The 71,567-nt window shown below is 40.8% G+C and overlaps 2 protein-coding genes and 1 non-coding gene across 6 annotated transcripts; 2 read left to right on the top strand and 1 right to left on the bottom strand.

The window, feature by feature from the left end:
* Nucleotides 1-25,445: 25,445 nt before the first annotated feature.
* NHLRC3 (NHL repeat containing 3) lies at nucleotides 25,446-35,998 on the bottom strand. 4 transcript variants are annotated; one of them, XM_045474880.1, is made up of 8 exons: nucleotides 35,647-35,995; nucleotides 35,399-35,427; nucleotides 34,810-34,962; nucleotides 34,359-34,506; nucleotides 32,068-32,268; nucleotides 29,960-30,051; nucleotides 27,006-27,118; nucleotides 25,446-26,409 (listed from the first exon to the last, which is right to left on the bottom strand). In XM_045474880.1, the coding sequence occupies exons 1-8, from the start codon at nucleotides 35,717-35,719 to the stop codon at nucleotides 26,154-26,156; spliced, it is 1,065 nt and encodes a 354-aa protein (XP_045330836.1). In that variant the 5' UTR covers nucleotides 35,720-35,995; the 3' UTR covers nucleotides 25,446-26,153. The 4 variants fall into 4 exon arrangements, with proteins under 4 accessions (XP_045330836.1, XP_045330826.1, XP_045330817.1 ...); XM_045474870.1 differs by having other exon boundaries at nucleotides 32,068-32,214; nucleotides 35,399-35,998; XM_045474861.1 differs by having other exon boundaries at nucleotides 35,399-35,997.
* A 265-nt stretch (nucleotides 35,999-36,263) lies between these two features.
* PROSER1 (proline and serine rich 1) lies at nucleotides 36,264-64,636 on the top strand. The gene is made up of 13 exons (XM_045474850.1): nucleotides 36,264-37,127; nucleotides 39,617-39,682; nucleotides 42,177-42,245; nucleotides 45,631-45,725; nucleotides 46,761-46,854; nucleotides 48,963-49,073; nucleotides 50,635-50,718; nucleotides 52,055-52,133; nucleotides 52,715-52,810; nucleotides 56,619-56,663; nucleotides 60,274-62,056; nucleotides 62,508-62,658; nucleotides 63,265-64,636. The coding sequence occupies exons 1-13, from the start codon at nucleotides 37,083-37,085 to the stop codon at nucleotides 63,385-63,387; spliced, it is 2,841 nt and encodes a 946-aa protein (XP_045330806.1). The 5' UTR covers nucleotides 36,264-37,082; the 3' UTR covers nucleotides 63,388-64,636.
* Nucleotides 64,637-66,070: 1,434 nt separating this feature from the next.
* Nucleotides 66,071-66,202, top strand: LOC123582117. Its single transcript, XR_006704212.1, has one exon. It is a non-coding gene; the product is annotated as a small nucleolar RNA SNORA1 (small nucleolar RNA).
* Nucleotides 66,203-71,567: the final 5,365 nt, after the last annotated feature.

Here is a 71,567-nt window from a genome sequence, read left to right as displayed (position 1 = left end):
GCACAGAGCCCGCTTCGGATCCTCTGTCCCCCTCTCTCTGCCCCTCCCCTGTTTGCACTTTGTCATAAATTAATTAATTAACTAGTTAATTAATTAAAGGTCCTGTGGGGCGCCTGGGTGGCGCAGTCGGTTAAGCGTCCGACTTCAGCCAGGTCACGATCTCGCGGTCCGTGAGTTCGAGCCCCGCGTCGGGCTCTGGGCTGATGGCTCAGAGCCTGGAGCCTGTTTCCGATTCTGTGTCTCCCTCTCTCTCTGCCCCTCCCCCGTTCATACTCTGTCTCTCTCTGTCCCAAAAATAAATAAATGTTGAAAAAAAAAATTAAAAAAAAAAAAAAATTAAAGGTCCTGTGATACATCCAAGTGGAGACAACATTTAGGGCCTCTGAAGCTAAAGACAGTGCTAGAAATTTGGGTAATACTCTTCAGTGGTAGAAAATGAAGCTAGGGGGTGAATGAAAGGCATGTAAAGATTGGACAAAACGCAAAGAGAAGTGATGTAAGGACAGAACTTACATGAGCAACATTTAAGGAGACAATGAACCCAAAGAACATCAATCTGGAACTTAGTCCAAACCTTCCTATTGGAGAAGGTTACATATTATCTATACAGAAGAGTCATTAGAGGCTTAAGGACCAAGTCAAATTTTTATAATAATAATAATAAGACAAAGAACTAGGTTTCAAAGATCAAAAGCAAGTTTAATGAAATTAATTCTCCTATGCTTTATTTTTGAGAAATCTAGGCTATCTTAATTTGAGAAAATATCTAAAACTTTTAATTAAAATGTGTCTTCAGAAAAGCACACGTATCACAAGAGTAAAACTTGATGACTTTTCATAAACTGAACACATTCATTTAAGCAGACCCCCAAAAAGAAACAGTATATTAATGATGCCTGAAAAGCCCCTCCTTGGGCTCCTATCCAGTCATTACCCCGTCAAGGTAACAATTGTCTCATTTTTTAACAGCACAGAATACTTTAACCAGTTTATGTACTTTACAAAAATAAAATCATACAGTATCTATTCTTTTGTGTCTGCTCCTTTGCTCCACTTTAGGTCTGAGAGGTTCATTCATATATGTGTGGATATATATCTGTATGCATTTACTGCTGTATGGCATCCCATTGAGTGAATGTTCCATGATATAGTCATCAATTTTAATGTCAATGGGCACTTGGATCACTTCTAGTTTGGAACTAAATGTTGCTACTATAAAGATTGTAGAAAGTGCCTTTTGGTGAATATATATAGAAGCGGATTGTGGGAGCATAAGCCATGCCCATATTTAGCTCTACTTTTCCAAAATGGTAGTACCAGCTTGTACCAAGCAGCACTGTGTGTGAGCTCCAGTTGCACTGAAAGCTTTCACGAGGGGAAATTGTTGCAAAGGGAATTCAACAAGAAGAAAATGGCCAAATCCCACGACTAAAGTTTTTTTCTCATTTTAATTTTTTAAAGGCTAAAGGATTAGAGATGGAAATAGGAATTGCTTGAGTACTACCTATATAATTTTCATTCTATCACTAGTGAACTACAACCTCCTCATCTTCCAAGTTAAAACTCACTTTCTCGAAGTCCAGCTCGAATGCCATTACTGACTCCATCAAGTTTATCCTCTCCACTAGCAGGGATGTCATTCATTGAAGCTCTTTTTCACTTTATGTTCCTCAAGTTCCAATGAAGTTTGGACACTTTGTATATCTTATCTCCTCTGATTTATTACTGGCTTGAGTTGGCTTGAGGGCAGGGATTGTACCTTTCCTTTTCTTTTTTTTCTTCTTGGCATCATCACCTATTCCACATAGGCTTTTGCCCATAAAGGGAGGTTTTCATATACTTGTTTGGTGACTAAATAATTTTCACATTTATTGGGCTGAGTCTCACTCATTGCTCTCCAGCATCGCCATGTGTCACTATCCCCTTTCCCTACAGAACAAATGACTAAAGGCTTAATTTCATAAAACTTAAGTTTGAAGCTCATCTCCAGCTCGCCCCAGGGAGCCGGGTGTGGGAAGGAATGTGGAAGGAAGGCAGAAAGTTAGGCAATTTTTATTGTTCAAAGGAATGCGATGCAATATGCTGTCTTGGAGCTCTGGGGATTTAAATATCAGAGGGATTGCTGGCCGCTTGGGTTTGCATATGCAGCACAGTTTGGGAATGCTCATCTGGTGTGCGATTGTGCCCTGCCTAGAACTGACAATGCCATCTGTTCCTTGCTCTACTGAACGATCGGACTTAGCCTGTCCTCTCCAAATGAGCACACGTGCATGTACACTCACACACACACACACACACACACACACACACACACACACATAGCCCCAACCCCTACCCCAGCCTAAACAGAAAACACTTAATTGGCTTTCCATTTCAGGTTTTAATCTCAGCAGGAAATTTAGATGAGTCAGGTATCTAAATCTAAATACAGCCAGAGTCAGAGTCAGATCTTCCTCTTTCATGGAGAACTGAGAGGTCCAAGTGGCTAGGAGACCGGTAATCATCACACGCAAAGCCACTCAGCATAGGAGAGGAGTTATAATGACAGATGGCAGTAGTCAAAAACAACAACAACAACAACAACAACAACTATAGAAAGAAGCATGCTGCTGAAAATGTATCAGTCAGACACGGGCAATGTGATAAAATAGCGATAGGAGATGATGGAACAATTTTTTTTTAGTGTTAAGAAGAACTATTTTGTTAAGTACACTTGTAAATCTATCCATAGTTTGCAAATAGTAGTTATTTCCTTATGTCATCATCATCACGGTGAAATGACAGAAAAACAATGGAGCTCAGTGTTCCACAGATGCAACTGTGTTGCAGGAGATCATGTGCCCTGAACGGAAAGGGAGAAATTGAGTGACATGATTAATGAGCCGTAGGTGCAGAAAACATCTGTCCAGTGTTTTCTGGGCTTGCCTCAATTGTATGTGGTTTATTCTTTCCCAAATATAGGAGTGAAAGTTTCACAAAACATAACATAATTTGATTTTTACACAATGGCAAATCTTTTCACTTTAAAAAATCACAAACAAGAAAAGTTTTATTTTCGGAATAGAGATCTTCATTTTGGACTCAGAAAATATGGCCATCGTGATGATGGCCTTGGAAGATAGATGCACGTTGGTGTCGACGTATGCGGGTTGCTGGAAGCAACAACCATTTTCAGCAACATGTTCTAGTTAACCTGAAAAAGAGTCATTCATTCCAAAACACAGTGAAATGCTAGATAAAATGTAACAAGCGTTCTTTCCAGTGTAGTAACAGAGCTTGTAAGACAGTAAGAACAATTCCTGTGGAGCCAAAGTGAAAAGGAAATTGAAAACCTTCGAGGTAAGCTTGTAAGCTGACTCTGGAAGACTTCTGTTTTGAGGAAGGAGGAAGTTTCAGTAACCTAAGGGCTTCAGTCTCATGCCCACTGAAGACTAGGTCTTGGGTAGCCTGGTGCAAAAGTTCAAGTCCAAATAGGATATCTGCAAAGCTTCAAAGTGTCTATCCCCAAATATGTAGCAATTGCAAAGGGAAAAGTAGTCAATTTACGTGTGCGCTTCCTGGCAGACGTCTTAGCCAAGTGACGATGAGTAACAGTAGCTCTATTCTGACCTCATGTACCCCTGGTATGATGCGTTTGGAAAGTGACAGCACTCCGGTGGTATCCTTCCCAATGATGCATGACATCAGCACAATCCTGAGAAGACATCAAACAGACCCAAAGTGAGGGACACTCTACAAGATAATTGAGCATTACTCTTGAAAAATATCAAGGTCATGAGAAACAGGAAAGAATGGGGCACCGTCACAGATTGAGGAGACGAAGGGGTCATGTGAATGTAAGACAAGTGCCTGTAATGTGAGATCCTGCATTAGATCCTAGAACAGAAAAAAGACATTAATTGAAAACCTGGTGCGATGTGAGAAAGTTTTTGTTTTATTTTATTAACTTTAGTAAATAGTATGGTAACAAGGTTAATTTCTTTGTTTTGATAAGTACACTGTGGTTACGGAAGATGTTAATGCGAGGGTGAACAGGTGTATGGGAATTCTACGCTGTTTTTGCAGTTCTTCAAAACTAAAATTATTTCCACAAAAATTAACTGCTAAAACAGAAAAAAAAAATGTACCAGTGATGCAGTGACCTCACTGTGGTTATAAAAGGGATCAAGAAAGAAGGTGAAACACTAAAAACAAAAGGGCCATTAAATCACGAATAGATGAATTTATTAAATTCAACTCATCATGGGCTGGCAGGGACTCTCTCTCTCTCTCTCTCTCTCTCTCTCTCTCTCTCTCTCTCTCCACTATTATAGACTGTGTAAGAAGGTGTGAGACCATGCTGAAGTTACCCCTATGAGTTACAAGCCATGGCTAATGGAAACGTAAACCTCAAGAGGAAGCTGTCAGACAAGCAGGCACCATTGATGATGCAGGTTGGCTTGAAATTTCCTGGAAGCAGCTCCTTCCTCCTTTAGTAAAACGCTGCCCCGGGCACTGTGACCTTAATGGAACCATGAAAGTAACAAGGCATTAAACAAATCTCGGACTGGAAAAGTGAGAGATGGCGAAAATATTCAAGTTAATCAAATCCACCTAATGATACATTCGATCGGCGTAAACCAGTTTCTCCAAGCCTTGTACTCCTCCAGCTCCTGAGGTTTTTCTCTGGCATTCTGAAGAGAACGGAAGAAAATAGCAAGCAATGGGGCACCTGGGCGGCTCAGTCGGTTAAGTGTCTGACTTCGGCTCGGGCCGTGATCTCACCATTCATGAGTTCAAGCCCCGCGTCAGGCTCTGTGCTGACAGCTCAGAGCCTGGAGCCTGCTTCAGACTGTGTAACTCCCTCGCTCTCTACCCCTCCCCTGCTCGCATTCCCCCTCTCTCTCTTGAAAATAAATAAACATTAAAAAAAATAGCAAGCAAAAACTGATACGACTTCAAGGAAAATTAACAAATTCATTTTTCTCAATAGCTCAAGGACATCAAAAACTTTTTAAGACAAATAGCAGACCTTATAGAGTGACAATAGTTAGAGAATACTCATTCTTTTTCAAGCATAAATGGAGCATTTACAAGATTGGCCATATACTTAGCTGCAATTCAGGTCTCAATATTCCAGATCATCTATATCACACATACTGCTTTCTCTGTCAGTTATGCAGTTGAGTTTGAGATCAGTAACACAAAGATGAATAAAATTCCTCATACCTGTAACCTTAAAAACAGACTTCGAAGAAGAATCATTATGGAAGTAAAGTATTTGGAACAGAATATAATGGAGATACACACATGAGAACTTAAATGGCCCAACAAAAGTGGCACTTAGAGGGAAAACCATAGCATTATGCGACAGAAGAAGGATTTAGTATAATGAGCTAAGCGTACACTTAAGAAGTTAGAAAAAGAACAGAATAAACCCAAAGAGAACAAGAAGAAAGAATAAGGAGCAAAATAGGAAATCAAGGTATTACAGAAAAATATCAACAAAGGCAAACACTGGTTCTTTGGAAAGAAAAATGGATAAGTCCAGCAATATTGATTTAAAAAAAAAAAGAAGGAAATTTCAAATCAACAAGATTAAGAATGAAAACAAAAGTGAATAGAATATAGAAGATATTTAAGGGAAAAAAAAAAAACAACAGTGCATGTTTATGGTTGAGTGGGTATTAAGAAGGACCTATTTTAGTCCCTCTGGGTTTCAGCTTTTCTTCGCGGGCCGCTCCTTTTTTGGTTCACCCTATGCAGTATTTTGGTCTTTAAAATGGAATATTCCATTTCTCAGGCATAAGCTCATCTTCTGGTGTATTCAGGCTTGTGCTCGTGGAATCTGTATAGCTCTTCAGTCAACAGGGTTATAGAAAAAGATGGAGGTATTCAATCATAGCACCTCAAAGGAGAGAAAAGTCTCACCCAACACAATGTTCTCTCGTAGTCAGACCAGTGGTGTTCCTTTTCCCACTAAGCTCCCAGTCTTTGTTACCCCACTGGCTGATACTCTTATAGCCAGTGAGAAGTCTATCTCTGCCCTATTCTCTAAGGTATAAAGTGACAGACAATTTAATTGTGGCAGATTTGGAGATCTGAGCAAAACAGATTTTTCTTTCACTCTGTGTTTTGATGAGCACTCAGAAGCTGGCTATGAAACCAACATGCTATAGTTTCTGTCGAAATTTCTGCCCAACTGAAGGGGACTGGCATCATTTAACAGGGCACATTTGCCCAGGTAAGGGACACAGTTGGTGGACACCACAGTTACAATCTGTGTTTAGATCTGTTGGGTTCAAATACTGCCTCTTTTCCTGTCCTCCCTTCGAGGTTAAATCCTGATTTCCTGTGACACATCGTCTATTTATGCACCTTTTATGTTTTCCATGCTTTGTGTGACTGCCTTAACAACTTCCAAACTGATACCAACATAGGTGTTCTGAATAATTTTACACTAAGGAAGGATGTTATTTAATTGTTTATAAAGCCCTAAATGCGATGTGCCCTCATCAGGCTCTGCAGGCACATAAAGTAAACCTTCCACGCAGTGAGAGCACATTTTGTTCCAATGGTAATCTGTCTCTTCACTTGAAAAATGAGAGAAAGATGGAGAATTGGAGCAAATATTCATCCTTTCCATCCCACTTGACTAATAAACTGACAGTACAGGGACAGACTTCCCTCCCTTCTGAAGTATCTAAATTAATACTCGCAGGGATCACAGAAAGCTGTAATGTCTTGGGAACTGATTATCGCCAATTCTGTAATACCACAAAAATCCTAAGGATGCACTTTAAGATAACTGAGGTAACAATAGCTTCAAGTCTACCCTGTGTTTGAGGTCAAGCCAGTGCAGCTTTGTGTGGTTTAAGTGAGAGGTTTATACTAATCACAACTATACTTTTTATTTATAACATTGTTCCGACACACAGTCTCTGTGCCTATAAATGTGCGTTATCTTCAAAATCTTGAGACAGTGCAGGGGTTATGGGCTCACTGTAGAGAAAAAGTGGGAAGTTATGGGTAGGTAGGGAGGGAGAAAACAAATGTTTTCCCCTTCCTCTGTGGTATTCTTTCTCTTGCTTTCCCAATTTGGTGGAAGGAGCTTAAGGTATAAGAAAAACGAGGGCAAACTCCACTGCCCATTCTGTGGTTTCCCGTCCCTTCCTGTGACAACCATCCCTTCTTTTCCATTTTTAAACTCTCTTCTGCTCTCAGCAAATATTTACAGTTCTCTTCAATCTTAAAACCAGACATAAATGCATTAAATCCTGGATCCTTCCTCATTAGCTGCCCACTCTATTTCTCCCGTTCTCTTCTCAGGCAAGCTTCTTGAAAATTGCACTGTTCATCTCTCCTTCACCTCCACTTGATTTCTCAACCCATGGCAAATTGGTTCCCATCTTCCCAGATTGTTTAACTGAAATTGCAGTTACCCAAGTTACTGAGAACCTCCTCTTGGCTCAACCCAATGGTCATGTCATTATTTGATCTGTCTTTCACATGTTGAAACGCTGACCACATCCTCTTCTTAAAATTATTCTTGCTGTCATATTACTCTCCCCCAGATTTCCTCCCACTCTTCTGGTTGCTCCTTCACAGTGTCCTTCACTAACTCTTCTCTCTTACTCTCCTCTTAAAACTTGTTGCTTGAGACTTCAGTTCTCACTCTTCCATTACTCTTTCCACTCTGAGTGATCTCACTTATTGGCTTAGTTTCCGCTTCTCCCTAAGCAAAAGATATCTCCCAAATCCCCATCTCAGCCCAGACCTTTTTCCAGAGCTCCAGGCTGGGATATCCAACTGCCTGTAAGACATCTAATGTTAAATATACCACAAGCATGTCAACGTCAAGCCATGTCCCAAATTAAGTTCTTTGCTTTTTTGCTCCAAATCTGCCGAGAGTCTTTAGTTTCCTTTTCCAGAAACCTCAAGCCAAAAATCTGGAGTCATTCTTAACTCCTTACTCTCCCTGACTCTCCTCATCCAGTTCCAGGGAGAGAATCCGGTGCCATAGATTCTAAAGTCACAAGATTACTCATTTCTCTTTCCTCCTTTATACCAGACTGCTGGAGGAGGTCATCGGGAGGATGTGGCCACCTGTTGGACCCTTGAGCTGAACCTGGGCAATTGGAGGCCCCTCACTTCCTCTCCCATTGTTGGAATGTACATTCTACCCATCATTCTCATACAGGGAGCTGCCACAGGATGCAGCCTTGAAAGAATAATGTGTTATGGCTGTGTATAGGACTGAACTCCATTAACTGACATATATTTGTTAGATGAATGAATTCCCCAAAGATCTTTCTAAAGGATCAAATGCCAAAATATTAGAAAATGAAGCTAAATGGCAAGAATTGGTCTTTCATCTGAATTAGGTCCAATGGGGTACCTGGGTGGTTCAGTCGGTTGAGTGTCTAACACTCTTGATTAAGGCTTAGTTCATGATCCCAGGGTCATGGGATCGAGCCCTACATACATCCGGCTCCACACTGAGTGTGGAGCCAGCTTGGGACTGTCTCTCTCCCTCTGCCCCTTTCCCCAACTCGTGCTCTCTCTCTCTCTCTCTCTCTCAAAAAAAAACCAAAACACACAAAAAAACCTCAACTCAGGTAAATTAGTTCCAATAAGTCAAAAGCTAGACCAGTATCAAACACCAGGATCTTTTAGTCCCTAATCCTTACTTTTCAATCTGATGCTCTGATTCATGGGTCATTTGCTAAGCAGTATAGCAGACTCTGGAGAGCCTAGTCTTTAGAATATTTATATACCCATGGATAAAATAAACAAACAAAAACCCCAGCTGTTTTAGTGATGCCCATCAAGGATCAAGTATTGTCTCTTGAGGAACCTATCACAAGCCAGGCATTGTACCTGCCATTGAGAATACAAAGATTAAATAAATACAGCAGAGTTATGCCCAAAATCTATTGGGGCACAAAAATGTATTTGATTAAATCTGCCTGAAATACTATGCCCGGTCTGTGAATTCATAGAATATTAGTTTATGGAAGCCAAAGGTGATTTCTTAGATAGTAAATGGTTATTGTTCACAGCAGAACTTGTACAAACAAGATGATAATAATGCAGCTATCATAGCTGTCTATTTATGGACCAGAGCCCAAGCTGTGATAGATGCCAATAGTGGCTACAGAAGACAGCAATGATGAAGGAACCAGTGGAGTCAGATCTATGTGCACTTGTTTACTAATAGTTTTAATTATTTTCTTAGATCAAGAAGGGCCCTATGCCTTAATTGCATCTGGCAGTGTAGAAGTATTGACTGAACCTGGATTCCTGATGTTCAAGTAGAAATCACAATGTAGGTTCTTCATCACTGGGTCATGCCAATTTAAGGCATGACCCAGTGATGAAGAACCTACATTGTGATTTCCTCCCAATTTAAGGGAGGCAGGATTTCATATATCTCATTTTTATGGGGGAAAAAAAAAACTATTATTTTTTACAAAAGGAAACCGAAACCCCAGAGAGATTTCAATAAATGATTCAAAGTAACATACTGGCAGTCGATTTCATTTCAGACTCCAAGCCCACTCTCTTTCTGCTGCACCCAAAATTGGATTACCATAAATAACGGGCTGGATTTACAACACAAGTGTAAATTGTCACTGAATTCACTTAACTGATCATTTCTATTCCAAATATGCTGTGGCCCAGAAAATGGTACACCAATACTAAAAGGGTGCATTCCTTCAACACTCTTATGTCCCGAGCCGTTAATACATGAGTGACTTGGGAGAAACTGTAGTTTTTTCAAGTACCAGGAGAGGAAATCTGTTCTTTAAAATTCCAGGCAGCCTCCAGAGGGGTCAGGTAAGTGAAATTTCTCATTGTGATTTCTGTCTTCGTGTGATAGAACTTATGACCTAAAAATGAAAAAAAAATGTCAAGAATTCTGCTTATTAGCTATTAGGCACGTACCGGCCAGTAGTGGGAATAGCCAGGCTCCAGAGGCAGGGAGATCTGGAAACTCAGCTTGGCTACTTTCTATCCTTGTAACTTTGGCCTTCAGCTCCCTTATATAAATGATAATGCCGGGACCGCTGGGGGGCTCAATCGGGTTAAGCCCCGACTCTTCATTTTGGCTCAGGTCATGATCTCACAAACCGTGAGATCAAGCCCTGTGTCAGGATCCACACTGAGAGCACAGAGCCTGCTTGGGATTCTTTCTCTCCCTCTCTCTCTGCCTCTCCCCTGCTTGCCCTTGCTCTCACGCTCAACAATAAATAAATAAACTTTTCAAAAAGCGATCATGCTAATAGTTGCCTTGAAGGGTAGCTGTCAGGAGTAAAGGAAATAATGTATGACAGGGAACCCGGCACGGGATGTTCTTAGGGAGGCTTCATGCCCTCTTTTTTCATGTGAGGCCCCAGGATTATTCCTCCGGCTCCAATGGATGCCAAGCCTTCTCTTCTTCCCCAATTCAGGATGAGGATGAGGTGCGTGAGGCACTCTGCTCGGCCACAAAATTTAAGGGGTTTCTAAAAATGCAGTGACTCACGTAAATAACATTTTAATGCAGTCTTTCGAACACTCATCTTGCATGACTTGGCCTCAATTGCTTCACCTACTATTGGCCTTTATTTAAAAGTCTGATATTTTCTTCTTTATGCTTTTTTTTTCCTGTTTAACTTTTCAAAAATATTTTATTAAATTTTTCTTGATTATTGAGTATTTTGGTGAATCTTAAATTTTATACCAAGCCAAGTGGCTCACTCGCCATTTCCTAATCCTAAACCCGTTTCTTCCTCCTCTCCAGCCACAAGCCTCAGCCGACTTTGTGCTCCTCAGAAAAAGCCAACATTCTAGCCTTAGGGCTCTTCTGTTCTAGAAGGGTGGTTGCAGTGGAAGGCAGGCTTTTCAGTGCTCCTCTTCCCTTGCCTCCCAAAGGCAAGAAAAAAAGACTTTTTTTTGTCTTAAGACCCACTTTGAAGAAATGAGGGAGAAGACAAATGTAAAATGAAGGCCATATTGTCTGTTAAGAGTCACTGCATAGAGCCCAGAACCAATGAACTACAGAAGAAAGAGTACTACAGGCACTACAGAAGAAAGCGTAAGAGCGTGGTGCTCGACCACCTATCGTCTCCACCCCTCACAGGCTGTGTGACCTGGGAGGGTACTTAGTCACGGCCCCTTACCAGCTGTGCCATCTTGGGAAGTTGCTTGAAGCCTGCTAGTTACCAGTTGTTGCCCTAGTAGACAAGTTCCTTTAGCTCTACCCGTTCATAGTTTTGTCATGTTGGTCAAGTACCTTGAGCTCTGTCCTTCCTAGTTGTGCCATGTCCTAGCTTGACAAGTACTCAAGCTCCACTGGTGTCATGTTGGGACATTACGTGAGCTCCGCTCCTTACTAGCTATGCCATCAGGGGAAGTCACTTAGGTTCTCTGCGCTTTGGTTTTTCTCATCTGTACAATGGAGGCAATAGAGGTACCTATCTCGTGGTTATTGTGAGGATTAAATAAGTGAAGGTATGTGATGTTCGTAGGACAGAATCTGGTGAGCATTAAGCACTCAACGCACAGTGGCAATTACCATTTGAAAAGCGTTTCGGACCTGGGGCGCCTGGGTGGCTCAGTCGCTTGAGCATCATCAGACTCTAGATTTCAGCTCAGATCATGGTCTTACAGTCATGAGATCAAGCCCCACGTCGGCTTCTTGCCGGGCCTGGACTCTGTTTAAGATTGTCTCTTCCTCTCCCCCTGCCCCTCCTTGCTTCTGCGTGTATGTGCAAACGTACACACATGCTCTCTCTCTCTCTCAAAAAATCTTTCAGACCTAAAAAAATATATTCAAAATGAGGAAAGCTGTCAATAGCAAAATTATATGTATTTTCAAAAATGTTATGACAGCAATTCCATTGACTTGAGAATTTGACTATATATATTTTATCTGTTTGTGTGTTGGGGTCTTCCAAACAAGAGGCCCATGGTTCTTTCAAGGTCCTAAAACAGCCTTGAATTCAAGTCATGAAGTTTGTGGGTCCCACAAAGTATCAAGTATCCTGACAGCTGTATCTGTTGTGCTCCTCTCTACAATAATAGCTAGTATTTATTGAATGGTGTCTATGTGCCACACATGGTTCCAAGCTCTTTAAGTGCAGTATTTCAATAAATCCTCACAATATTCTCACGAGGCAGGAACCATTGTCACGATCGTATTTTAGAAGAGGAAATGGGCCTGGGGAGTTTGAATGACTTGTCTGAGCTCCCACTGCAAGTGGAGGTGAAATGAGGGCCATCATGCACTGTTTTTCCAATTTCTTTCCTTTTAAGGTAAAGGACTCTCTGTGACCATGTCCCTGATTCCTAGGCAGAGGTGATCTGACTATTCTGGGAATGTACATAGTTAAAACAAAAATGTCCCCAGATATGGAGGCGTCCCTTTGGAAAGGATTCTGCTCGTTTAGAAGTGCCTTTGGTGCGTTTCCTGCTCTCTAGACCTCGAGTGTACTGGAAATTTATTCAACATGCATTGACATTATGAGATCCAGTTGTACAGAGGAGAGGCGACTTAGAGAGGGGTAGATGACCCACCCAATAGCACGCCACACCTGGGAAGAATTTCCAATTCTTCACTTTACCGCTGCCTCCCATGGCTAGTCATTGTATTAGATGGTGGCATTCCGGGTTCTGGAAGTCTACTGATGGAGGACGAGAGGATACAGGTGAGTGGCTCATGCCATTATCAGACCTCTCAATCCTCTCCTGATGAGAAAGGTTGAGATTTTCCTTGTATAGTCACATAGGGGACAGAAAGTTAACCTGTTTAAGGGAGGGCTCCTTTGGGTCTAACAAGTGGGTACTTACGTTCTGGAGGAAGAGCCCTTCCTCCTTTCTGTGCTTGCACCAGTCACTGTGAGAGACTCCTCCTTGATACGTCCTTGCTGCTCTTGACTCACCTCTGAGACTGGAAATTCTGCCTTATAGCTCTCTTATTCTCTACCATTGAAGGATCTCAGAATCCAGGTGTGACTGTATTAATTGAGCATTTATTATGTGCGTAGCACTAGGCAAAGCATTATGAAAGATACCAAAATTCCATTCTCTATTATTTTGCAAGCTTGATGGAGGTCAAGACATACAGAAGCAATTGATGGGGCACCTGGGTGGCTCAGTTGGTTAAGCATCCAACTTCGGCTCAGGTCGTGATCTCACGGTTTACGGGTTCAAGCCCCATGTCGGGCTCTGTGCTGACAGCTCAGAGCCTGGAGCTGCTTCAGATTCTGTGTCTCCCCCTCTCTCTCTGCCCCTCCCCTGCTCATGCTCTGTCTCTCTCTGTGTCTCAAAAATAAATAAACATTAAAAAAAATTTTTTAAAGACATACAGAAGCAATTGAGAATACATTTAAGTACAAAAGCGACAAATAGACAATAGTACTTTATGAATTGAAAGGGGAGAGGTCAGTGCAAGAGGAGAGTCTTCAAGAAACATTTCCAAAGCTATTAAAAAATAAGTCGTGATCTTGATAGCTGATGTCCTATCAAATGTCCGAATGACACTTTTGTTTCAAACTTGCCTTTTCTATGCTCCTAACCAGGAAAAGTAGTGTTCTTCTTTTTTTTCTGTATTAATTATAAGCTGTTGTTTCTACATAGATACTTATAGGTCTGACATACAGTTGGTGCAGGTAATACTCTTTATGTGCATTTGTCAAATTAATTTAAGATTGACTTTAAATTCAATCTCCAGACATTTCTCGAGGAGTCAGGTGCTTTATTGATGAGCCAAAATCTCTTTGTCCTCTTTTTCTCGGGTAGGAATCATCCATCATCAGCCCTATTAAGGCCCCGAGAGGCTAAAAACATTTTAGTCCAATGTTTTTTCATTTTTTCGTCTATAGTGAACTTGGCTTATGCTTTTAGGAGTTACACCTTAAAGCATACCCTGCACTGTGGTCTGTAAGGCCCACAATGAATTGAGAGACTGGGCACCAAGTAACTCTTAAAAAATATGTCATCGAGATCCATACACTAAGGAGAATGAGAAATACATTTCTGTCAAAGGTACAAGTTGATAAGTTTGATGTCCATTGAGATTATTCCCTACAGAGAAGGGAGGGACTTTTTTTTTAAGTCTGTACCCAGTAGAAGTGTTTTCTCTTTTCAGCCTCAGCTACCTACCATTACTACACAACTTTGGAAAGCTCAGGTTGCATCATGTACCAACGGGTCATAGAAAATATTTTTCTTAGTCCCATTGTGACATTTCAGCTTTCCTAGATTTCATACATGCTTTACCTGTTCTTTCCTAACCAAGGTTTACTGCTCCTACCCTTTAACTACCGAGCAGTCTTATCTACCTTGCTTTCCTAACACTACGTACTTCCGAGCCATATGTGCTCTGCAATGCCTAACCCTTAGTAATGCCTCCTCGGTGCTTCCTCGAGGCTACAAACCATGGCTGAGGAAACTAAAGGAAACGAGAATACCTGACATTCAATATTCTGGCTCTCTGGTTTCAGCTGACAATGGATTCATTCATTTTGTTTTCCTGGCATCTGCTGTACAACTGCCGTTCACATTCTTTTTACTTCCTCTTACACCTAATCACGTTCTTTCACTCACCAGATGTACTTGTGGGTCAAGGTTATCCAACAGCTATTCTCTCCCCCACCATTCCTCCACCGAAGTCTCTTTTCTGTTGTTTTCATTCTCCGTTTTCCCATCTTCTGTCTTGTTTCTGTTCCCATTCTCCAATCTTCAGTTTCATTTTTTACTCAAATCTATCGAGGCTTAATTTACCTTCAGTAAAACCCACCCATTTTAAGTATATGGTTTGCTGAATCTTGAGAGATATTTTAATCACCAAATGACATACAGATATTTTAATCACCAAAATGAAGATAGAGTTTTACCCTTTTCTATTGGCTATTCCATATGTGTTTGTTTTATTTTTGGTTGCACTAGAATTTACAATACTCCTCTTTACATTGTCAGAATCTACTTCAAATATTATTTCTCGTATTTTTACAACAGCATGTTTTCATTTTCTCATCTCATCTTTTGTGATATTTTTGTCATTTTTTTTACTTCTACATGTTATATAAATTCATCAGTCATTATTAGTTCTGCTTCAAATGGTCACTTACCTTTTTTTTTTTAATGTTTATTTATTTTTATTTTGAGAGAGAGAGAGAGAGAGCCCATGCATGCAAGCAAGGCAGGGGCAGAGAGAGAGAGAGGGAGAGAATCACGAGCAAGCTCCAAGCTGTTAGTGCAGAGCCCGACGTGGGGCAGGTTCTCCTGAACCATGAGATCATGACCTAGGCCGAAATCAAGAGTCGGATGCTTAACTGACTGAGCCACCTAGGCACCCTGATAGTCACTTATCTATAAAAAGATTTTTCTAGCGGCGCCTGGGTGGCTCAGTTGGTTAAGCGTCCGACTTCAGCCAGGTCGCGATCTCGCAGTCCGTGAGTTCGAGCCCCGCGTAGGGCTCTGTGCTGACTGCTCAGAGCCTGGAGCCTGTTTCGGATTCTGTGTCTCCCTCTCTCTCTGACCCTCCCCCGTTCATGCTCTGTCTCTCTCTGTCTCAAAAATAAATAAACGTTAAAAAAAAAATTTAAAAAAATTTTTCTAAAAGAAAAAAAGTTCTTTATATTTAGCCATAGATTTTTCAATTCAAGCCCTTCTTTTTGTTGTTGTTGCTTACTCAATTTTGAGAGGCAGAGAGAGACGAAGTGTGAGCAGGGAAGGGGCAGACAGAGAGGGAGACACAGAATCTGAAGCAGGCTCTTCAGCAGATCTGCAGGCTTCAGCAGATCTGAATCTGAGCTGTCAGCCCAGAGCCGGATGTGGGGCTTGAACCCACGAACCGTGAAATCATGACTTGAGCTGAAGTTGGATGCTTAACCGACTGAGCCACCCCGGCGCCCCAATTCAGGCCCTTCTTATTCCTTTGTGTAGATTCAAGTTTTCAAATGGTATTACTTTCATTCAGACTAACGATCTCCATTTACTATTTCTTGTAGTATAGATTTGATGGCAATGAACATTCCAGCTTGAATGTTTGAGATATGTTTCCTTTTCTTCAAATTTCAAAGAAACATTTGTTGGATACAGAATTCTAGATTGGCCTTACTTTTTCCAGCAAGGTAAAGGTAGTCCATAGTTTCATAATTTGTAGCCATTCTTGTGTGTTCCCACCATATAACAAATATCCCCTTTCCTCCAGTTTCCAAAAACATGTTCCTCATTTCCTTCTGAACCTTTAGTAGCAACACCTTTAAATTCAAATGTTTACTAACAGTCTGTTTACAATGCATGTATCATCTAAGATAATACAGGGTTTCAACACTGTGCTCAGTTCCTTCTGAGCTCTCACCAGTTACGTCTTTAATATCTTACTTCTACCAACCATCTAAAGCAATCTAATCTTGTTTACATCATACTTACAAATTTTTTCCAGCTTCTACCTATTATCCAATTTCATATTATACTTTTACATCTTTAGGTATATTTTCCAGGTATCAGCTCGGTATTACTTTCCTACAGCTGCTGCAGCAAAGTATCACCAACTTAGGGGCTTAAAAATCACAGAAATTTATATTCTTTCACAACGTGGATGACCTAAAGTCCCAAATCAGTATCAAGAGGCCAGAATCAAAGCCCAGGCAGGGCCACGTCCACTGTGGAAGTGCTGAGGAGGAATCCCTCCCTTGCCTCTTCCAGCTTCTGGTGGCTGTTGGCATTCCTTGGCTTTGGTGGCATCACTCCAATCTCTGCCTTCGTGGCCATACTGACTCCCCTTCTATGTGGCAGATCTCCCTCTGCCTCCCTCTTACGATGAAACATGTGATTCTATTAGGGCCCACCCAGATAATCTAGGATAATTGCATCTCAAAATCCCTAATGCAGTCACATCTGCAAAGCCTTTTTTGGCAGGTAAGGTGACGTTCACAAGTTCTAGAGATCAAGCTCTGGATATACTGGGAGCAGTGGGGAGGGGGCACTTTATTCACACCAACACTTAGTGTTTCAGGTGAAATAGTTCCTGTCGTCCCAGCTTCACTGAATGCCAGCTGGACACAAAAAATACAGCAGTTGTGAGAAAGTAACGTTCAAAAGGGGATTTACGGGGAGAAACAATAGGAAAGCAAGTTGGAGGTGTCTGTGTAAAATGTAATATGGAATACAGAACGTTTTCGAAATTTCTTTGAAAACAGTATTTCAATACCTAGGGAAGGACAATAGATTCTTGTACCTAATTTGATGAGGAAGAAGCAGGAGGTGGCATACGAGTCCTCTCTCTACAGAAAAAAATAAGCAATAGAGATAGCAATGCTCGAAGTCACAATATCAGTATGGATATTCCAGTGAGACCCTGAATTCTGAAAAAGGAAACAAATCCAGAATTGGGGAGGGGGAGGAATGGTGAAACAGTGACAAATGAATAAAGGCAAGCAGAAAGGAAATATGAAAGGAAATAGGTCTCAAGAAAATAGAGTAGGGCAAGTGCAGACTGAAATAAAATCCAAGTAGATAGATTAAAAGATTATTTGACCTGAGAAGCTTAAGCTAGTTAATGATCCAATAACTATTAATATAATAGTTGAGTAGATCATTAACTAGTAGGTGGTCAAGTAGGTGGTCACTTGGTCAAGTGTGGACTAAATGAATGACACCTACTACGTTCCAGACACTTGGGCACTGAACAAATTAATCTCAGCCTTATATGAAAATTTATATTCCAGGGGTGCCTGGGTGGCTCAGTTGGTTGAACGTCCAACTTCGGCTCAGGTCGTGATCTCGCAGCTTGTGAGTTCGAGCCCCGCGTCGGGCTCTGTGCTGACGGCTCGGGGCCTGGAGCCTGCTTTGGATTCTGTGTCTCCCTCTCTCTGCCCTCTCCCTGACTTGTGAGCTCTCTCTCTCTCCAAATAAAAAAAGAGAGAGAGAGCACATTAAAAGTTATTGATTTGTGGGGTGCCTGGGTGGTTCAGTCGGTTAAACATCCGACTTTGGCTCAGGTCATGATCTCACAGTTTGTGAGTTCAAGCCCCACATCAGGCTCTGTGCTGATAGCTCAGAGCCTGGAGCCTGCTTCGGATTCGGTGTCTCCCTCTCTCTCTGCCCCTCCCCTGCTCATGCTCTGTCTCTCTCTGTCTCTCAAAAACTAAAAAGAAGGTTAAAAAAAAGTTAAAGCATACAAATAAAGACGGAAACTAATACAATCGTTAATAAAGATGCAATAATTCAATATTACCAGTAATGAAGCTGTGATTGCATTTTAGTGCCTTCTAACCTGATTTTTAAGATATTTGCAACAATTACTGTGAATACCTCTATGGAATGCATTAAAAAATCTATATGGGGGGACCTGGGTGGCTCAGTTGTTTAAGCGTCTGACTCTTGGTTTCAGCTCAGGTCATGATCTCACAGTTTGTGGGTTTGAGCCCCGTGTCGGGCCCCTTGCTGACAGTGTGGAGCCTGCTTGAGATTCTGTCTCCCTCTCTCTCTGCCGCTCCCCTGCTTGCCCTCTATCTCTGTCTCTCAAGAATAAAGAAACATTAAAAAAAAAAAAAAAAATCTATGTGAGACAAGTTTGCATTGAAACCTGAGCTGTTGCATGTGAAAAACAGTTTCTTTTCAGGGGAAAAAAAAAAAAGATAGAAAAACAGATATGTTCCCAGAAGTGAGCTGATAAGTACAAACACACATAAACACTTAAAAGCTTTTTGAGAACCATTTTCCTCAGTTCTGAACAGAATGACTTCACTTTCATTTGGAAAATATTTAACAAAAGATTCAACAATGAAGTATTTCAAGATGCATAATTTTTCATCTTTAATCTTCGTGGAATTATTAGAAACATTGCCAAAAGGTCACACTACAGAGAAAGCAAATCATACAAACGAACAAGGAAACTGAGTCGAAACAAACTGCTGGCCATTATTATGAAAACCTAGTCACCTGCTGTGTTTGTCCAATACAGTAGCCAATAGCCATATGTAATGATTTAAATTAAGTAAAAAGAAGGTAGGAAATTCAGTTCCTCAGACACACAAACTACATTTCAAGTGCTCAAAAGCCCATGTACTAGGGGCTACCATGTCGGACAGCGGAAATACAGAACATTACCACCATCACTCTATCAAGCCCTGACAAAGACTGTGCATCCAATCCGTGGTGTATACGACAAATAAGAATACTTAATATTTATTGAACTACTGGCTTAAAGACCCTATCCCTTTCTCACACCTCCCGTGATTTTTCATTACATTAAAAAAAAGTTTCTTCGGGGCGCCTGGGTGGCGCAGTCGGTTAAGCGTCCGACTTCAGCCAGGTCACGATCTCGCGGTCCGTGAGTTCGAGCCCCGCATCGGGCTCTGGGCTGATGGCTCAGAGCCTGGAGCCTGTTTCCGATTCTGTGTCTCCCTCTCTCTCTGCCCCTCCCCCGTTCATGCTCTGTCTCTCTCTGTCCCAAAAATAAATAAACGTTGAAAAAAAAAAAAAAAATTAAAAAAAAAAAAAAAAGTTTCTTCGTGTTATATTAAATTTTGTTTTAGAAATATTTTTATAGTTTATATAACTTATATAAATTATAAAAAATATATTTTATAAATATTGTTTCATTTCACCTTTAAAGGTCCATGCAATGGAAAAATGGGGAAAAAAGTTCTTGCTCCCTTAAAGAATGGATCTATTTCCTTTTATTAGATGAAAATTATATATCCACATTTCCTTCTTTGGCTACGAGAAAACTCAGAATTAAATAATGCTTAATTGCCATAACTATGAATCCAGGTTTTGAATAAATGTGTTTTCCTCCCTTCTATGCAATTTTTGACATTACTGTATTTTAACATTTTTAAAATGTTATCGCAAAGAGGCTCAAATTCTTTTTGGAGATGGGTGGACCATAATTGATAAATTCTATATGATGGCACTCTACTGCCCTCTTTCTTTGAAGAATAGAAGTTTCAAGCAAGAAATCAAATACCAACTAAAGTTTTTCTAACAATAACCACAAGAAAATATCTGTACCTTTCATTAGTCAATATATTGTACACATCAATGCCAAAAGCCATTATAAAATTAAGCAATAATTCTTTACAACTATTTAAAAAAAATTTTTTTAATGTTTATTTTGGGGGGGGGGGGAAGGGTGGGAGACACAGAATCTGAAGCAGGCTCCAGGCTCTGAGCTGTCAGCACAGAGCCCGATGTGGGGTTCGAACCCATGAGCTGTGAGATCATGACCTGAGCCGAAGTCGGACGCTTAACCAACAGAGCCACCCAGGCACCCCAAAATTAAGCAATAATTCTTAATAAAATTCTGAGATTAAAAAACTAAGTATGAAAATTACCAACATTCAATAGCAAATATCATATTTGGTAAAGTACCAATATTTCCATTAAAATCAGAAATAAGACAAAGATACATCATATCGCTACTATCATTTAACATTGATTTGAACAATGTAGTTAATGCAATAAAATTCTAAAAAATCAAACAAGCAATAAAAATCTTGAAAGGCATATAGTTATCTTTATTTTCAGAGTGGTATACCTACAAAGTCTGAATATCTATAATAGCTAATTAAAATGAATAAGGGTTTATTAAGGTGAACAGATATGACATACATAAGAAAGAATTGATACCCTTTCTCTATACCACCCAAAACTAATCAGCAATGGGGAAAAAATCCTACTCTAGTAGCTATAATTAATAAACGTGCGAGATAAATTTGACACAGGAATCTAAATGTGTCTCAAACGCACAGAATCTAAATTGAAAAAAAAAACCCACCAAAAACATCTTATTAAAGGACATAAAATAAGACATAAGAGCAGACTATTTTCCTGGATATAGAATCTTAAAACCATAAAAAAAATATCAATCCAAATGAACGTAGGTTTATTTAATACTGAATTTCTTAGGAATGCTTTTTATCTGCAAGAAAACACCCAACCAAAACACTGGCTTAAGTTAACTAAAACATTTAATTATCTCACATAAAAATCTAGAGTAAGGAATTACCAGGCCAATACAGTGGTTCCCCGATCATAAAAACCCAGCCGTCTTTCTGCCTTCCTTAACAATGTCATTTGTTGCTTTATAGTTCCAAGATGGCTGCTGCAACTCAAGGCATTACATTCAAGTTCGTCAGGGAAGGAGGGAGAAGGCGGTGGTGCTAAGCATACCTTTTTATTCTCTTAAATCCAAAAGCAAATGATTCTCCAGAAATCCCCCAGTAGACTTCCATTTATGTCGCACTGGCCAGAACATCATGCGACTACCCCTAGATGCTGGTTAGGCTGAGAAAGCAAGCACCTAGCTCTTCCAGTCTCCAAAGTGGTAGAAGGAAGACAATTGAGAATGGGTGTTTAGCCAACCTAAGTGTTGGTATTTACCACAAAGTCTCATCAGAATCTCGCTTTTTCATTCAAACTGTTCTGTTTCCCAATGTAGAATGTGTATTCCAGAAAAGGAATCTATCTTGCTCACCACCATATTCCTAGATGACTAAAAAGTGGCCATTCCTAAATGATAGGTAACTTAGTGTATTACAACGGTATCTTTAGTCTTCAATAGTGTGACTAAACACAGAATCATATCATAGGGAAGGTCATCTGGTCTTCTCATCTTCCCAGTGTAAGAATTTCTGCCTAAAGATGGCACGACTGCCGGTCTCTGGCTGACATACCTCAAACGAGTCTCTTAAGGTGTGGTGAGTGCTTACTGTGTGTCAGGGACTAGGTTTAATGTTCTACCCGCACAATCTCATTTCTATTCACAATGACCCTATGAGGAAAATACAAATATTTCCATTTCACAAAGGAGAAGAATGAGGCAGTGTCAGAACAACGCAGCAAGTAAGTGGCAGAGCTTGGATCAGAACCCAGGTCAAGCTAACTCCAGATTTCAGGTTCTGAATCACTGAACTTTACCACTTCCCATATGAACACAGTCTGTTCCACTGCTGAACAGCTCTTTGCTAGAATGTTCTTTCACTAAGCTGGACCAACGGGCCACACTTATTTCCATTTATTATCTTCATTCTGAAGGATAGCTCAGTAATCCTATGCTCTATGATCACCCTTTGAAGGTCTCAGAATTATTTCCAAACACCATGTTACTATTTTGGTCAACTGCTTTTGGATTAGAGTCTATTTGTGGGATTCTTACATGTAGCATCCGAAGGGAAACTCCACACCACGAATCTGTTTACCAGGGTCACAGACTATTATAGGCGCTGAAAACAGGATCCCCCAAGATGGGCCACTTTGACATAAAGGCAGAATTAAATCATAACAATATCCTTTCATTGTTTACCACGGAAGAAACAAAAGTTTCAAAAAGCGCTATTTTTCACTGCTTAAATTCCACTCAGTTCTTACAAAGGGAGTATCTATCTGTCACTACATGTTCACAGGACTAACTTACTCTATAAACTCATGGATTCTATGGGTAAGTGTCTGGTGGAGAAATTACTGGGCCTCTTTGTAAATAATATTTGTAAAAGAGTCAGCAACTATGAAGCAAAATTGTTTAAAACAAAAAAATCTAGTAAGGAGAAAAGGAATAATTTTCTGCTAATATGAATGTATTTTCTATTACACTAAACTCCTCTTCAGGTTACAGTTTAAAATAAGTTATTCCCTTCTGGCTGTTAGTTTGGCTTTTACTGAAAGTGTTTTGGGGCGCCTGGGTGGCTTGGTCGGTTGAGCGTCCGACTTCAGCTCACGTCATGACCTCGCGGTTCGTGAGTTCGAGCCCCGCGTCGGGCTCTGTGCTGACAGCTCAGAGCCTGGAGTCAGCTTTGGAATCTGTGTCTCCCCCTCTCTCTGTCCCTCCCCCACTCTCTCTCTTTCAAATATAAACATTAAAAATTAAAAAAAAAGTGTTTTGGTTTTTTTTAAAACATGGAAATGTCTCAACAGTAAATATCCCAATAATCCTTGGAAAGGATGTCACCTACAAGCTAATTTCCTCAAGACACACAAGCTAAAGAAAAAAAAGTATGGTTTACCTCAATTGTTAAAAAAGTCACAGTATAAAGATGAAAATCCACTGCCGGTTTCAAGAAATGCTTGTAAGCAGGACTCTACCGCCCTCTCTTGTGCCAAGAACGTAAGACACCGCCCGTGCAAGGCAGGCACCTCCCAGGGTGAACTGAAAGGAAACTTCTCTCCAGTAGATGGCCAACTGCGAGGGCGAGGGCAGAGGACACCTGCCTGAGGGCCTTCACACATCTGCGCTTTCACGTTTTTGTTGAATAAATGAATCTCTTTTTTTAAAGGTTTTTTTTATTTGATTATCGCTGAAATTTTAAAGAGTAAAAGAAAGTCATACATTTAGGATACTTTTTTTTTTCTTCTTGATTCCAACAGACTTATTTTGTCAAAGGAGCAAAAATCTGGCAGTTTCCAGTTGCAGTGCGGGCTATCCAATGTACCCGGTTTTAAAATCCAGTGTTCAAAATCAACAAATGCAGAATAAAAGTTGGGACTTGACTGCCTTTATTTAGCCTGACGACCGCAATGCTTGAAGCGGTCTTTTGACCTGGTAAGTGACCGAAGCACAAATTATGTGGGTCTTCTTAGTTTACCCTCTTGATTTCACACAGGCTGCCTCTGCAGACAAATAATTCCATCATAGAGACCCGATGTTCTAATAGGGGTTAGGGAAGATACAGTCTTTGGTTTCCTAATTTAGAAAAGTAATCTCCCCCTCCGGGAGATCTGGCCTATACTTTACACGTGAATGAAGGATAGTCTCTCAGTGCCAACTTGTGCTATCAGGATTGCTGAAATTCTTTAACAGAATAAGAAGTTCTAAAACTGCTTTTATAACAATAAAATCAAACATTACTTAGAGAGCCAGATAATACTGCCTTTTCTTTCCAAAAGTTTAATTCGTATTTTTTAGTCAAAATACAACACATTTTCTCAATCATTTAACCAATTAACCCAAAGGAAAAAAGTGAAATACTATGATTACAAGTATGCTAATAAACACTTTTAGCAAGATATATGGCAACAATACTTTCAACAAGTTTTATAAGAAACTGGCATAAAACAAAGTTAACTATAACATTTTTAAAACGACAAGATCAGTTTACCTAACCTTCTACCTAATACCTTCTAAGAGGTATTTGCACTTCTTGTCCTGGCTTAAAAACAAAACAAAACAAAACTCTCAAATCACTTCCTTCTATCCAAATAAATTTACTATATTTGCTAAGCTGCATAAAGTTCACGAGGATAGGTTTTAAAAAAAGCACTCAACGCAAAATTAAGGCAAACTGGATAGTTGCTATCAGGTAAATTAAGCAGCTGGAAGGATCTCTGTTTCAGAATTTCTGCCTCGAATGCCCTGGGAGCTTAGATTTCAAAGGGCACGTTTGTATCTGTCGTACATCTGATCCTTGCAGCATTTCTGAAGGAGGAAGAAAATGATGCTCCCATTTTACTAAGGAGAAAAACTAAGAAGACTCACTGAAGATCATACAGCTTGGTCAGTGGCACAAACACACTTATCAAAGGCCTTGGAACACAGGACAGTTTCCTGTTGGTAGATTTAACTTTCTAACTGTGTCAAGATATGATCCGAGCATCAAAATAGTGTGAATTCCTTGAGGTCTGGAAAACAGACGGCAGCTACAATGGGTGATGAGGAAAGTCAGCTCACGATTTCTCACATGCTACACGATTTACAGTGCAAGTCCGGGATAAAGAGGGAGGTGAATACAAGAAGAAGGGGGCGAATGAGTTGACATCATCATACGGCGAGGTCTGAACAGAACCTAGAATAAACTAGAACCGAAAAGATGGTCTTTCATCTGGTATTCAGACCAAAGGGTAGAGAGACGTAGAAATAGAAAGCTAAGAAATTATTCACTTTAACAGATCCCCATATATACAATTCTAAAACTTCTTTGAGGTAGACAGATGTTAGGAATGAACTCAGTTCATGTTTTAAAAAAAGAAGATAAGGAAGGGAGGGAGGTCGGGAGGGAGGGAAGGAGGAAAAAAGGAATGAAGGGCCCTATTTTCAGTCGTACCTTTAATTAAAAAACATCCCAGTTAGTACTTGTAAAGATCCCTTTCAGTAAAGTGCTTAAATGCCTGCTGTTTTATTCCTACATTTAGAGGTTGAGACAAAGTATCTTACAGGTAAAGGACCAAGGCCAAGCTGGGCTTTTAAAAGAAAGCCTATCAAGGGGCGCCTGGGTGGCGGAGTCGGTTAAGCGTCCGACTTCAGCCAGGTCACGATCTCGCGGTCCGTGAGTTTGAGCCCCGCGTCAGGCTCTGGGCTGATGGCTCGGAGCCTGGAGCCTGTTTCCGATTCTGTGTCTCCCTCTCTCTCTGCCCCTCCCCCATTCATGCTCTGTCTCTCTCTGTCCCAAAAATAAATAAACATTGAAAAAAAAAAAATTTAAAAAAAAAAAAAAAAAAGAAAGAAAGCCTATCAGGGTTCTCAGCAAGTCTGTAACTTTTTACAGCTTGTCCATTTGGACCACCTTGTTTTCCCCTCTTTGGTTTCTCAAGTTGGGAGCTCGAATGGACTTACCCTGCAAAATCTCCAGGATTCTCTCAGTCAGATGTAATGTTCCTACAAGACACGCTTAAGGCCTGCTGACACGCTTGTATCAGTTTGCACACTTGTCTCCCACTGGACTAGATGCTACTGAGCAGGCTCACACAGGTAAGTCCTGATTCTTCCTCTCTGAATCTTTAGGAGCTAGCATCCTGTGGGTACTCATTGATCAAGAGCCCATCTGACTTAATCGCTCAAAACGTACATTTTATATAAGGTGAACAAACTGGAGGTTTGTAGTCCTTCACATTTAGTTCAATATATCCTGCAAAACCCGTTTTTATTCCTTTCCCTCTTCCTCCCAGGGAGGATTAGTCTACCTGGGCAAATACCTACCTTATGGTCTTAGTCCCTCTTTCAGATCCCATTTTTTAGAATTACATTTCCTTCGTTAAAATAGCCTTATGCACTTACAAGTAAAACTAAGTCATGAGAACAGCAACAAAACATATGGTTCTGAAGGATATAAGAACAAATTCTTCTCATCACTAGATCATGGGAAAATGAAGAAGCAAATACTGGTGCCTGAACGTTATTTGTAAGGACATGACAATGAATTTGAGAATCTGAACTTCCACTTGAAACATCTCCGGGAAAAGAAACATTATGAATGTGTGAACGAAGGAAAATAGCCCTCCACTGGGACATATTTTTGCACTTGCTTTGCTCCGATTTCTGCTACATAGACTGCTCCAGTCTTCCCGCTGACATCTAAGAGATGAGGTAAAACCTGGTCTGCTAGTTGGATTGTGTTGATCACGGAACAGTTGCCAATGCTTCCCACTGGGGGTGCGGCCACCAGTAAGACCCTGCTGAGATTCAGCTGGGCTACGATCACGTACTTCCCGTCAGGAGTAAATCTAAGGACAGAGACATTTTACAGAATAAATGTACGCAAGATCAATATAAATGTTGACTTCTTCAACATTTTTCTCCCCTACAACGCTTAACAACAATAGGCACCTATACTTGCTGGAGGTTGCTTTCGAGGAGAATTTAAGTTTGTCTAATTCTGTTTATGAGGGAATAAAGATTTGTGAAGGTAGATGTAGCCAAAGAATAGCCTGAACAACAACAAAAAGTAATACGCAAGAACCACACAAAATGAAACTAATGGACAGGAGAGTCGGTGCTAGGCTGACACTACAGACTCCAGATTTCTATTTTCGTTCTGTGTTTAAAAATTCACCACATGTACCCTGAGGGTGAAAGCTGTAGGGGGTCCAGCATATGTTATCTGACACCCCGACCCCACAGTGCACTGGGACTTTAACTGCTTTTCTGCCTCTGCTTGGGATCTGAAATATGGTTATGTATTCTCTGCAAACTTGTTTCTGTTCCTTTTCCACCTTCTGAAAATAATATTTTAACGTTTCAGCTAGCTCTTCAGAGAAGCAAACATAAATCAGATTTAAAAAAGCATTAAAAAAACAACAAAAAAAGAGGAAAACGTTACCTGACTGAAGAAGGTCCCTCTTCTGTGAAACAATTATTCCATGCTCCTAACCACTCCCCAGTGTCTTTATCAAACACTTGAATTCTTTTATTTCCTCGGTCAGCAACCCATACCTGAGAAAGCAAAAAAATGTTTTTTGGAAAAGATCCACATATAATGAGAAAACAAAAAGAGAGAGGGGCGGGATGGATGTTTATTTCTACTAGTTTCCCATACATCATCACATGCGGTACTCAGAGGGCCTCAAAGAAGGTAAGCCCTATCTTCAGACAGGAAATTAAAGTTCGGAAAGTTTAAATCCCTTGTTTGAAGTGAGCTTCCAATATGTGGGAGAGCCACTTTAGGCCACCTGTCTCAACTCAAAGCCCACACACAGTACCCTGCCCGCTCTACCAAGCACCCGAATAACAAGAAAACCGGAGTCCTCCATCATGATGCGGAACGTGAGCAACACTGAGGAGGGACAGAATTCATCCATTCCTCTCACAGGCATTCACCTTCCGGCTGAGTACTGCCACCCTGCCAGTTCCAGGGCTAGGTTAGAAGACAAAAAGAAAGAAACACAGCCTTGTTCCTCAGGAGCCCAGGCTAGGGTATTCATGCCTATTGCAGTATCACTAAACATCCACCTGCTATTTAGCAAGGCATGTCCAAAGTGCCAAGCCACTGGAAGAGGAAGCTTACAAGACTTCAGTAACTTTTAAGAATGACAGTAGGCTAACGACAGGTTTAATTCCGTTTTGCTATAGGCTGGTATGAGTTACTAAGGAAACTACTGTCATAAAACAGGAGAGTAGATTCACGTTAAATGGCATCTCATCTACTATATCTGATACATGCAACCTACAGCATACGTACAGTGAAATCATTTTATGACATGCAGCTAGGATTATAGAGGGGTATGTAAGAATGGACTGGAAATATGGGCCTGCCCCACTGACGTCTACCTTCTTCTCCTTTCAGGATCTTGGGTTTGTGGATTCAGGGACTGTTTCTTCAAGGTAACCCTAACTATGTATTTGTCAGTAGGTTTGAGTTTCAGTAGCCACTAAATTCATCTACAATAAGACACAAATAAACTGTTTCACTTTAGAGAGGTTGTTGATCTCTATGTAAGGCAATTTCTCAAGACCTTTTCCTGATTCGTGATTCTTTAGTAAGGATGGATTTCCTTAAAGATTTTGGGATTACTGTCTTAGATGAGTGACCAAGGAAGAAATATAGTTTAGGTCGTAAGATGGAATAATACTTTAGATTGTTAGCGTTATCTTTCCTACTGAACAAAATCTGAGAAATCTTGTTTAAGAAACACTGGCAAGTTTACCTCTGGACCTAATGAACTTTTCACATAGGCTTGGATGATGACTGAGTCAATCACATAAAACGTTCAGAACAGCATGACTGTGGTTAAAACACAAGTGTGCGGAAATGAACATTCTCATTTCTCATCATTCAGTAATGCCAGAGGATGTCCATCAATGTTCTCCAAGGCCTCTCGAAAGGGCACTTATCACTGTGGAGAATTTACCAGGGTCTAAGTCTTGCCTGCTCAGAAACTTGATCTTGTTCTTATCCCACAAAGGGAGAAGTTAACCAGGCTCAGCAGGGTAATGTGTTTAAAACCAGAATTCCAACTTTCTAGCTCCCCATTTACAGACAAAATTCACATGTTCAGTTATCTTCCTATCTACACTGAGAACTACCTGAAGATTTTATGATTAAAACATTCTCATTTTGTCTACACAGGAAGCCAAATCACAATCAGAAGGTTGCTTGCTAAACACAGAGCCAGAAGTGGAAACGGATTAAATTTCTAACGGTATGAAGCCAAGATTGTCTGATGCATCTACTGTGTGTGTAGTAAGTCCTTTAGTCACTTCAGTTACATATAAGATGACCAGTATGTGCCAGACGCCCAGATATAAAGCAAAAGAGACTCAGTACGTGCCCTCATACAGCCTACACTCTGTCAAGGGAGACAGTTAATTGATACGATAGTGTGACAGTTACTATAATGGGGGAAGTACAGGCCACTATAGGAAAACAGGAAAAACTAAGGTAACATTTTGGGTGGGGTTTGTTTTTGGGAAAGTAACCCCAAAGAAGTGGTATGTATGCTTAAAGGTGTGCAAAAGAGACGGGTGGGAAAAAAGAAATGGGTTGAAATGCGTCAGTTAAAGTGTTCTGTTCCCCACACTGGAGCTAGTGAGAACAGAGCTTGCCAAGGTGGCTCTTGTTTTCAAGCTTCCAAGGTTAACCTCTCCCTTCTCCCTTTTGGTCAACATATTCTAGAATGAATTTAATTCTAAAGTTAAAAATATATTCAGGGGCGCCTGGGTGGCGCAGTCGGTTAAGCGTCCGACTTCAGCCAGGTCACGATCTCGCGGTCCGTGAGTTCGAGCCCCGCGTCGGGCTCTGGGCTGATGGCTCAGAGCCTGGAGCCTGTTTCCGATTCTGTGTCTCTCTCTCTGCCCCTCCCCCGTTCATGCTCTGTCTCTCTCTGTCCCAAAAATAAATAAACGTTGAAAAAAAAAAATATATTCAAACACATCGTAGTTTTCTTAGTGGGAGGGTGACTCATTTCTTCTTCAGGTTACTTATGTTCTATTCCTTTATTTGTTCCTTCTACCTTTAAGTGACATAGAAAATCTATTTTGTTCATTTTTAAATATTTGGGGAACTCTCTCCAGTATGGGACCCAAACATTTGTAAGAGTACGTGGGTATACCCAGCCCCAAAGGAACTGCCCAGACATACCCAGATACACACAACCACAAACATTCATACGTAATTTATACGTCCAGAAACACACATGTGCACCAAGATCCATATATATATAGGCCCATACACCAAGACACACACACACACACACACACACACACACACACACACACACACACACACACACATATTTAGATACACAGTTCCAGATACAACGAGAGTGTATTTTTTACCCGACCAGCCGAATCAACTGTAACGCTGTGTGGTATGTTGAACTTGGCAGGCCCTGTCCCCCGTTCTCCATGCAGCCAAAGTATCATAAAATCTGGACAGTGGTAAACATAGTTGGTCAGAGCAACATATAGAATACCTGACACATTTGCATGTTATATTTTATGTTTTAAGTTGCAAACAAACTATTCAATTATACCTCCAATTGATTATGCTTTACTGGCTTTCTGTTTGTATACCACTTTGTTTAATTCTTATGCTTTACCAGAAAAAAAAATTCCTTCTCTGTTTCAAGCAGTTAATCGACTTCTTTAATGACTTTCTCCACTTGAATCTTTTATCACTCAAAACCACTGCTGTGATTCACGTCAACATCTCCCTCAAACTGATACCCCTTCCTAACTAATCGGTTATTTGGCATTACAATTCCTCTGAGCTTAAAAATTCACATTGTTTTTATATTCTGTCTCCTTTACTACCTCTACCCCTATTACCTCTACCCCTAAAGATATGCCCAAGCCCGAGTCACAGGTACTCCTGTATCTGTAAATGTGACTTTATTGGACACAGAGTCTTGGAGATATAATGAAGTTAGGGATCTTGTGAAGAGATAATCCTAGATTTAGGGTGGACCCTAAATCCAATGACTAGTGTCCTTGTAAGAGAAAGGAGAGGGAGATTTGAGACACAGACACACACAGAAAAGAAAGCCATCTGAAGACAGAGGCAGAGACTGGAGATATGCTGCCCCAAGCCAAGGAATGTCTGGAGCCACGGGAAGCCGGAGAGGCAAAGAGGGATTCTCCTCTCGTGCCATTAGAGGGAGCATGGCCTGCCCATTAGATTCAGACTTCTGGATTCCAAAACTACGAGAGAAAACATTTCCATTTAAGCCATTTAGTTTGTGGCGATTTTTTAAAAAAGATATTTAGTTTTGAGAGAGAGAGAAAGAGAGAGTGCACGAGCGCAAGTGGGGGAGGGGCGGAGAAGAGGCGGACAGAGGATCCAAAGTGGGCTCTGTGCTGACAGCAGCGGCCCCAAAAGGGCTCAAACTCATAAACCTCGAGATCGTGACCCGAGCCGAAGTCAGATGCTTAACCGACTGAGCGACCCAGGTGCCCCGTGGCAATTTTTTTTGTCACAGCCATTCAATCTGTCTCCTGAGTTTGGTTGTTTCTTTCATAGAATTTTTTGAGTCTTGCTTTATCCCTACGTCACCTCCCTTTAACTATCACCAGCCAAACTCAGTTACTGGGTGATAAGCTGACTACACAGCTTCCATGTAGGGGTTTATATCGTGTCCAAATGACAGCGCTTACTGCAAATGTATCTCGGTAGAGTGTCTATTGTAAACACTGCTTCTGTAACGTCACCTTCCCACTAAAAAACCTCAGACATTTTAAAGGCAAAATTATGGCTTCAAAATTCTTTGATAAGCCTTCAACATCCCAAATCGTACTTTCTACTATTCAAAAATTACATCCTAAGCTCCTTTCCTGGAAAACTTGCTAATTACCACCTGTAGACCTTGTGTGATGGAGCTTGTGAACGTTCCTCCCATCTCCCTTCTCCTCCCACCAAAATGTAGTTCAAGAACTACTTCTTTTAGGAACCCTTGCCCTACTTCTCCAGTCAACAGAAGTTTCTCCTCCTAGTCCCATTTTACTTTGTCAATACCGCAGAGTACCATTTAACGGCTTCATCTGAAATAGACCTGCACCTAGAATACTACTGAGGACACAACCACAGTAAAATACAAACACAAACTTTAGCTGATCGTACTGAAGGATACCTCAGCTCTGGGATGTCAGGTTCCCAATCTCCTTATTCTGAACTGGACAGGATAACCACTTACTTCTTGAGCCCACTATAAATCCCCAAAGTGCTTCCAGTTTCATTCAAAGCAAACGCCTACCTTTTGAGAATTAAGCAAGCCTATCATCAGCACCATTTATTCCTGGCCATCCCATACATCTCACTTGAGCCCTTTACACACAGCTTCACATACAACATGTAACAGTTATGATATTTACCAAGTATCAAGCAAACTAAAGCAATGCAACTTATTGAATAACATTCTTATAATGCCATGCAAAGCTAAGCCAGGTACCTTGGGACAATTTGATCAATCTATTATTCAATCCTCCATCTCCATCCACGATGTAAATATCTCCTGTGTCGTCTACATACAATTCTGCGGGGTTATCAAACTGTAGGGGAGTCAAACCAGTGCCTTTCTTGCCTGGGGTACCCAACACTTGAACAAGATCACCAAAGGAATTGTATTTTTTAATAGTATGACCATAGGATCCTATAAAGATAAACACACACACTTCACAAATACAACCACTGTCCAAACATTCACGTTTTTCAAGTAAGCAGAGAGCAAAAATGTACTAGAATTAAACAGTTAATTGAGCTTCTTCATTAGTTACAACCAAACTCATTATGAATTAAAATCTCAGGTACTCCTAAATAAGTAGATTCTAAATTCAAGTAAATCAAACCAAAACAATTGGCTCCTTATACAGGAAGCTTGTGATGCTAAATTATAGGTAGATCATTTTCTTTTTTATCATAAATACAACCTTGAAGGAGCATTCCTTGCAAAAACAAACCAAAAAGGAAGTGGAAAAGGAACTTATATTTGAAAATCATTATTTCAATCACATGCACTCAAATTTTAGTAGGTCAACAAAAAGTGCACTATAATACAGATTTTAAAACTACCCTTTCTCCTAGTGGAAACAAGTTCAAATTCAACCCATTAACATTTTTTTCCTAAGAAGGGAATAAATCTTCCCAAATTGTTAGTATCATATCCTTTCACTTACATCAAGACTTCTTTGAGTGGAAATTCCTTACAAGCAAAAACATAAAGTATTAACAAATAGGAAAAAACCATGAAGTAGTTAAGAGAAATCAATTTGAAGGCATACCAAGACCAAACTAACTGTTAGGCATTCAAAAGATAAATCGGATACACTGAGCTTACTGGAAATAAAGTGAATCAAACTTGCATTACAATTCTAACTTAAAAAGTGTATTTATTATTATGCCTCATTTGAAAGCTTGAGTTAGTTTGTAGCAATAATAAGAGAACATAATATTATTACAGAATGCAACCTTCAAAGTTCCTAAAAAATTGGCAAAGGACACAGAATACCAGTGGAAAACATTCTTGTGGGTTTTTTTTTTTATAGGCTCATTTACAGCCATATTTTTATTAAAGGAATGTATTTCTTCAAAAAATGGGAAGGAATATAAAGTGTCTCCAGATTTGTGCATGAAAAAAAACAGCTATAACGGAAAGAATGAAGAGGTCATGTGTGTTCTTTTTATTTGTGGGAATCAATGAAGTATTTTATAAAAAAGGATCACATGAATGGAAGAAATGAAAAACTAAAGGCTTTTAACAGTAAATTCTGAAAAAAAGAGAGAAAAGAGCCATATTTCATTACAGTATTACAATGAAATCAGATGCAGTCTAGATTTTTTTTTTTAACCAAAATCTTACAATCCAAACTACATTTTGAAATGAATGGATTATCAGCTGAAGCTCAGAAATCTCTTGGGTTCTGGGAACAAATGGTAATAGCACTTCTAACAAAAACTGAGAGTTCATTAATTCCAAAATGGCATCTGAACTAGCCAGAAGTGAAGAAACAGGATGTCCTTCAAGCCATGAATGTAACTGGGCCAAAGAATACTAGAAGCACTGTCTTTATGATCCCATTCATTCTTGAGATCCTGAAATTATCATCACAAGTCATCTTTGGTACTATCTTGTCTTAAGCCACAATAGTACGCAAACAGTTATCTCTGAAACCATTCACAGCTATAAATTCAACTGTGCTTGATTTACAACATACTCTACTAAAAATGTTTTTTGGAAGGAAAATTTCAGACATGCTGCAGTAGGTAGGATTTCAGAAACATTAACACCAGCAGTTTCTGCAAATCTTGCATTTTGGGCCACAAAGCAGTTCTGGTTTCTTAGCACGATCTCTTTTGAAAGAGAACTGGTAAAGGAAAATGAGATTTTACTAACTCTCAGAGATTGTTAGTTCTGTGGCTTCACGCAAGAGGTGTACATTTAACCTGGGAGGAGCAGCTGATGTTTTAAAAACTGTAAAAAAGGACCCCTGATAGTCTCACAACTGGTGCTACAAAGAGGAAAAGTCCCTTGACAAGTTAATGGAAGAATCACAACGGTAGCCTTCTTGTTAAATGTCTTGACTCTACGGAAGTACAATATAAAGATTTTTAGAAAGAAGTGATTTCACAAGTCATTAAATTATAATTATATTTAGCAACTCTTGATTTTAAAGCATACAAGCAAGAACATGGGCAAAAATATGATTTCTAGCAAGACAATTTAATAGATATTACTACACATACCACTTCCTACATCCGTGATCCAGACAGACTGTTCATGTAGTGTACTGGCTGCAAATATACCATGAGGTGTGTCAACTGTATAATTCCAGGATCGTAGGAAATATCCATCCTCTGTGAACACTAATACCTTTGGGATGTTATCCCCTCTCTGAAGGTATATAAAAATAACTGCTTAGATAAGATTATTTTTTAGGAAGTAATCTTTATTTTGGTAGAGAAAAACAACAATTAAAGGTTAATTGAGAAATTAATAATGCTTAAAAACCATCTTCAAAACCTAACAGTATTAACTATTACATTCAAAACCAAAATATTTACTCAAAACCAATCCAAAAAAACCAAATTTCACGATTACCATAATGTAAACATACATGGTTACTTAGTGCAGCAAATCAAGAAGCTGTTTCCTTTGTATTCATAATTTTTTTTTTTTAATCCCAATTTTACTAACCTGGGCTACGTAAACCAATCCGCTGAGGGAGTCAATTGCAACACAAAATGTTGTTCCAGTAAAGTATTCTGGACGATTAGGCCATCCCACATCCAGCCGGTAAAGAATTTCCTTGGTCGTCCAGGAAACTTGAAAAGCAAATTTCCTTAAAACCTTAAAAAAAAACAAAAAAACAAAAAAAAACAACCAGATTAAGATTCAGTTCACTCTCTAGGTTAAAAAAATAAATAAATAAATGTTTATTTTTTTTTATTTATTTTTTTTTTAACGTTTATTTATTTTTGAGACAGAGAGAGACAGAGCATGAACGGGGGAGGGTCAGAGAGAGAGGGAGACACAGAATCTGAAACAGGCTCCAGGCTCTGAGCCATCAGCACAGAGCCCGACGCGGGGCTGGAACTCACGGACCATGAGATCATGACCTGAGCCGAAGTCGGACGCTCAACCGGCTGAGCCACCCAGGCGTCCCAACAAATGTTTATTTTTAAGCATGCCTTGACACCTGATACAGAGGTGTTGAGTCTGCTGGACAGAAATGATTGGGGAATGGGTTTATACGTCGAAAGACCAAGGGGGCCACAATACAAACCTGCAAATTATTTGGAGACGTAGTGGGGTCTGGGGAAAGAAAGAACACAGAGAAACGGCGATGCATCATATACAAACTTTTAAACCCGAAGAGACAAAGCAGGACGTCGGCAGTTCGGCCCGGGTGGGGGTTTTGAGACAAGCCAGTGCGGGAGCCAGGGCCCGCCACCTCCACCCCACAACAGCGGCGTCGCCTCTCAACGGTGCCGTCCACACACCGGACAGACACGTCTTCACTGCTCAACTCACCGGTGAGCCACAAAAACGCGAATGCAAAACCAGTAATGCAAGAAAGAAGCCAGCGCCTGCCAGGCCGACCCATAATCTCGCCATGACGAGACGGAAGGGTCCGCAGGCGGCTGGGGGCCACCGAACGCTCTCAGGTCCACGCCGTTCGTCGCCGCATAGGGCGTCGGCCCAACCTCGGGGCCGAAGCTCGTATCTCCAATTCCCTCTCCCTGGATGTGCGGGTTTTGAAAACCCAGAGGAGAGCACAGAACGGGGTGAGAGAAAATCAGATCTCGGGTAGCGGTTTCCTGGTGCGTTCGGGGTCCACGCCCTCAGGTCACGCGGCTCGGGCTGACCCACTGACCACCCTTTTCCGCCCCTTGGGGCGGTCCACACTGCGGACTTCGCCCGTCAGCCAAAAATAAGGGTATCCATAGATATGCCTTAACCTCTCGACGTTCATTTTTTTTTAAATTAAGATTGAAAAATCACAACCCAACACACGCAAACCCGCAAAATAGAAATGTGGCTCTCAAAAAATGATTTTCAAGCTCTGAGAAAGATTTCGGCTACCTCCGATTCTGAGGAATCCAGGCATTTGCTGTAGACACCTACGTTCCCACACCAGGACCCCTCCTTTGGCTTTCGGGAAAGAGAGGCCTAAGCTCTCGGCGCAGAGTTGGGTTTACAGGGGCGCGACGAGCTTCTTTAAAGGCCCCCAGGAGCCGGTGGGAGCTGTAGGGGTAACCAGGAAGGGCTCTAGACGCCGTGGGCGCCGCGGTATTCGGGAGTCCCCCTACCGGAGAGTGTGGGCCCCCTCGCCCGGCTCCCGGTGCTCTCCGGCTGCCGGCCCGCTCCCGGAAGCCGTGGCAGCTGGTAACAAAGAGCCTGCCCGGCCTCCGCTGCCCGGGCTACGGGACCCAGGAGCCAGCGCAGCTGCTGGGGTTGAACGCAAGTCGGGCCATGCGCCGCGGTGAGGGGCGGCGGCCGGCGGCCTAGGCGCTGGTGCGGGTTGAGAGGCCGGTACCTCCTTCTTCGCCGCCCGCAGGATCCGGGGCGCAGGTGCATCTGCTCTCCCGGCCGCTCCACTCGGGAGAGCGGCTTCACGACCTTTCCCCGGGTGCGCCTGGCCTTCAGTTGCAGGGGACCGAAGCTCAGCTCCGGCTGCCAAGCCCTGGGCTTCTTTGCAGGACTCCGAGAGCACCGGACTCTTCCCCGAGGTGTCCTGAAGCTGAGAAAGTCTGGCGGTTTTTGCTTTTAATAAAAAGTTTTTATAAGTGTCCATTTTTAGAAATTTTTACAGAGTTTGAAGTACTCTCTACCTCTTTGCATCCTTTTTCTTGCTCCTGGAGTCTTTCCTCCTCAGCTATAAACGTTTTTACTATTAGAGCAGACCAGGGATGAACATTTTGTGATTGAAAGTGCAACTGTGTAAAACCACGTCGAAACTAACCAAGATGGACAAAAAGTCCTTTGAAACGGTGTTGGATGAAATTAGAAAGGTAATTTCACTTAATGCCTTAAATCAATCTATGAGCTACGAATTCTCGTAGTTAATTCTCTTTGAAGGACTGCGTGCCGATGGTGCAAAATACGAGTTTTAGGATTGCAAAATTGGTGGGAATTTTAATGTACACTACGGGAGCTTGTATCGCGATATATTTCACGATACAAATAGAAATTAAGTTGCTAAATTTGACGATCAGTGCGGTATTGTGGAAAATATATTCAAAGCATACTCGTTCGGAAGCCGGCTCTACAAATCTAATAGCTCTGTACTTGGCGGAAAAGTGATTTAATATTTAAGTTTTTATCTCATGTTTCAGTAACCTAAGACTGACAATTAAGAGATAATACGTATAAAATTTCTTTAATGGGAGTTCTCATGGCAGGTTTTTCAAATCTGAAGATAGGCTATGTGTTGCCTGGACGGACACAATGTCCAAATGTATTAGGTTTAAAGTCATATTCTTAGGAATGGGCTTCAATAACTTGAATTTCAACACTTTTTTTCTTCCTGTTTTCTAAGTTTTTGCTTCTTTTCGAGGCTGTTGTATGTAACCTACCTCCCAGAATGAACCAAACAGCAAAAATATTTGGAATGTAGCCTTGAGCCCAGTAAATACTTAAAGCACAAAAGTGTTTACATAATTACATCTGGAAGGACCATCTGTACCATTAGTATGCTAATACTGAGTGTTTTGCTTAGAACTTCTGGCCATTTCCAAACCTTTAAGACCCTTGACTGACAGGGTAGGATTTGTTACTTTATGCTCTGGTGATTGATTTATTTCAGCTTATGAAATGAATGAAATTGCCTGTAGACATGCTGTTTTTCTGCATTTTCTATAAAGCAAAGTGTTAGTTTTCTTCATCTGTCCTAAAACTGTTTTTCAAATTTGCGTATTAGGTTAAATTTACATGTTGGGTGATATTGAATGTTGTTTTTGGTCAAAATTTCAGCTTTTGCAAATCCAGCTTGTCCAATTAAAATTTGCAATAAAATGTCAGGTTGTCAACTATATGTATAGAATTTGTAACAATTTATGAGCTGATATTTACTGTTTATGAGGAAGTAATTTGTGGGTTCAAGTAGACCAAGTAGATTTCTACTTTTGGAAGTTATAGGGTGCAATTTGCAAAATCTCTCCCTTCTATGTTGTGAAAAGATCACACACACACACACACACACACACACACACACACACACACACAAATACTAATGAGGGGAATAGGATATTTTCCAGAGATCAAAGTCATACATGAGATAGCAATTTACTTTCTTATTTAAATCCTTATTTTTGGTCTGCAAGCAAATTAGATATATCAGCATTGTCTTAAGTCTGTTAAAATGGGATAAAAACATAGGCATATCTAAATGAGAATTACTATTGTTTTTTAAAAAAATTGCTTTCAGACTTTGTAGATATAAATTGGTTTAAACCAGGTAATCACTTCCCAAGATTACATCTCAACAGTAAGAGGACCTTACCCAGAGTCGCATTCTCTCTTCCTCACTTCCCTTTTCAGTGAAAAACTACTGGGCAACCTGGATGTTTCTTTCAGTAAACTGGTCATATTTTTCTCCTAGCAAAATGATATATATACCAAGTACAAATATTGTTTTATAGTACAAAGGGTTTACTTGATTTTTAATGATTAGTAGCTACCAAATTATGGTTGTTTCCATCTCTAAGCTTAGCAAACAGTTGCAAGGACAACGTATGTGATTTCAGCTGGTTCTGGATAGTGCTGGGTCAAGACCACCATACTTTCTCTCTGAACTTCCCATTGATAGAGGCCCTGTGAGGAAAGGAACCATAACTTAGTACTATTATGTGTCAGATCTACTATTGACTATTTTAATTTTCACAGTAACTCTGAGGTGGGCAGTGAATGTTGTTCCCTTTTTATGGTTAAAAAGGTTCTCAAGCTAATTAAAATGCCTTTCAGAGGCCACAAGGCCAGTTAGTAGCAGGCACACAGATTGAATTGAGGGCCCTTTTTGGCTCCCTGGGGTCTTAACATTCCAGTGGAAGTACTGAGAACCTGACCAGACCTTGTCATTCATGTTTCTCTATCACTTAGCACATAATAGCTGCTCAATAATTGATGCATGAATGCGTGAATAATGTTTGATGTAATTAGGCTTCTTAAAAATGACAGTTTGGTTGAATTTGGGATGTTCTGAAACTCATAACATTTACAGGAATTCTGTATGGAATTTCTATTAATGTCAACGCTTGCCTATTACAGCTTTGTTCCTTTTCCTGGTAGGAGTGAGTAGGGAGACTCAGGAGGTTTTCCTGCTGTCTCAACGTATCCCTTACTGCATGGAACCTGGAAAGGTAGAATGTCATGTCACCCCAGTGATTCCGCTGCCTGTGCTGGGGCTGAAGAAGGGCTGCCATGTTGCTTAGGCAGTTTTGACGTCTGCATGTTACTATTTAGCTTACATATGCTAATGCTGTTTTTCTTTTTCCTTTCTTAGGCTGTTCTGACAGAGTACAAATTAAAAGCAATTGAATATGTGCATGGATATTTCTCTAGTGAACAGGTATTTGTGTATACAAAGATCTTTTTTCACTCTGATGTTCTGGTTAATGTCTATTTACTTGCTGGTCAAGTTCAGAATTGCTTTTAGTCTGTTGCTGTATTTATTCAGAAACTTTAGAACCTTTCCATTTGGGGAGAAAATTTTACCTAGTGTATAGTTAGAGTACTTTATAAACATACCTACTTTCACTGCAATATCATATATTAACTTTATTTTATTTTTTGTTTTAGAGAGAGAGCACGAGCCGGGGAGAAGGGCAGAGAGAGACAGAGAGAATGAATGAATCTTAAACAGGCTCCAGACTCAGTGTGGAGCCCAATGAGCGGCTCAATCCCAGGACCCTGGGATCATGACCTGAGCTGAAATCAAGAGTCAGACATTCAACTGACTCAGCCACCTAGGCGCCTGTGTTAACATTTTATTTTATTTTATTTTATTTTATTTTATTTTATTTTATTTTATTTTATTAATTTATGTTTATTTAGAGAGACAGATAGCAAGTGGGGGAGGAGCAGAGAGAGAGGGAGACCGAGAATCTCAAGCAGGCTCCGCAGCTGTCAGCATAGAGCCTGACATGGAGCTCGAACTCACGAACCGTGAGATCGTGATCTGAGCCGAAACCAAGAGTCAGACTTAACCAACTAAGCCACCCAGGTGCCCCTGGTAACATTTTAAAATTCAGTGTCCAAGACCAGTTTTCAAATATTTATTCTGAGCACAGCATCATGAATTTATAAATTTCTAATGGTAAACATACCCAAATTTGTACAGTATTTATAAGTCAGTAATTACGAAATTGACTACATGTTAAAACAAAATGTGGTGTTTAAAAGTAGTTTCTGTCACTGCCGGACAAATAATGTTTTAAGCATGGTAGTTTAATGAAAACTCATGCAGCTTTAGGGGGAGTTTGCTAATTTAAAAAGTGTATGCATATGTATGCATACCCACAACATACATAGAGAGGCCTGATTTCTGAGGAATACTTAAAAAACACTTGATAGAGAAATAGGGCAGAAAGAGAAATGTGCATCTGGAGAAGAGTTCTGGGAAAGGGTAAGAATGTGGAGAGGGTAGACAGTGGATGAATCTGTAGGTGGAGTTAGTAAATGCTCCAACTTCTCATCTGTTATCTCAAGATTTTTAAAACTTGAGGTTTGGATCACTTTAAGCCTACAGAGGTTTTGACTCTTAAATGCCTAAAAGCTACTTTACAAATTGCATGCATTGTATTGCTGTCTATTTAGTGAGTGTTTTTCAGCTGTCCCATTACTTTTCAAAATCACCTTAATTTAAATGTTTTACAAAGATTTATAATATCTCATAGATAATAACTTTTCTTCTTTTGAGTATATGTGTGTGTGTGTGTGAAATTTTGTAGAAAACTTCCCTTGGTGGTTATTCCACTTTGCTAAAGTCATCAAAAACTTTAAAAAACTAAAAGCTATTTTTTTAAGTATGACCTTCTAAGCCTTCTTATTATATTGAAGGTTTTTCTTCCTATCTCAGATGTGATAGCAATGTTTTTTTGGTTGGTAAAGGGGCAGGTAGCATTTTCTACGTGTATGTATAGTAAAACCATTATTCCCGTAATAGTAAAGAACATATGCATAATACTCATTTGCAACATACACATCACTTTATAAGGAGTGAAAGTATTTTCTGCTCTTCATATACCACTCCAGTCTCTAGCATTAATTTTGCTTTGTAGAATAATTGAAACCTTAACACATTAATTCACAAACCCAGATTTTATTACTCCCTCTTTGAGTCTTTTTTTTTTTTTTTTTTTTCTTTTCTTTTGGATTTCCCTTGGAGGCAGTGAAAAGGGTGGTGGTGACTATGCAGGAACTTCAGTGTTGTGACCTTGATGCCCTCCTCCTCTTTTATAAGAGATCTCGTAGTATCTCCCTCATTCATTTGAAATTCGCCTGTGGCAGTAGTGGTGGGAGAGCCTGGCTAACTGTTCCCCAAATGCCCTACTGTTTACAAATTGCTGGAGTAACTCATGGTGATTCTGACACTTTTAGGGAATAGATCTGTGGTGTAAATACGAGATCCGTGCTCTTGAGATTCAAGGAAAAGAGCAGGAGATAGCAGACCTATTCTAAGCTACACCACTGAACACCCTTTTGTGATTGATTAAAACTCACTCTCCACTAAATTTTTAGAGTTTTCCATTCGTAATACAGCTGACATTTATCTCCATCTAGTACTTTTTCATTCTCTTTTCTTTAGGTACTTTGTTTTTCCTGTATTTTGTACTTTTTGTTTATTTCTGTAGCAGCGCTGCCCCAGTCTCTGTGACGATCAAAATGTTCTCTTTTTGCACTATTCCTCGTGGTAACTACCTACTTCACATGGCCATTGAGCACTTAAAGTGTGATTTGTGCCAGTAAGGGACCGAATAGTAATTCAAAGTACTGAAACAAATCTTGTAGAAATGTTGGCGAATACATATCATTAGAGCTAAAGGAGTTCTTTGCTTTTTCAGGTGGTCGATTTACTGAGATATTTCTCCTGGGCTGAACCTCAGTTAAAGGCAATGAAAGCATTACAACATGTAAGTAACTTACTTTTCTTTAGAATGAAGAATTTAAGTATCTTGAATTCTCCCCTTGTTTTCTATAATTGATCTCAGGTTGTAATTTGTTTGCATTAGAAAAACTAATCCTAAGTTTTATTATACTTTGATTAATCAAATAATTGTTAAAAAAATTAAGACTCCCCAAACTGTGAATTTAAATTGTATGTACCTTATTAAGTTGTGAACCATAGGATCCTAATTGGCAGATTGGAAGAGAAAATATTTATAGGCAAACAAAACATAGAATTTGAATTTTCTTTTTTTTTTTTTTTAAAGTTTTTTTTTTTTTTTTTTTTTAATTTTTTTTTTTCAACGTTTATTTATTTTTGGGACAGAGAGAGACAGAGCATGGACGGGGGAGGGGCAGAGAGAGAGAAGGAGACACAGAATCGGAAACAGGCTCCAGGCTCTGAGCCATCAGCCCAGAGCCCGACGCGGGGCTCGAACCCACGGACCGCGAGATCGTGACCTGGCTGAAGTCGGACGCTTAACCGACTGCGCCACCCAGGCGCCCCTGAATTTTCTTTTATAGTTTATTTCTTTTGAGAGAGAGAGAGAGAGTGCAAGCAGGGGAGGGGCAGAGAGAAAGGGGGAGAGAGAGAGAGAGAGAGAGAGAGGGAGAGAGAGAGAGAGATAGAGAATCTCGAGCAGGCCCCCCTGCTGTCAGCCTGGAGCACAGTGCAGGGCTTAAACTCAATAAACTGAAATCATGACCTGAGCCAAAACCAAGAGTTGGACGCTTAACCGACTGAGCCACCCAGATGCCCCCCATAGAATTTGAATTCTTATTTTTTTTAAAGCTTATTTATTTTTTTGAGAGAGAGAGACAGAGCGTGAGTGGGGGAGAGGCAGAGAGAAAGGGAGACACAGAATCTAAAGCAGGCTCCAGGCTCTGAGCTGTCAGCACAGGACCTGGCTTGGGGCTCAAACTCATGAACCACAAGATCATGACCCGGCCGCTTAACCGACTGAGCCACCCAGGCACCCCTAGAATTTGAATTCTTAAGTGTTTTTGTGTATGTCCTTCAAATTTTTGATATCTTTATCCTGTTGTATTTAGTTTTAGAACAGTAGATAGTTGGGTTTATATTTATAATTCTTTAGACCAACACTGTCCAAATGGAACTTCCAGCGATGATGGAAGAGTTCTGTATCTCTGCTGTCCAGTCTGGTAACCACTGACCACATGTGGCTTTTGAGCACCTAATGTGTCTGGTCTGCCTGTGGAACTGTATTATTTCTTTCCTTTTAATTTAAATAGACACATGTGCTTAGTGGCTACTGTATGGCCAGCACAGTGCTGGAGCCTAAATTAAAGGAGACATTTAAGTCAAACAGTATCTGGCTATGTAGGAAGATTCTCCTCGGAGGATCAGGCACGGATAGCTTTAAGGAAATCTACAGATCCTTAGCTTCCTAAACTAATTTGGCAAAGAAAGTGTCTGGATGTGTTAGTGTTTCTCCTCTTGAACAATTTTTTTTTTTAACTTTATAAAAAAAAGGTTATCTCACCCATCCGCCCGTCACCCCAGGGTGAAAATCTTTTCCCCAAGGACCAAAGAGACCAGTAATTTCCTCAGAGGGAGAGCAAAGCAGAGAGGTTTTGTAAGAAATACTGATGGGGACCTCACCTTATTTTTTTTTTTTTTTTTTCAACCTTTATTTATTTTTGGGACAGAGAGAGAGAGAGCATGAACGGGGGAGGGGCAGAGAGAGAGGGAGACACAGAATCGGAAACAGGCTCCAGGCTCTAAGCCGTCAGCCCAGAGCCCGACGCGGGGCTCGAACTCACGGACCGCGAGATCGTGACCTGGCCGAAGTCGGACGCTTAACCGACTGCGCCACCCAGGCGCCCCTCACCTTATTTTATTAAGACAAAAAATTCATGACAAAGCTCTGAGGCCTGCTTACTTGGACCTACCTTAAAATTAAAATTCTAAGGTATTTAGAGGCGAAAGGCTAGCATGGGCACAACTTAATGAGTCCAGCCTTTTCTGACAAAGTCAGTCTGATTTGGTTGTTTTCACAGAGGACTAATCTTGACAATTAGGTTATACAATAGACATTTTCATAAATGAAGTGAACTAAATCAGTAGTTCCAAAGTTTTTACAAATATATAACGAAGATAAATAAATCAATTTTTGTAAATATTTAAACTTGTAGCATAGTTTTTAGATGTCCATTTAAAGACTTGCAAAAGGGTATATAGTTAAGCCAATTCTCTTGGTGCTAACCTGGATAAAATTGTCTGAAAACCACTGCTCTAAATTGTAGGAATCTAGGGGCGCCTGGCTGGCTCAGTCGGTTGAGCGTCCGACTTCGGTTCAAGTCATGATCTTGTGGTTTGTGGGTTCGAGCCCCGCGTCGGGCTCTGTGCTGACAACTCAGAGCCTGGAGCCTGCTTCGGATTCTGTGTCTCCCTCTCTATCTGCCCCTCCCTCACTCACGCTCTCTCTCTGTCTCTCAAAAATAAATAAATGTAAAAAAAAAAAAAAAAATTAAATTGTAGGAATCTATTGGGCAGTGATTCTAAATGATCTGGCATTGTCTTTCCTTTGAATTTCATCCACTGTTAACATAAATCTGTAAATTGGCTGAATCTTATCTTCAAAAACAAAAGTACCCTAGTCAAATTATGTAACATTGCACACAATCTTGGAGTGTCACGGTGCACGTTATTGTAAGACTCCTAAGAAAGTTCGGCAGTAAAGTTCTGTTTAGGGGTGCCTGGGTGGCATCTGACTCTTGATTTAGGCTCACATCATGATGCCACGGTTCATGGGGTCAAGTCCCGAGCAGGGCTCTGCGCTGACAGTCCCTGTTTGGGATTCTCTCTCTCCCTCTCTGTCTGCCCCTCCCCCTGCTCACACACGTGCACACTCGTGCTGTTTAACCTGTCCTTTCCCTACCTGAGGGGACTCTGCTGTCACCCTGTCTTAGTAACAGTATTCAGCACGTGGACATCACTTTAGGAATCCCTGATTATAGACTACTTGGTGTTCTAGCTGAGGAATGTAGTTTTTTTTCTAACTTCTCAAGCCAAGTATTTCCCGTATTTATAAATACCCCCTTTTTTATGACCTTTCTGAGAAAAGTAGTATATGTAAGTATTTTTTTCTATAAATGAATCCACTGAGAAATGATAAGAAAGAGTGCATAGGGAACTTAGGTCTTCAACTGAAATGGTTATATAGAAAAAGCCTGAGTTAAAGTCACATGGTTGTTAGGGCTTACTTTTGAGTAAGCAGTTTTACCTCAAATATTTACATTAAGAACATTTAACCATGTTTCCCTAAAAAAGGCAATTTCTGGCATGAAAACTTGTCATGTTGAAAACAACATTATTTTTTATATTAATAGAAAATGGTGGCTGTTCACCCAGCAGAAGTGGTCCATATTCTCAATTGTTTCACCTTCAGTAAAGACAAGCTAGTTGCTCTTGAGCTGTTAGCTTCGTAAGTATTTCATTTTCTTGTTACTTCATTGGAGAAAATTTGGAAAACTTTTTAAATCTTTTTTAACTCATTAGTGTGTGTTAGAATTTTCTTAGCAAATGGAACTCTAATAAAATCTGTGAAAGTGTAGACTGAATTTTTATATCTAAATATCTAGTGTACTTATTACACATGGTTATAACTTAGAGAATAACAGGCCATACTGAGATTATTTATTTGGTTTGTCCGCATTTCAGTGACGTCCATTGCCTTCCTACTCTGAATAGTTTGAAAGGCTTATTGAGAAAGCTACGGGTTTGTGATTAGGTTCTGCCACATTCTGATCAACAAGTTTTTTTTGGCTTGATATGTACTTATTCTTTATGGACCTTATTTTCCTCGGGTGTAAAGATAAGGATCTCACCTACTCGGTAGGATATGTGAACTTTTGATACTGTAAGATATGTGAAAGCACTCAGCGCTGCATGGAGTAAGTGACTGTGATGAATGTCAGCTCAAGGAGAAAAAGAGCCTGCTGTTCTGCAGGATGGAACAGTCTGTAGGTTGCTGTTTATTTCGAGCACGTGCATTTGGAAGTGCTATAAGGGACTTATAACATATACCATATAACATATGGGACTTACAACCTACAAGTGTTTTGTAGATGTGCACAAAAATACAAAATTAAAGCACAAGGTAAGCTTCAGTTTTAGATCAACCATGACTCTTATGCATTTGGCCACATAGGTTTTTTTTTTTTCTATTGCCTTAGATCTCCTGCTACTCCTCGTGAGGGGACGTTTTCAAAGAATCTCAGAATGGTCCTCTTTATTGAATTACTTTGTTACTTTTAGGTAACCAGATGAGCCTCAGCTCAGTTATATTTATCAATTTTATGTAAGCATGTTGTTTATATTCACCAATTAAAACGAAATAATCACTTTTCTCCCTGTGTCATTGGGGAGAAGCTTACTCAGGTAGAGTTGTATGGTAAAGATTGTGGCCTTTGTATTGTATGTCCAGGTTCTTAAAAGCTAAATTGCATTTCCTTGGTAGAAACATTGTTGATGCACAGAATTCTCGTCCCATTGAAGATTTATTCAGGATAAATATGTCTGAGAAGAAACGGTGCAAAAGAGTACTTGAACAGGTAATTTTCTCAAGATTGCTCTATAAATAGAACACTGGGTTCTTCTGAATGTTGATGAAAAAGTACAGTCTTATTCCCGTGTTTCTGTGACAAATGACCTGACTGCTCTTGTGCGATGGGTCAAGAATGACAGCCCTACAGTCCATGGAGGATGAGAGCTGGGTGAAGGGAGTACTGGCGGATGAGGAAATGGCTTGAAAGTGACCTATTCAGCTCCTCAGCTTAAGCCTCAGTCGGTATTTATTCTCCATCCCCTAGTAGCTTTGCCATGCCTCCAAGCTTTTGCCTTTAATCTTCTGTAATAGTGAATGTGATGTTTTAAATTTGTATTGTCATCAGTCTTTTTTTTTTAACTTTAAAGAAAAAATTTTTTTAATGTTTATTTATTTTTGAGAAAGAGAGGGACAGAGCACGAGTTGGGGAGGGGTGGGAGGGCAGAGAGAGAGAGGGAGACACAGAATCTGAACAGGCTCCAGGCTCTGAGCCGTCAGCACAGAGCCCGACGCAGGCCTTGAACCCACAAACCACGGGGTCTTGACCTGAGCCAATGTCAGAAGATTAACCGACTGAGCCACCCAGGTGCCCCTCATTGTCATCAGTCTTACATTAATCAGATCTAAGGGACAGATAATGAAGCAAAATTCCAGTTTACTACTTTAAAATCTCAAGAATGGAAGAAGTAGTACTTATTGAAACCGACTTGATTTGTCACTTAAGGTATTTGTTTCTTAACATCGTGATGGCTGGAAACTGAATTAATGACTAAAAACCCGCTTGAGGAAGATGCAGACTCCTCTCCTGGGGCCTGACTGCTGAGGCACATTAAATCTTGCAGCCTCTGCTAAGCTCAGAGCCAGCAGAAAACTTCGCCTTACTCATGAATTATTGGAGCAGAAGCAAGATCTGAGCCCACAGTTCTAACGTTAATAACTCGTTCATTGGTTCTCTTGACGAAATTCTTTAAGGCACACTGCATTTACTGCCGTTGTTTTCTTCCATATAAAGCGTTCTGATCAGGTCACTTTTCCTTCTCAGAAGTAACATGGGCCTGAGTATTCTGTGGAATAGGCTGTCTAGTCCATGTAAGTTAGTACAACTTCTCTGGAAGGTAAACTAGGAGAGCCTTAAAGTGTTCATGCCCTTTGACCCCAAAACTCTATTACTAGGAATTTATTCCAAGGAAATAAATATATACCAATTTGTATATAAGGGTATTTACCCTGGTACTATTTATAAAAAGCAAAAATTGAGATAATTTTTAGGGTGGGATTATATAGCCAATTATATGTGTTGTGAGTGAATTTATAAAACCAATATACTTCTGCAACAGAATATGTGACATCGTACGTAGCTGTAAAATACAGCCATATATAACTTCATATCCCTGTAACATAATATGGGTCTATTGGGATATATGTCGCCTAATGTAGTGTTTTTCATTCATTTAATATTTATTGAGTATGAATTCAAGACTGGTTAGTGTACCATTGTAGAAGCTGAGAATGCAGTAATAAGCCAGAACATCCCTCAGTGTGTCTCATGACTATGGAACACTATGATGAATGCAGTTTGCCCAGATATCTCTTGCTTTTTCAACAGTACAGCTCTTTGGATACCCAGTGTCCCTCCCATGTTACTTGCTTGTGTTTTCTTCACCGAGTTACACGTGTCTTCAGAGCAGACCCATGTCCGTGTCATCTGTTGCTCTCTTTGCCTCGCCTGTAACATAAGCTTGGCATTTGTAGAGTTGGACGATGTTATTTCTTGGTCATTGGAGAAATGGGACACGTTAAATAGTAAATGAACTTTTTTGCGCACAATTTGCAAAACCTCCTGTGGAGATACCTTTGTGTAGGAGTCTGTTCGTTGTGACTAATAGAAAGCTAATTAAACACGTTACCGCTTGAGTAATTCCATTGAAATAAAATGATTTTCCTAAAGAATTTTGGTCATGTTCACTACTGTAAGTGCTGATGAATGTATGAACAGATTAATGTGATGCTGTTCCTCAGTTCATGTTTTTTAACGGGTCTTCCTAATACCCAGAATACTTAGCCTATGAGTTTGTTTTTTGTTTTTTGTTTAACTACCCTCTTTTTTTGTTACAGGCTTTCAAGGGGGGCTGCAAAGCTCCTCATGCCATGATATCTTCTTGTGGAACAATCCCAGGAAATCCATATCCCAAAGGAAAACCTAGTCGCATAAATGGAATTTTCCCAGTAAGTATATGTTTGTGACTATGGAAACTTCTTGTGGCTAAGTATGAAATTTAGCACGGTTAAGATATTTAAAGAAAATACCAGTTGATGATGCTTCTACCAAGGAAAGGAAATTTATTGCGTTGGCAGCTTAATTCATGGATTCCTTACTGATTGAAAGTTCAGACTACGTTAAAGTACGCGTGTCAAATGTATAGAAAACAAGCCAAACAGAAAAGAGGATGAGTTTGTTTTGTTAGAAGCGCTTATTTGCACTTAATAAAGGACCATTTCTCATATTCTCAGTGTTCCTCAGTTTCACAATTAAGTGTGTTTGGAAAATTATGTGCAATGTTTCCTTCCTGGAGAGTCACACTGCATGCTAAAGGCCCTGAGAAGTCCTGTAGGAAAAAAAATTTGTTTTGATACCAACCGGTGTTCCTCAAATGTCTTTATAAGATAATCTTTTCAAAGAATGGTATATTTTCATTGTGATATAACAAATAACCCTAAAACTCAGGGGATTAAAACAGTGGATTAAAACTCTGGATTAAAAAACAGCCTCTCTCAGTGGGGAGAGGCTTAGATTGGTTCTGGCTCAGAGTTTCTCATGAGGATATAGTCATCAGAAGGCTCCATTAGAGCTTGAGACTCTGCTCCCAAGGGGATTCGTGTACATGCCTGGCAAGTTAGTGTTGGTCGTTGGTGGGGGTCTTTGTTCCTTACCATAAGGACTTTCCTGTAGTGCTGCTTGAATACCTCATGACCTGGTAGCTGACTTCCATCAGAGCAAATAATCCAGGAGAAAGCAAGTGGAAGCTGTGTTATTTCTTAGGACATAGTCTTGGAAGTCAAATTGCCATCATTGCTGGAATACCCTATTTGTTACACAGGTCAGCTCTGTTCATTCTGGAAGGGAACTTCACAAGGGCATACAGGATGTGGGGACCTCTGGGAGCCATCTCGGAAGTTGGCTTCCTTACTAGTATGTACCATTTAGGGACACACCCTTAGGAGGATGCATCGTAATAGTCTGTCCGCTCATTCTGATCTGTTAATAACAGCAGTCTTGAATGAGGTCTCATTTATTCTTGCGTAATGTAAACTATCACACTTAATGCTTATTGAGAACATCATTTTTTATCATCTATTTTTGATTGTAATATAGGTACTCTTTTTGATCCTTTGACTGTTACACATACCTAGGCATGGAAGTCTTGTTTCTGGTTGCTCCAGTTGTGGAGGGGAAAAATGAAAACCTACTTCATTCTGCTCTCCTGTCATCCTCATGTGTATTGCGTGCTTCTGGGTGCCTGTACATGTTGTGAGGGTTCTATGGCAGAGGAAGGCTGAGGACCTTAACAGGGTCTTAATGCCAAGTCAGGATTGGATCTGGAATCCAGGTCCTTACCCTACCGTGTTCAATCCTTTTCTTCAGTGTAATACTGTGAGGGATTTGTTTTGGTTTTGCTTTGAGGTGATTTTTTTCTTTTTAAGTCTCAATTCTTTTCTATTTATTTATTTGCTTACTTACATACATACATACATATTTATTTACATATTTACGTATTTATTTAAATAGGGAACTCCCTTGAAAAAAGATGGTGAAGAATGTACTAATGAAGGCAAAGGAATAGCCGCACGGATTCTTGGTCCATCTAAACCGGTATGTGTAGAGAAGAAATGATGAAACAGGTCTTAACTCTTACATGTAGTTTTCTGCCTATCCACAGCAGACAGCATAAATTCTGTTTTTGTGTTGTAAAGTTTAGAGTATACCAGAAACTCCAGGAAAGTGAAGGGTCTAGGGAAATAAAAAAGCATAATTAGTTAACAGCGTTAAGGGCCATTCTGAGGTTCCATGTTTTATTTCAAAGTGAGACCAGTCAAATTTGTTTTCTTTTGTTTCACCGTCCCTATTCAGCTGTTCCCTTGCAGGAGTGGAGTCTGGAGACCTTTAAGGTTGTGGCCAAATGAGTGTTACTGGTGAAGCAAGAGCGGAGCCAGGAGGCTGAGGGTATTTTTAAGGGAGTGATTTTAATGATTGGTTAGGATATAAACTAAACCCACAGATGACCCTGCAGGTTGAAGGATTGTTCGAGTTGAAGTGGCTGAGGCCTTTACACAGCTGTCTTGTGGTCCCTGCTTGTTTACATGACAGGAATTCCAGTGGCAGTTGTTTATAGCAAAACAGTCATAGATCATAGTCCTTGCACAAGACTAGTGCATCTTACCGGGCTGCCGTGTATGAGAGCTAGAAAGAATCTAGGTCTTTTACTACCAGTGGATGCCCTCTGCCTCAAGAGCATGAGTGCGAGATTCCCTGAAGTGGGGTCCCTCTCTCGCTAACTGTAGTGAAAAATACAACGTTTGGCATAGCTTCAGATACCTCTGGCTTTCTAGAGACCAGCTGAACTGTAAAATAAAAGAGTTGAGGATTTCAAAAGGCAAGAAGACCAAAACACCGAATTCATAGTCCCCCCAATCCACGTTCTCCTGGAGTTGTCAGAGTGCTGAATGCTAACGGATATAGTGCTTTTTTTCCCAAGGTGACAAGAGGGTAAGAATGATAACATGAATCTCTGATGAGTTTAGGAGGATGTTGGAAGTTCTTGGGTAGCCAAGGCTCCAAAACCTAGCGGAATTCTTGTGTGACAGAAGAGGGGCTAGGAATTCTCACATTAACCTCTGCTGGGTCAGAGAGGAGTTTGCTATTTTGGAGAAGATCTGACCCTTCATGAGAGAGGATTTAACACGGAAATAAAAAACACCTCTACAGCAGTCTTTGGCAGCATCTGCCTTTGGAAATTATAGGAACCACATTTATTAGAGCAAAGACATTTCCCTCATTTTGTGCCGCATATCGGTCCAGTAGCCTTTGATATGCTGGAGCATTTTTAGCCTCTTAGTACTAACTATGTCAAAAGACGAGTTGTGTTTTGTTTTGTAGGGAGGCTCCTGACTTAGTTTTCTTCTAACTGCTGTACTTCCCCTTCGTCTAGCCTCCTCCAACATACAATCCACATAAGCCGGTCCCTTATCCGATACCTCCGTGCCGGCCACACGCAACTATCGCACCAAGTAAGCAGCAGTTCATACGTTTTTTACTTTTTCTTCTTTTTGCCCTTTATTCTTAAGTTGAAAGTAAATGTTGGTCTATGTACTTGGGAAAATTGGAGCACTTCTGAAATAGGCTCTGATGAGTCTCATTCTGCCCACAGTGCCTTGGTCTACAGCCGCGCAGCAGCCAGTTTAGTTTAGGGCATTTACTTTTTGGTAAATTAATTATAGATTCTTTTTAATCATTATTATGAGTTTTTGCTTTGGTGAATCATCTTGAATCCCATTTCAGTAGTTGGTTTTCAAAGGTATCCTCAACTGTGTGTGCTTGACAGAAGAGGCAGATCATTTAAGTACGGCGGGATCTGCCCGCCATGCCGTTCAGTGAGCTCATGTCCGGAATGAGCCTGCAGTGGGCAATCACAATCTCCAGTTGTCTCATGTGATCTCAGCTTTCTCCTAACAGTAGACCCAAACCGCCACGTAAAAGGCAACTCTATTACGTAACAGTTTTAAAGATTAGATAGCTGTGTTAATACGGTTTGAACTCATGGCCACAGAATGATACTAAATTGTGGTTTTTTCCTCTAATTTTATTTTAGGTGCTTATAACAATGCAGGTCTGGTACCATTAGCCAACGTCATAGCTCCGGGTGTCCCCCCTCCGCCTCCATATACTCCTAATCCAGTAGGAACAGGTAAAATCGTGTTGTTACGGGATGTTAAAAGTAAGAGCTTACTTAGACACAAATGTACGCTTGGAGGGAACAGTTGTTTGCCGTGGTGTGTCCTAACGGGAGAACGCGCTCAGCCTGATGACGGATCTGAGTGTGATGTGCAGGTTCTACCAGAGCGGCCTTGGCCCACCTGTGCGAACATGAGCGAGCTAGAGACAGAGGAACGAGGAACAGTTGCGCGTGAGCAAGAAACTTTGAGAGGCTGTAGAAAAGTACAGTTGACTTAATGAGTATTACCATTTGGGCACATCACTCCTATGTGGGGAGGAAAAGCTTGTAAGAAGGTGCTCAGAGGGGCTTAAACCTCCCCTGGGTTTTCAGTTTACCATTTTCCTTTGAGTCTGTAGGGAACATGGAATTTAGCCTATATTTTCATTTGTGTTCTTTCACAAAAATGTACTATTTCACTTAGGTATTGTTTATTTGACTCCTCTGAGTTTTGTCTTGCTAAGGAAACCCTTCCCCATCCCAGCAGTATGAAAATGTCATCTGTATTCGCTAATTACTTTTATAGGGATTCTTTCTTAACATATAGCTTTTAAGCTACTCACGATTTATTTCTAGATATGTGTAGGGTAGGAATAGAACTTAATTTTTTTTTTCTACCCTTCTCAGAGACCCAGAGTTACTTAATACCATTTATTAACAAATTCTTTTTTAATCACTAGAGTGGTTCTGTTGTTTGCAGCCAGGTACTCTGATGAGAGTTGCTAAACAGTTTTTTCCAAAGTTATCATTTTATTTCTTACCCTTGTTTATGGTACCTTTAGTCTTTAGAGTTTTGTATTTTTGCATAGACAAAGAGAGGCTAGGAAAGAAAAGCTGGAACTGTTTTATCTTGTTTCAGATCTTCTTAACCCTAGGCAGTCCAGGTTATCCGGGTCTTGTAAGACTCTACGGCACCTGGAATTTATTTTCATGTAGGGGTGAAATAGAGGGTCTTCTTAATTTTTTTCCAGAGAGTAGCCCGTCATGCCAGCACCATTTAGTAACTAATCTGTGTTCCCCATTGATTTGAAAGATGCAGTTGTCTTCAGTTTTCATATACACATGTGGTTCTAATTCTGGATTCTTTATTCTGTTCCAGTCTAGTTATTTTATGTTATGATGATATGTTGATTTGATTAGCAGATTTATAGTGTGTTCTGATATCTGGTAAGGCTAGCTTTCTCTTACTATATTTTCTATTTTTCTTACTATATTTGGAAATTTTTTTTTTCTATCTGAACATGAAGATCATTTTATGCAGTTAAAAACAGTTGAACGTATGTGTACATGTATATATATATATATATATATATATATATTTATATAGATACTAATATTATATAATTTTATATCATTAATCATACATGTAATTAATATGTAATTATATAATATATACAGTTATATAAATTTAGAGAGATCTGACATTTTTATGATATTAAGCCTTACTATTCAATCCTGTGTCTGTCTTTATGTCAGGTGGTAGTGATTTTCCCCCAGGGCATATTTTATCTCTTTGAAGATTTTATAGTTTTCTTTATATAGGTTCTTTGCCTTAGGTTTGTCTCTAGAGATTTTAAAGGTATTTTTTATTAAAATTGTAAATGGAATATTTCATTTGTACGTGCTTATTACTAATTACTTATTCTACTTTTTTTTCTTGAAACTCTCTTTGAGTTTTCTAGGTATAAAAAAATGTCAGCTGAGTTATACTTTAAGATAGTTCTTTCTTGCGTGGTGTTACTGGGTATTATTGTCCTTTTTGTTTTCATATTGTAGAAATAACGATATTCGATTTTATGTTTATGTTTACTTTTAATTTTTATTTTAGGGTTTTATTTTGTTGTTAGGTTAGTTGGTTTATAGATTACATATAGCTGGATTCTGATTTTTAAACCAGTGGGAATGAGGCTTAATAGGCATTTTCAGTCATCATAAAAATTGCATATTTGTTCTTAGTCCTTCCATTTTATTTTTGTATTCATTATTAATTTTTTGTCCCAGTTTTTCATTTCCCTTACTTTTGTTTACTTGTATTGGTCACGCTGCTGTTTTATTTTTAATAGCTCCTCTCGCCTTACCCCACCCAAACTTAGAACTTTTGATCACTAGTGATTACTTTGTATTGTTAATGGTTGTCAGTATACAAAAACTTAAGAAAGCTGCTCCCTGCTCCCCTGACTTCACTCTCACTCTCCTTTTTCATCAATATGTGTGTTTTGTTGGAATACCATACGTGTTGCCTTCTGGGCCTCTGAACTTAACGGCCTCTTACTACTTCCTCTCTTCTCTGATCCTCGGTCCTGATGTGCTCATTGTGCTTTTCTGTGAGCAGAAAATTTCTCTAAGTACTTTTTTAAAAGGGCACATATACAGAGTTGTAGATGAAAAACCCAATTCCAGTTAACTTTCTCTTCTTTATTAGAACCTTAGTCTCCTTCTGTAAGCTTACAAAGAAAATATTCCTTATCTTTTGAATTCAGAAGTGTCTTTGATCTTGGAGTTCAGCTATTTCGTCAGGATGTCTAGGTGTGGATCTTAGCATTAATCTTTCACAGAACTCTGTAAGCCCTTTAGATACGAAAATTCAAGTCTTTAAAGCTTAGGAAAATTTTGTTTTCATTATTCCATTAGTTACTGCTTTTTCATCTGTTCTTTCTTTCTCCTTCTGGTACTTTTATTTTGCACTGTATTTGTCTTCTAAGTCTCTTACCTGTTTATTTATATATCCTCTTTTTTTGTTGTATTTTTACCATTTTAAGTGTGATTTTGTTGTTGTTGTTTCTTATTCCCAACTAAGCAATTTAGCTTTTATAATGTTATTTCTAATCTTCACCGTTCTTTACATCTATTGATTTGGAATCAGATTTCTATATCTAAACCTTCACCTTCCCTGCTTATATTTTCTTGCATATCATGTGTGTGTATGTATGTGTTCTCAGTTTGCATTACAAGTTTTTAAAGATTTTTTTTCCTTTCATTGAATCTTTATTGATAGACACCGTATGTTGTGGTTGTTTATTTGTACCAGGTTCCTTAGCCAAGCTATGATCTTTTTTTGCTCACTACGTCAGGGCTTGCAGGTTCCTTCTGCGCCTTGTATCTGTCCCACTGTTTGTTTCTTGGGCATTTACTGTCAAGCTGTGAGGTAATCTTCTTCCCGTTGAATCTCTGACTGATGGTCTAGTTAGGTCCTTTCCCGGGGATGTGGGGGGGGGAGTGTGCTCTTGGGTCCGTGTCACAGGCTTCAAGTCTACCTCCATTAGGGTGGTTCTCGGCAGCTCCTAGCATAGGGCCTTTTGCAGAAGTGTGAGTGCAACAGGAAAGCAGGGCCCCTTTCTTTCTATTTGCTTGGGTCGTCACACGGCCTGTGAGATCGCTCCCTCAGGGGGCAGTGGATTCTGTGCTCGGCATCCGTTTCCCACCTCTAAGTCCTCCTGCACTCGCTCCTGGGTGGCAGTCTCAGGCCATCACCTTTCCGGAAAGTGTTTTTAAATATGTCTGCAAAATATCAATGGTGATTTAAAGCCCGATAAGTTAAGGAGAAGTGGTGGGGGACGGAGGTTAGGGGTCAGTTGCTCATAATGCTGTCAATCTTCACTATAGTTACTACCATTGTCTCCATTTCCTTTCTCTCTCTGTAAGCGTACGTTGTTTTTCCTAACATAGAATGCATCCACATCCTGAGCTTTTCTTTTTTTGATGCCAATCTCTGGTTATTATGGTGGTGATTAACTTGAATAAAACTTGAAATCAACCTTTTTATTTATTTATTTTCATATAGAAAATGAAGACCTTTCCAGTCAGTCAAAACCTACACAGAATCAAAGTAAGTACCAAATTTGCTCCAGACATAGCTGAAGCCTGTCCCGGTTTTCTGCTCCGTTACCCACTGACAACAGTTTGAATTGAATGTATCTGGAATCTATGCTTTGGGGAAAGTTCCTACTTAACGAATTGAATCAATACTTGCTAAAAGTTGCTTGATAGTGGTACATTATATACACAAGGAAACGTACATATTAACTGGGTTTAAAATTAACCATATGCCTTTGTGTCTTATGTGAAAAACTTGCAATATAATGGGAGTGCTATGTGGTATTACATTCCACATTCATTTTACATTATGTAATATTAGAAACCTCATTTTTGTTTTGATAGAAACACATAAGGTTTTTGATAAAAACCCTGTTTCCCAAAAGCTATTTTAAATACTCATTTCAGATTTCATTATTTTCATAAGTATTAGGGGTAGCGTAGTTTAGTGTAGAACAAAAAGTAAGGGTTGCCAAAGCAGAAAGTGGAACTGAAAAAGGAAGATGGAAAATGTCGCCAGCACGATGCCTGCAGGGGGCAGTAGAGCCACAACATTTTCTTCTTCCTCTGGATGAGGATCTTTGTGGTCAGGAAGGAGATGCGAGCCCTCTGGTAGGAGACAAAACTTGTGTGCAAAGCAGCACATGAATCTAATCATTAGAGGGCATAGTTAGGAGCCTCTGTGGGAGAGTTCTCGCCCCTGAGCAGGGTGCCTAAACAGGGCTTTTTAGCTGTGGCTTCTAAAGGAGGTAGCATAATGGGCTGGAAAACACTGAGATGTCAGGACATCGTTTTCTTATCCTGGCTGTGGTGCTGCCTAGCTTTGTGACCATGTCATTTACCTTCTATGAAATGGAGGTTAAGGAAACTTGAGCCTTAATGTTCAGCTTCACTAATCTATTTTTGAAGGGAGTTAAGAGGCATAAGAACCAACGTTAGGAATAGCATACCTTGATTTCCTATGTTGTGAATGTTAGCATGATATTAAGATTTTATTTGCCTTTTGAATAATACCAAGAAACGAAAAGATAAATTAGGATAGTGGTTAAGGATGTGGGTCTGGGGTTCAAATTTTGGTTCTATCACTTAATAGCTGCATGACCCTTTTAAAATTATTATTATGATAAGATCTCAAAGAGATCTACCCTCTTAAATTTTTTAGTACACAATACAGCATTGTTAACTGTAGGCATAGTGTCATACAACAGATTTCTGGAATTTATTTATTAGCTTGCATAACTGAAACTTTATTCCCTATCTTTTTAAGTTTACTAACTTATTTTGAGAGGGAGAGGGCACGCATGTGTCCATGGGAGCAGGTGAGGGGCAGAGAGAGAGGGAGAGAGAATCCCAGACAGGCTCCATGCTGTTGTGCAGATCCTGGGCACGGGGCTTGAACTCATGAACCATGAGATCATGACCTGAGCCAAGATAAGAGTCGGACACCCAACCAACTGAGCCACCCAGGTGCCCTGAACCTTAATTCCCTTTGAAAACTACTTAATAGCTATATGATCTTCTAACAAATTGCTTTAACCACACCAAGCTGCAGATTGCCCGTCTGTAAGATGGGGTTTTTAGTACCTATCTCAGAGGGTTATGTGAGGACAAATGAAATGACAGACATAAAGTACTTGGCACAGTATCTACTGTTTTATGGTTGACACCCAAATTACGTGACAGGAAAGTAGTATTTATCATGGTATATTTTTGGAGTTTTTTCGATTTGTTGTTGTCTTGTCACATTTTAACTGTAGGCACTACGATCAACAGTGCATGACTTTTGCTCTGTTATATAAAAAGATCTCCAGTCTTTTGGAGGCTGCTATAAAGAATGATGTGGGACAGTTTGGTCTTATCTTATGATCTGTCATTAACTGCATGGTCCTCAGCATGTCATTGTATAAAATAGTGAATTCTCAAATATTTCCCAACCAATGTTGACCTAAATAAATTTTTAGTACATTATTTAGTACAAAACTAGGTATATATTCCTTGAGCTTCTGCTCATGAAACAAATGCCAACAAAAGTACAAATCCATTTTTCATATGTTCTCTAAATTTAAAATAGCTAGGCTTTCTTTTCTTGAAATTACTGGCAATGACATGAATATGGTACAGGCCTCTTGGTTTGAAGTGTATGTGTTTATATATATTACTGTTTGTCTATTCTGCCATTTTTCCTTTTTTTAAAAAAAGTTTATTTTTGAGAGAGAGCGAGCGTGAGTGGTGTAGGGGCGGAGAGAGAGGGAGAGAGAGAATCCAAAGCAGGCTCTGTGCTGTCAGCATGGAGCCCCATGTGGGTCTCAAACTCACCAAACCATGAGGTCATGACCTGAGCTGAAATCAAGAGTCAGACACTTAAGTAACTGAGCCACCCCGGCGGCCCTCTTTTTGAAACTACTGTAAATTTGTTCAGCCCAATATAGCATCTTTTGGCCGTCTCAGTACGAATGGATTATGTGTATGTTATTTTCTTCCATTCTTTTCCTATGGTCCCTTCCCCACCATGATTCGTATAGTACATTACTTCATTGACCATGTCAACTTTTTTATGTAAGAGTCTTTATTATGCATAAACTTAGAAACTTGAGTCTTAGCCCATGAAAATATCTTTCAGTTGATTATCACTGCAAAAGGAACATTCTCTGCCTATAACTGAAACAGACTTCGATATGAGCGTAGCAGCAGACGATAGTTGTCATTAGGACTTCAGCAACCTAAGTCATGCTTTCCACTTGACACTAACAAGATCATCAAAGGCTAACATTGTCACTAAATTGATTCAGGGAGAAGGCACAGATTATCCCCCAAAATACTTACAGTAATTATTCGTAGAGTTTATCAGAATAAAAATGTGATAGCCAACTATAGTACAGTTCTTCAGAGTAAGTCCTTGGATGGGTCTGGTAACTATAGTTGAGGTAATGGTGATATATCTAGTGTGGCAAACATTTATTAGATGCCATGCACAGCGCCAGGTGTTAAGGCTCTAAAGATGAATTAGATACAGCTTTTGCCCCTAAGGGAGCTCTAGGACAAAGCAAATATTAGAGGTTGAGATTGCGTAGAGGAGAGGAGGCAGTATGAGAAAATGCTTGGGAGAAAAAGCTGTATAGGTTATAAACTGGAATATCAAGTTCAACTCACCGAGTGGCCATAATGCTGGAGAAATAGGCATGAATCCTGGAAGGCCTCCAAGGAAAGTGATGTCCCAAAAGCTCCTAAGAGGGGCAATGACTTGTTATTACTGTAGGTAAGTGGTTTGAAAGAATGAAAAGTAAAGTCAGTACACCAACACTAACCACAAAATAAATTTTTAATTTTTAAAAATTGGGAAAATATGAAAAGAGAATTTGCTAATTTCTCAAGGCTTTCTCCATGTGCATCGGAGGGCTCTTCTGAGCAGAGTCTAGATAGAAGACAGCTAGCTCTAACGGAGGCTCCGCAGTGCAGATCAGGGTCGTAGAGTCAAGCAACGTGGGTGCCAGAATAGCCCCTTACACCTGTCACTGGTTTTCTTTGTGTTTGTTAAATGTCACAGACATTTTGCTATTTCTCTTGGGTTACAATTTGACACTTCAGCATGGTGACAGATTCTTGCCTCTTTCTTCCCTCCATAGCATTCTCCACCCCAGGAAGTCAACTCTTCTCTCCTCATGGTTCCAACCCTTCAACACCGGCTGCAACTCCAGTCCCCACTGCATCCCCAGTCAAAGCAGTAAATCATCCGTCAGCACTGGCAGCTGCTACCGTTTCTGGGATGAACATGCCGAGTACTGTCCTCCCTGTGTTCCCAGGGCAGGTCTCCGCGGCCGTCCCTACGCCTCAGCCAGCAACGCCAAATCCGACAGTCATCCGAACCCCTTCCTTGCCTGCGGCGCCCGTTACTTCCGTCCACAGCACAACTGCGGCTCCCGTCCCGTCCGTTTTCTCTGGCCTGGTTCCCCTGCCGGGTCCCCCTGCACCTTCCGTCCCAACCCCTCAGGCCACGTCCACACCTCGGGCCGCTCCTGCTTCCAGCGAAACCTTCGCTTCTACGTCTGCCCCTTTCCCCGGCCTCCCCTTTGCTGCCACCTCTACCGCTGCTTCTACCAACAACCCGAATTCCGCCTCTCTGTCCTCAGTGTTTGCGGGCCTCCCCTTGCCCTTAACACCCACATCCCAAGGCGTGTCCAAACCTGCCCCTCCTGTACTTGCCGGCGGCTCTGCCCCCAGCGTGGCTTGTCCCCTCGGTGCAAACAGTCCTCTTCTGTCTGCTTTAAAAGGCTTTCTGACCTCAAATGACACCAGTTTAATCAACTCATCCGCTCTGTCCTCTGCTGTTACAAGTGGGCTGGCTTCACTGTCTTCTCTGACTCACCCGAACCCTGACTCCCCCGCTCCAGGCCCCAGCAAGTGCTACGCCCCCTCGGCCGTGCCCGCCGCGCAGAGGTCGTCCACCCCCGGGTTGGCCATGTTCCCGGGCCCGCCGGCTACCGTGGCCAATTCGGCCTCCACGCCATCTACTTTGCCCGCACATTCTCCCCTGGTGACGCCGGCGTCGTGTCCCGCCTCCGTGCCGGTCAGCGGGGGCTCGTCGGCTCCGCTCTTGCAGGGCCCCCACCCGGGTAACTCGGAGCTGCACGGCGCGTCCGCCCCCGCCGTCACCACCATCCCTGTCATGATCAAAACCGAGCCCACGAGCCCCACTCCCTCGGCCTTCAAAGGCCCCTCTCACTCGGCGAATCCCCCCCACGGCACTTTAGGTTTGGGGACGCTGGGCCGCGCGTACACGTCCGCGTCGGTGCCCATCACTCTGTCTACTTGCCTTAACCCCGCCCTGTCGGGCCTCCCCAGCTTGCCCGCCCCCCTGAACGTGTCCAACCCGCTCTCGTCCATCTCCCTCCCGCCGCACGCTTCCTCCGCGCCCATCACTCCGGTGTTCACGGCTCTTCCTCCGTTCACGTCTCTGACCAGTAATTTCCCTCTAACTGGCAACCCGTCTCTCAACCCCTCCGTGTCTCTTCCAGGGTCGTTACTAGCCACCTCGTCTGCGGCGGTCACGTCCACGCCCGTGCCCGCCGCCAGCTCCACCGCAGCCGTGCTCCCGGGGCTTGCGGCCTCGGCGCCGGCCTCGGCGGCCCCTTTCCCCCTTAACCTGTCCACTGCCGTCCCCTCCCTCTTCTCGGTCACGCAGGGACCTCTGCCGGCCTCAAACCCCTCGTACCCCGGCTTCTCCGTCTCCAACACCCCCAGCGTCGCCCCCGCGCTCCCCTCATTCCCGGGGCTGCAGGCGCCGTCCACGGTGGCCGCCGTCGCCCCGCTGCCCGTCGCTGCCACGACCCCGTCCCCGGCTCCCGTCCTCCCGGGATTCGCCTCAGCGTTTAGCTCCAATTTCAACTCTGCTCTCGTTGCCCAGGCCGGGTATGTGGCTCGTGTGTGGGGAGGCTGCGGTCGTTCTTGGCCTACCTTGTGGCTTAGAGTCTTGCGAGCAAAATCTCATTGTTCGCTGGTGCTGCAGTCTGGTTTTTCGGGGCCAGAACTTCAGTACCCAGGACACGGGGAGCTCTGCAGCCACGTTGAGAGCAGCGTGTGCAGTATTAACGCCCGCGCAGGCAGTTGTAGTGTTTGTCATGTGTCGTCATTATAAACCAGCGGGAAGTATTCTATGCAAAACACAGACTTCCTGAATTCAGAATAACGTACTGTGTACGAGAAAGTACATTTGCTATCAGTGAGTGGCTGACTTTTAGGGTTCCTTCCAACAGAGAAATTTAAAGTTTGTTTTACGTCTTAAGGTGGTATTTGACAGATATAGAAGCAATAGCTTTTGTCTTCGCCGCATTTTGACCTATTCTTCTGTCTATTGTTTTAGCCTGTCATCTGGCCTTCAAGCTGCAGGCAGTTCTGTTTTCCCAGGCCTGTTGTCCCTCCCAGGTATCCCCGGGTTCTCCCAGAATCCGTCCCAGTCATCCTTGCAGGAATTACAGCATAATGCAGCTGCACAGTCTGCCTTGTTACAGCAGGTAAGCAGGCAGGGTCCACCGGGAGTTCAATGGCAAGACCCGGAGGTGGCTTCTGTAGTGGTGACCTGGCTGTGCAATAATGGTAGCCCAACGTTGGCCACAAAATGGCTCGTAGCAGAATGTTTGCAGACTTACGATTAATCTCCCCAAATGTGCAGATTATCCTCGTCCTCCTTCAGGAGAGTAACAAAGGTGCTGGGGTCTATTCGTCTGTATGAATTCTTTTCCCGCTTTGAGACTTTCAGATCTTAGTTTAGAGCTTACAAATGGAATCTTCATATGTGTCCGTTAAATTTGAGCTGGTCTTTTATAATTTAAGCTGAAATAATGGACCATTAAAGCATATTTTCTCTAGAAATCTTACTTTTTGGAAAGAATATGAAGTCTCTCAGTGGTATCTCTCCTTACCTCCAGCATCTGAAGTATTTTGAACGTTTCTTAAAAATTTCAGGAGAATAAGCAGACTTAATCTTGTCCCAGTGTTTGTTTTGTTTTGTTGTTTTTTTGTTCTTTCCCATTCTAAATATCTGTGGTGGGGTGTAAGCACAAGCAAGTACAGACTTGAATGAATTTGGCACTTGCTAACCTGCACCTTCTTTCTATCAGGTCCATTCAGCTTCGGCTCTGGAAAGCTATTCAGCTCAGCCAGATGGATTTCCTAGTTATCCTTCGACACCAGGAACACCATTCTCTTTACAACCAGGCTTGTCCCAAAGTGGGTGGCAGTGAATATATTTTCATTTGTATTCTCCTCCGGAGCGACATCGGATATGCCTAAGGACTGCAGTGAACAATCTGACTAATGTGAGGTTGGCTGACATTCTCAGAACATGAGAATGAGGATAATCTTGGGGAAATTGGGATAAGAGTTTAGAACAATGACGATTGCATTTTTTAATGGTTTTAAGTATGAACACTCCCCTATGTAAATATGCTGATGACGAACTGTACGGAGAATAGTATTAAAAAGGTGTTCGGGGACTTTTCATCTCCCACCCTGTGAAATTTTGAGTCATGTATGTGATCTGTGTGGGAAGAATACTAAAGAGGAGGTTGAACTCTTTATAGCCGAATACAGCCTTAAATCTGCTTGTATAGCATCCACTGACAGAAGTAATAGTTGTGCCTCAGACTCATGGGTTGCATTTGGCCCTGGGGGCATTACTGCCCTTGGAATGCATGAGTGGTTCCTGTTAGCATCGATGGAACGCAGTACTCCGTATGTAGCCACAGAAGGGAACTTGAAACCCACCGTTATTTCTAACTTCTGACATTTATGCGCAAACATTTACTGCTGAATTTAACTTAATATATTTCAGGTAAGTGAAAATGGTGCTTAATACAGTCTTTAGAATGACTTTCAGGTGTTTTCGACTAAAAATGTATCCAGAACTACTTTCTTACAGAAACGCAAGTAAGGCTTGTGATGATTGGCCTTCGACACTTATTTCTTAATCTCAGCAGTATCCGAGCGAGTGAGGGACATTTGACTGACCATAGGGCCACCTCTATTACTCATTGTACTCCGGAAGCTCTTGGTGAATGTTTACAATCACGGGACATAGTATTTCTATTTGTACTTCAAGTCCAACGCTTCTCCAAAAGTCTGATGTGACAACCAATAGAGAAGACTTGCTCTGTTAGTAAACATGAAGTGTGTGCTCTAAGGGTCTGTGGTAGCATCGAATGTGAGTGAATGTCATTCATTAACGGGAAGAACTGCCACATTCGGCGGGGGGGCGGGGGTGGGGAGTAGTAGGGAGAATGATTTTCAATCTTAAAAGTGTAAACTATAGAATCTACTGTAGTACATTTCAGCATCTAGAAGTTTTACTTTTATAAAGATGGTGTCTGGAAGATGTTGCTAATGTATTTTCCTTCAACACGGGGAACAAACTTTTTAAGTATATTAATAAATATTCCTGTATGGTTAGTTTTTAACAGTTTTTTAAAATAAACTTTATGGATATGACAAATATAAGTGTTTTATTAAGTGCTTTGACAGGCTTTTTAATTGTTCATATACGCTAATACATAGAGCATAATTTTATCCAAATTCAGTTGAAACTCCACATAGACTACTGATGGCTCAGTCCTTTAAATGGTATCTTACGTGAAAGTTCTATTATAACCAACACTAGAAACAAGCTATTGATGCCTTAAATTATCTGCAAACAAAGAATGTAACTGCATAGTTACTCCGATGCCAGTTGCTGGAAGTTGTCATTTGTTCTAAGTTTACACTTATAAAAATTTTTAAAGATTATTTTTTTTATATGTTGACCACCCAAAAAAATTTACTGAATGAGTAATCGCTCTATAGTGCTTCCTGCTGCCAGGTTTAGTTTACCATCCAACGAGCCCCTATTCTCACAGCAAAGGAGCTATGTCCTGTTCATCTTTCAGATGCATTCCTGGCCTCTTGTGCATATCAGGCACTTCAAGGTTTACATAAAAATGGAGAGAACATTTTTGGAGCACTTGTAATAATGACTGGGGTCTGGTTTTATGTATCTCATAACCCTCTGAAGGAAGTACTAGCAACTTAATTAACCAGATAAATAAGTCAAGATGTAAGTCCAACAGTGAGTAAATGGTAAATTTGAACCACGCATTTAATACCAATACGAGGGTACTTGTACTACCAAGTGCTTTGAAAATAACATAGGAGAGGGGCGCCGGGGTGGCTCAGTGGGTTAGGCATTGACTCTTGATTTCGGCTCAGACCAAGATCTCACAGTTCGTGAGTTTGAGCCCCGTGTCAGGCTCTGCGCCTGCTTGAGATTTTCTCTCTCCTCTCTGCCCTTCCCCCACTCATGCTCCTTCTCTGTCTCTCTCTCAAAATAAATAAAATTTCAAAAACTATTTAGGAGAGAAGGTGAGTACCTTTCTGCCTGAGGGAGTCCAGAAAGCCTTCTTAGTGACCTAAAAAGTCTTAGGATGAGTAAGAAATAACATCCCTCATGGAGACCCAGTGTGACAGACTAGGACAACAATATCATCCTGTAACTGGACGGAGTCTGAATGAAGTTTGTAGTTTGGGAGACTCGAAAAAGCAAGGGGCCTGATTGTAAACCATGCTAAGGGCTTGGGCCTTTGTTAGAGGTCAGCAGTTTGAAATAGAAAGCACTTTGCAAAAAATCACTTAGGCTGCAGCACGGAGGTTGGATTAGAGGTAGAACACTGGATGGTTTTTACAGAAATCTAAAAAGGAAGATGATGAAGATCTGCATTATGGAAAGGGATTAATGTGTCCTTGAATGTAGGGAAATGTACCTCTTCATTCTCTTTCCATAAAGCCCCACAGTCTCTGTGGGATTTGCAAACACTGTTAATTCATATAATCGGTTAACCTTAATTTTCAGCCTTACCACTTGACTTGGTGAATCTAGTCAAGACTTTCTTCCCTCCAAGCCTCATCCTAGATGAGAACGGGCACTGTTGTTTGTGGTGTCCACAGATTGTTAGTGTGGCTACATTGAGGCACAGGTTACGCTCCCATCACAAGTGTATTGCAGGGGTGACGGTGAGACCTGTACCATTTCTTGTAGGCTCATGAGTTCAAAGTGGATGGACCAAGACTTTTCAATATTAGAAACAATTAAGGAATAATATCTTTTACATCACTTGAAAAAATAAAAATCAATGAACTTTCTAGAATTTAACTTCTAGGGCCCTACAGCCAATTGCTTGAAGAAATTGGATTCCAAAGATTACTGGTGGGGACTTTGTGACATATGTCCATATTCAAGTGGAGATCAAAGAAGTCCAACTGAAAGAATTATGGACTGACTGACCATGACAACTGTGGGTTGAGCCAAAGTTGTTTTTAAAAAGGGCTACCTTGGGGCGCCTGGGTGGTACAGTTGGTTAAGCATCTGACTCTTGGTTTCGGCTCAGGTCATGATCTCAGGATCATGAGATTGAGCCCTGGGTCAGGGTCTGCGGTGAGTGTGGAGCCTGCTTGGGGTCCTCTTCCTCTTTCTCAGCGTCCCCTCTGCTCGTACTCACTCCCTGTCCCTCTCTCTAAAAAAATAATAAATAAAATAATAAAAAGGGCTACCTTGAAGATTATGACAGACCTTGGAGGAACTAAGGCGATTGGTAGTAGGAGGAATCACATGTGAAATTCCTTAAAGTAAAATTTATTGACTTAAAAAGACTTCAAATCAAATTTAATGAGCCTTTGTTGTTCCTAAAGATGACACAAGACTAGTAAACAAATGTCCCATTTGGGTCAGTTAAGAGAGAAAATATTGGGCAACACTGGCAAGTCAGTTGCGAAAGGAGATCAAAATTAAAGTATTCCCAGGTCCTTGTATTCAGGAGGGGCATTTTGATACTAAGTAAATATTTAAATTTCTAATTTAATTTATATCTCATGAAAGTTTTATAGTACGAGTTAAAAGCCATTGGTGTTTTTATTTTTTTTTTAATTTTTTTTTTTTAACGTTTATTTATTTTTGAGACAGAGACAGAGCATGAACGGGGTAGGGTCAGAGAGAGAGGGAGACACAGAATCCAAAACAGGCTCCAGGCTCTGAACCGTCAGCCCAGAGCCCGACGCGGGGCTCGAACTCACAGACCACGAGATCGTGACCTGAGTCAAAGTCGGACGCTTAACCGACTGAGCCACCCAAGCGCCCCGCCATTGGTGTTTTTAACTCCTAATTGGTACAGAGGGAAAGTGGAGGAAGATAAAACACCAAGAACAAGGCACAGAAAAGTGGAAGAAACCAGCACATGGTGAGATGTCATACTGTATGTTGGTTTCACAACACTTGGAAATGGAAAGGAGGCGGGAGGCTCAGAAGGCTTTTTAGCCTCATTCTACTGCATAGACTCTTCCAAGAGAATATGAGGAAATGTTCCTCAACTCACTCTTACAGACCAATTTAATACTAACACTCAGACAAGCGTAGAATGAGAAAGAAAAAATGCAAGTCAGGGGCACCTGGGTGGCTCAGTCCGCTCAGTTGACCGTCAACTTCAGCTCAGGTCATGGTCTGGCGGTCTGCGAGTTCGAGCCCTGCATCGGGCTCTCTGCTGACAGCTCAGAGCTTGAAGCCTGCTTCGGATTCTCGGTCTCCCTCTCTCTCTCTGCCCCTCCCCTGCTCATGCTCTGTTTCTCTCTCTCTCTGTCATAAGTAAACATTAAAAAAAATTTTTTTAAAGACAAAAAAAAGAAAAAAATGCAAGTCAACTTTACTCAAGAAAATAGTGAAATATAAAATATTAGCACAAATTTATTCCTAAGAAACGATACACCATAATCAAGTTGGATTTGCGCCAGGGGTAAGGGATAGATTTATTAGCAGTAAAGCAAAGATAAAATTAAATGTTCAGTCATCACTAACAAATGGGGAGAAACCATTTTCTCAGTCTATAAAAAATGGTTAATGAAACTCAATCACGATAATGGTTAAAAAACATACACTTAGCAAACCAGGAAAAGAAGGAAGCTTTATCAGGTAAGGAAATCTATAAAAATAGAGCACACATTATTCATAACTGGAATTTTATAAAAATCCCTTTAAAATCAGAGACTGGTCAAGTAAAACGTAATTCAGCATTGTACTACACACTCTAATGTGCTAAGGTACAAAAAACTAAAACATAATTGGAAAAGAAGATATAAAGCTTAGTGAGATTTAAAAATATATATTCAAAAGTCAGTTGCATTTTCAAATATGAGGAACAGCAAAAAATGCCATTCAAACAAAGGGAAACGCCAGGCAATGGAATACTACTCAGCACTGAAAAAAGGAGGTATCAGGCTATTGAAAGACAGTGGAACTTTTCATGTATAATACTAAGTGAAAAGCCAATCTGAAAAAGCTTCCCTATGATTCTACCTAAGTGACATTCTGGAAAAGGAAAAGGAAACCATGGACAGAGTGGAAAGGCCAGTGGTTGCTAGAGTTTGGGGGGGGGGGGCGCAGGGAAGGATGCAGAGGTGGAGGGAAGAGGATTTTTTAGGGCAGTGAAAGTAGTCTGTATGATACTATAGCGATGGATGACATCCTCCTGATAGTATACATTTTTGCAAACTCGTAGAATGTACATCAAGAGTGAATCCTAATGCAAACTCTAATGAGTACGGAGAATTTTTTTTAACTATATGACAATCATTAAAGAGAAACTATTTAAATGGAGGATCCACAATCATCATGGTTACAAATAATACACACTCTTCTCAAGACCATGAAGAACCTGCTCTACCAAACACCAACAGTTATTAGGCCTTAGAAATTAAGACAATAAAGAATTCATTGGAGATAAAATGATAGTGGAATATAATAAGGAAACCATGAAAACCCACTCGTAGGGAACTAATTTATAACAACTGGCACGGAAGATCAGTTAGATATTTGACTATTTGTTTATCAGGTGCCGTGATAACTGGTTATTTCTGTGAAAGAAAATTAAAATGGATCCCTACACTATGCCATGCCCAAAAAGCAACTCTAGGTAGATTAAAGACTTAAAGTCAAAAAGAACAAATAACTCTTAAAGCTTTCAAAGAAAATATAGGAGGAGCACCTGGGTGGCTCAGTCGGTTGAGCGTCCGACTTTGGCTCAGGTCGTGATCTCATGGTCCGTGGGTTCGAGCCCCGCGTCGGGCTCTGTGCTGACAGCTCAGAGCCTGGAGCCTGCTTCGGATTCTGTGTGTGTGTCTCTCTCTCTCTGTTCTCCCCTGCTCACGCGCTGTCTCTCTCTCAAATAAATAAACATTAAAAATGTAAAAAATAAATAAAACATAAGAGCATATCCTTAAGACCATAGAAAGGGAAGGATTTTTAAATAAGGTGTACCAAGCACTAAATATATTGAAGCTTCCTATATTTGATATCATAGGCATCATTAAAAAGATGAAAAGATAAGCCACAATGGGGAGAATTATATTTACCACTCATGTAACTATCAAGAATCAATATATATGTCGATATATATTGATATCTATCTATGTATATAGAAAGGGGATGAAGCTTAGGAAGAATACTCAAATAGCTTTAGTGGTGTTGGTTATGTTCTAGTTCTGAGGTTGGGTAGTATATTTATTGCCCCTTTTATTCAATAAATACACGCACACATTATATACATACACACATTGTATATATTATTCCACATGCATCATCAAAATTCCTATAACAAAAATCTATTTAATAGAATGCTTTCTAATGGGTAGAATATTTCATTGGTGGGGGGAGTATATTTGGGTAGAGATATTTCATCAGCTGATAGTTGAAAATACTTATTATTCTGGAGAGAAATCTAGGCCAGATTGGCAATTTGGGGAGTTATCGCTACATAAATATCCATACGGATCTGCAGACTTCATTCGTTATTTAAAGATGTGGAAATTCAAGAACTGTATACACGAGAATGAATAAAATAGAATGGATGATATATACTGGTGAAAAGTTAATGAAATCAGAGCACTTCATCGTTTAAAGAAAAGGGAACATTTTCCTAAGGGAGTAGGAAACGTCCTGGAATGTATTTGTGCATCTTAGCAAGAAACGATGGTGGGTGACCAGTGGCGGGAGAGCATTCCTGAAACCTGAAGCTTGGGGAAGAAGACAGGTCTATGGCTAGAAGGAGTTGTTTCAAGATAGCGTTTGTGCTCTACGATGAACATTCAGGGAAAATCAAATATACATATTTAGGGACATCTTGCATATCAGGAGCTGGAATGGAATTAGGGCTTCTAAACACACAGCTGTCCGAAAACAAACAAGTAAACAAACAAAAACCAAACAACTGTCGTCATTCAGGACTTTGCCCTAGTTCAGTACTTGACAGAATGAAAATGTAGAAACACACGGGAAAATGCCCATTGGGAGTACATTCCAGCAATTCCTGACCGGTTTCATTCCCCCACCTTCACCACTCCCCCACGATGGGGGGGAGAAAATTCCAGTAACGGGGCCCACAATGGTTTATACTTTAGACAAGAGAGGAGGAAACCTAGAAAAGGATCCCGTGTTTCATTCATCCCCGGAGGCCTGCTTGTTCCTTGCTTGGTGAAATCAGTCTTGCTTTCTAGGTTGAGATACAACGTTTTGCAGGAAGAAGAAAAACAGTTGCTTAGTCATCTTCCACAGGGATGTATGTGTCGCAAGCGCGCTGCAGGCTCCCGCCAGCCGCCACCAGGGAACAATTACTGCTCCTGTTGTTTTCAGCGTTGCGCCTGCGTGATGGGCAGCGCTGGCGTTAAGTGCTATTTGGCGAGTAGTAAGGGCGGTATTTAGAAATGACCTGAACTCGTACTTCCCATTTTGCAGCATGACTGTGGAGGGTCGTCCGATTCGAAGGGCAAGGGGCTTCCTGTGCCAGGCAAGGAGAGTCCGTGACCGAGTCGCAAGAAATGATGGAAATAGGAAGTTTTCCTGTTGCTCTTTTCCATGAGAGGTTAGTCCCAAAGTGACGATGACGCAGTGATTAAGCAGAGGCCAGGAAGAAACAGAGTGGAATGCACGGATTCACAGAGCCGGGAACCCGGGGGCGGACCCCCAGTTTTCAAATTTGCAGCAAGTTGGAGAAGCCTTAGGCAAGCGAGAGGTGGGGAGTGCTTTGATTCACCTAACCAATCCCTACTCGAGCATACATTTGCTGGAGGCAAGGATGAATGAGTACTGTGGAGGTTAGCCCAACATCCTCATTTCAGAAAGAGAACTGACTTCTGAGAAATGCAGCTCAGCTGTCATCGACGGTAATAATAGTCACCATTTATTAATGGTATTAATCCAATGGTAATTATTTGATAACATAATGAGTATTTTACACGGAACATTTCATATACTTCTCATGCAGACAACTCTGATAGAGACCATTATCAAACCCATTTTACAGATTAAAACAAAACACAACATGAAGGCGGGGGGCGGGGTGGTAAATGAGTTACC

Source organism: Leopardus geoffroyi, chromosome A1, assembly GCF_018350155.1.
Source record: "Leopardus geoffroyi isolate Oge1 chromosome A1, O.geoffroyi_Oge1_pat1.0, whole genome shotgun sequence".
Taxonomy (NCBI): domain Eukaryota; kingdom Metazoa; phylum Chordata; class Mammalia; order Carnivora; family Felidae; genus Leopardus; species Leopardus geoffroyi.
This window is presented reverse-complemented; position numbering and strand designations above follow the sequence as displayed.

What these genes read in the sequence shown, in the direction of transcription:
- NHLRC3 (XM_045474861.1), bottom strand. Translation starts at nt 35,719, where the DNA reads ATGGGTCGGCCTGGCAGGCGCTGGCTTCTTTCTTGCATTACTGGTTTT. An exon ending in GATTGGTTTACGTAGCCCAG is followed by an intron (nt 34,507 to 34,809) that starts GTTAGTAAAATT and finishes ATATACCTTCAG; the next exon opens with AGAGGGGATAACATCCCAAA. An exon ending in GAGGGACCTTCTTCAGTCAG is followed by an intron (nt 26,410 to 27,005) that starts GTAACGTTTTCC and finishes CTCTGTCCTTAG; the next exon opens with ATTTACTCCTGACGGGAAGT.
- PROSER1 (XM_045474850.1), top strand. Translation starts at nt 37,083, where the DNA reads ATGGACAAAAAGTCCTTTGAAACGGTGTTGGATGAAATTAGAAAG. An exon ending in GCAAAAGAGTACTTGAACAG is followed by an intron (nt 46,855 to 48,962) that starts GTAATTTTCTCA and finishes TTTTTGTTACAG; the next exon opens with GCTTTCAAGGGGGGCTGCAA. An exon ending in GCATAAATGGAATTTTCCCA is followed by an intron (nt 49,074 to 50,634) that starts GTAAGTATATGT and finishes TTATTTAAATAG; the next exon opens with GGAACTCCCTTGAAAAAAGA.